At 40.5% G+C, this 72,089-nt stretch overlaps 1 protein-coding gene, 1 long non-coding RNA gene and 1 pseudogene across 5 annotated transcripts; all 3 read left to right on the top strand.

Moving 5' to 3' along the window:
• The first annotated feature begins 18,578 nt into the window (after nt 1-18,578).
• On the top strand, nt 18,579-37,185 carry LOC148641316 (uncharacterized). 3 transcript variants are annotated; one of them, XM_088618029.1, is made up of 19 exons: nt 18,579-18,771; nt 25,823-25,903; nt 27,459-27,535; nt 27,684-27,968; nt 28,067-28,189; nt 28,269-28,437; nt 28,557-28,858; nt 28,951-29,158; nt 29,820-29,951; nt 30,065-30,204; nt 30,298-30,504; nt 30,696-30,913; nt 31,009-31,654; nt 32,166-33,298; nt 34,065-34,123; nt 34,297-34,576; nt 36,089-36,205; nt 36,305-36,453; nt 37,042-37,185. In XM_088618029.1, the coding sequence occupies exons 3-13, from the start codon at nt 27,510-27,512 to the stop codon at nt 31,632-31,634; spliced, it is 2,436 nt and encodes an 811-aa protein (XP_088474155.1). In that variant the 5' UTR covers nt 18,579-18,771; nt 25,823-25,903; nt 27,459-27,509; the 3' UTR covers nt 31,635-31,654; nt 32,166-33,298; nt 34,065-34,123; nt 34,297-34,576; nt 36,089-36,205; nt 36,305-36,453; nt 37,042-37,185. The 3 variants fall into 3 exon arrangements, with proteins under 3 accessions (XP_088474155.1, XP_088474157.1, XP_088474156.1); XM_088618031.1 differs by having other exon boundaries at nt 28,287-28,437; XM_088618030.1 differs by having other exon boundaries at nt 18,581-18,658.
• Nucleotides 37,186-39,785: 2,600 nt separating this feature from the next.
• LOC148641317 (uncharacterized) lies at nt 39,786-41,585 on the top strand. Of its 2 annotated transcripts, none has more exons than XR_015929807.1 (2): nt 39,786-40,387; nt 40,910-41,585. It is a non-coding gene; the product is annotated as an uncharacterized LOC148641317 (long non-coding RNA). The 2 variants fall into 2 exon arrangements; XR_015929808.1 differs by having other exon boundaries at nt 39,786-40,108.
• A 28,475-nt stretch (nt 41,586-70,060) lies between these two features.
• The window catches only part of LOC148641318 (uncharacterized), a 2,906-nt pseudogene continuing 877 nt past the window's right edge, over nt 70,061-72,089 (top strand).

Genomic DNA, 72,089 nt, shown 5'->3' on the forward strand with positions numbered 1-72,089 from the left:
TGCTGAAATGGTAAAACAATGTAGGTAAGGGAAGTCGGAAAGTCAGATCCATAATTTGGGATAAAGATTGGCTGGTGCTGGGTCGGTGGGGCTGGGATGTGAAGTGGGGCTGGGCGCGAGTCTCGGTTGGACAAGGCACCGCGTGCTGGAAACCCTCTCACACGCACCAGTCAGACGCACCAAAGCGCCTTTATTTCTTGAGGTGCCTCAAGCGATCGGGGATGCCAATACATGTGTTGGTGAACTTCTACCGCTGCACCATCGAGAGCGTCCTCACCAACGGGATCACCGTGTGGTATGGCAACACCTCTTCGCGAGAAAGAAAGGCACTGCAGAGAATGGTCAATATGGCCCAGAAGATCATCAGCTGTGGTCTCACCAAGATTAAACAGCTCTATGAGGACCGCTGCCGTGGTAGAATTCTGGCCATCACAGAGGACAGTCACCACCCCGGGCATGACCTCTTCACCCCACTGCCCTCAGGCAAGAGATATAAGAGCATACGGACACTTACCACTAGATTCTTCAATTGCTTCTATCCACAAGCAGTGAGACTGGCGAACACATTTAGCCATCCCCCTCGGACCACACCTACACCATCACCATCTACCTCTTTATGATTTCTTATCTATTGCACATCTCCAGTCATTGTTTACACGTCTGTATTGTTTACATTCAAACTGTCTACATGTTTACTTGCACATTGTCTATTGTTTGTTTGTACATTGTCTTGATGCACTGTTTGCACTTGTCTTGTTTTTTACACTTGTTTTACAATCGAGTTTTACAATCGACTTTCTGTAAGTAAGAATTCCATTGTGCCAGTACCGGTTACATATGGCAATAAAGTTCAAGTTCAAGTTCAAGTTCAGATAGAGGGCTGCGGATCTGCACTCAGGCCAATGGGTCTTTTAAGAAATGATCTTGATCAATTCTTGATCATGTCAAATGAGTAGGAAAAGTGTATTTAGTGAAGTGTTTAGCAGTGATCCTGTGGCTCTGCCCTCAATACTATGTGATTGATATATTTATGTCATGTGTGGGTATTTGTCTCAGGTATTAATTACAGGCAATGTCAACAGAACAGAGTTCCACATTCCAGAGTGCTTCAGAGTTCCATACTGCCTAAACATATGCAGCTCTTGCATAGTAGATTATATCATAGCACAAAGGTAACAGCGAAACCGCACTACAGCATAACTGTTTCGCTTTTTCGTTTAGAATTTTTTTAAAACAATTTCTATAGATTTTTATTCCTTTGACCTTTTCTCAGTTTTGCCTTTCCTAACTTGTAAGGTCAATATCTCCACCTTGTGGTCATTGTTAGTAATGTCTTATTTTGAGGATTTTTTTTTTATTTCAGTTCTCTATTTGGTGATTTTATTTTTATTTGTTTGAATTGTGCATTCAGCAGTGCTACATTTTTTTAAAAACATTGAAGACTACTACTATACACAATGTGAGTTTATTTAAAAAAATACAATGAAAGGAATGCATTTTTATGAGGAAAACAATGTTGATATTCCCGTGATAATCTTCCTTAGATCATGTATTGCATCATTAGGACACTTTGTGGGCTTGAACTACAAAGATTTTCCTATTCTATGGTACAAGATAAATAAAAACAAAAGCAGCCCAGCTTCACACCCTAGCCCAACCAACCCAGCACTTAGAGCCAATCCTTATCCCAAATTATGGATCTGACTTCCCGACTTCCCTTACCTACATTGTTCTACCATGTAGATTTGTTTTTTAAAACACATAAAGTACCTAGTAATTTATTTAATTGACATAAGTGAAATCACTTTTAGTATATTTAGTCCCTAATGCACAATGCAATGATGATTTGTGCAACATGCACAGGTGTGTCTCAAAAGACATAGTGTTCCACACTCTAGAGTGCTTCAGACTTCCTACTGCCTAAATAAAGCAGCTCTTGTATAGTAGATTATATCATAGCACAAAGGTAACAGCGACACCACGCTACAGCATAACTGTTTTGCTTTTTAATTTAGAAATATTATTTTTTATTGTATTTTTTTCAAATTCAATACACTTGAATTACAGCCAGCAGCCATATCACCCTGCAACTCACAACCGGCAACCCACTGAAGCTAAGTGGGTGTGAGCCTGGTCAGTACCTGGATGGGAGACCTCCTGGGAAAAAATATGGTTGCTGCTGGAAGAGGTGTTAGTGAGGCCAGCAGGGGGTGCTCACCCTGCAGTCCATGTGGGTCCTAATGTCCCAGTATAGTGATGGGGACACTATACTGTAAACAGGCGCCGTCCTTTGGATGAGATGTAAAACCGAGGTCCTGACTCTCTGTGGTTATTAAAAATCCTAGGGTGTTTCTCAAAAAGAGTAGGGGTGTAACCCTGGTGTCCTGGCCAAATTTCCCATTGGCCTTTACCAATCATGGCTTCCTAATAATCCCCCTCTATGAATTGGCTTCATTATTCTCCTCTCCTCCCCTCTGATAGTTGATATGTGGTGAGCATTCTGGTGCACTATGGCTGCCGTCGCATCATGGATGCTGCACATTGATGGTGGTGGAGGGGAGTCCCCATTACCTGTAAAGCGCTTTGAGTGGAGTGTCCAGAAAAGCACTATACTGTATAAGTGTAAGCAATTATTATTTCTGTTCCTTTTACCTTAACACAGCTTTGCCATTCTTTACACGGGAGGACAAAATCCCCACCTTGTGGTCATTGTTGGTAATGTCTAACTTTGAGGGCAGATTTTTATTTCAATTCTCTAATAGGTGATTTTAATGTTATACATTTGATTTCTGCATTCAGCAGTTTAAGATTTTTTTTCCAAGTTCAATGGAACCATCATAGTAATGTAAGTTTCTTTAAAAAAATAAAATGAAATGAAAGGAATACATTTTTTTAGGAAACCAATACTGAGATTCCCATGATTATTTTCCTTTGTTCATGTATTGCATTAAAACACCTTGTGGGCTTGAGATACAATTATTTTTCTGTTCTATGATACAAGATAATAACAAAAGCATTTATTTTAATTAGTTTTGTTTTATAAACAACATTTAAGATCTGATATCAAATGTGAAAAAACACATCGCATAATGCAATGAACAAAGTATTGCTTACAGGCCTCTGAGACAGAGTGCTATGCTTTTTGACACATACCTGTGCTTGTTGCAAAAATTACCGTATTTTACTATAGCTTATATTTTGCCTGCAGTTCTGCAGTCAGGCCGACAGCTGTTTTAAGAAATGACAAATTCTGGATCATGTCAAAGGAGCAGGAAAAGTGTATTCAGTGAAGTGTTTGCAGTGATTCTGTATTGCCCAGGGCATTAATCAGGATCAGGATTTAGCTAGAGATGGGCCAGAGATAGTGTTGTGAAGTACAGCAACTCACAGGATCACAAGGGTCGACCACACTGCACTGTTTCTCATTAAAAAAAACAACATATACAGGTATGAAGCAAGCACATTGTAGCAGGAGTGACATTGATTAAGTGCTTGCATTACGGGGCTTCTGGAATCTACAGGGTATGATTTCCACTGAAGGCCTTCAGAGCCCAGTATATCAAACGCCTAGCTGTAAGCCTGGCATGTTGCACCACATAATCACTTTTAAACCTTACCTCTGGTATACTTAGTTCCTATTGCTCAATGCATGATGAAAGTATTGCTTACTGGTGTCTGACATAGAGCACTGTGACACCCTTTGAGAATCCCATGCATGTTTCATGAATTATCACATTTTACTATAGCTTACATTTTGGCTGCAGATCTGCAGTGTGGCTGACAGGTCTTTTAAGAAATTACAGATTCTGGATCATATCAAAGGCTAAAGGAGTGTAACATTTAGGATAGTTTGTGGATGCAGGTGGGTTCTGGTGAAGGAAGCGTGATAACAAGTGTTGGTGCAAAAGTGATTATTTTAAGGTGAATAAGTGACTGGTAAGTAATAGGACACAATAACACACAGGAAAGGGAACTAGAGTGGTGCCAAAGAAAAGAAAATAACAAACAAAACTGAGCTGGCAAGAAGGTAACGGAAAGCTTACCTAACTACAAAAGAAAACCCGAAACACTCAGTCTTCGGCATCTTCACTGACTACCCAAAACCATGCAAGACAAAAGGCATAACAGTTTTGCTTTTTCATTTAGAAAAAAAAACCAATATTTTGTCAAATTCAATACATTTCTATTCCTTTTACCTTATCACAGCTTTGCCATTCTTAACTTGTAAGGACAATATTTGTACCTTGTGGTCGTTGTTGGTAATGTCTTACTTTGAGGGCAGGTTTTTATTTCAATTCTCTATTATTTGATTTATAGCAGTGCTAGATTTTTTTCAAGTTCAATGGAATTATGATAGTAATGTAAGTTTCTTTAAAAAAATAAAATGAAATGAATGGAATACATTTTTATGAGGAAACCAATACTGACATTCCCATGATATTCTTCCTTAGTTCTTGTATTGCATTAGAACACATTGTGGTCTTGAACTACAAAAAATGTTCTGTTCTGTGATATAAGATAAAAACAAAAGCCTTTATTTTAATTAGTTTTGTTTTATAAACAACACTTAAGATTGGTTTACATTAACATATGTGAAAAGCATTGCAAAATGCAATGAACAAATATTGCTTACAGGCCTCTGAGACAGAGCACTATGCTTTTTGACACATACCTGTACTTACTGCAGAAATTACTGTATTTTACTAGAGATTACAATTTGGCTGCAGGAAAAGTGTATTCAGTGTTGGCAGTTGTCTTGTATCTCCAGCTTCAACACAGTGATTTTTATATATATGCCCCTGTGATTTATTGGTACTTGCCCAGGGCAATAATCAGGATCAGGATTTAGCTCCAGATGGGCCAGAGATAGTGTTGTGAAGTACAGCAACACACAAGATCACAAGGTTAGACCCACTGCCTGTTTCTCCTTCAAAAACCATGTACAGGTGTGTATACTGTACATATACAGGTGTGTAGCAGTAACATTGTAGCAGTTGTGACATTGATTTAGAACCTGCATTAATGGGATGTTGGTATGATGTGTACTGAAGGCCTTCAGAACTCAGCATATCTAAGACTGGGTTGTAAGTCAGGCATGTTGCACCAGAGAATCACTTTAAAACCTTACCTCCTCGATATTTAGTCCATGGTCCATGCAATGAGCATAGTACTGTTTACAGGTCTTGGAGACGGTGCGCTCTCCCCTTTGAGAGAAACCTGTGCTTGCTGCCCCAAATTATCATATTTTACTAGAGCTTACAATTTTGCTGTGGATCTACAGTCGGGCCGATAGGTCTTTTAAGAAATGTCAAATTCTGGATCATGTCAAATGAGCAGGAAAAGTGTGTTTAGTGAAGTATTTGCTGTGGCTCTGTCCTCAATACTATGTGATTGATATATTTTATGTAATGTGTGGGTATTTGTCCCAGGTTTTTTTTATGGAGAAGGACAAGCTTTGGAGCATCTTCTCAGTAAAATATGAGATTTATCAGAGAGAGTGAATTGCTTCTCTGTCCTCCAGTCTGAGAACACCAGAGGTCTTTCTCAGGACACACCCAGACCCTCACAGACATAGGAGAGGGAGGCTGTAACATCCTGACTCTGAATGTTTCTCTGTGGACTTGATTAACTGTCCACTTAGCATGAGAATCAGACCCATCAGTCTTTGCAGAAAGTGAAAGTCCTAAAACTAACCTCCAACATGATCTTAGATTCCATGAGACACCTTTATCTTCCTTAAGAACAAAAGAGAAACCAAACAAAAAAAAAAACAAATGCTGAAATTGAGAGGGAGTATTTTAATACCACAGATGGCACACACAGTCCAGATGATATACAGGATACCTGGAAAAACACATAAAATACATGGCAATTCTCAGTCATGGGTCATTGCTGATGAAACCTGGGCCTGTTCTCCAGCAAGATACATGAGAGATTCCTGGGGGATTTGAGCTTAATTGAAGGTAAAGGCCTTAAAGAGCCTTGTTGATAACAAATAAACATCAGCTGGCTTTATTCCTCAGTAAAGAAAATAGACTGAAACTGGCTTCTGTTTGAATATTTTCTCATGTAGGTTTATGCTAAGTGGTTGCTTAGCTACTAAGCTTGTTGCTTGTACTGTGTTGCTCGACAGTTTCTCAAGTTCAACACTTCTATTACCATAATAACCATTTGCATCGAGTCTGGTTTGGTCAGCTCATGCAAGCGAAAGACATCAGTACAATATACGACAGTACAAACATAAAACCAATAATAACATTCCCACATCACATACTATCCTTATATACTCCAGTAATAATGTCTTCCTTTAACCTACATTATATAACTGTGTTCACACATCTCACAGCCTCTGGGCAGGTGCTGATACAGAAGCTGTACTCCTTATTTTAACAGACCTAAGCACTACCAGAGAGGAGGAAGGTAAACAGAGGCTGGGCAGGGTGGAAGCAGCCGGCGAGCATCTTTAGAGCTTTGTGTTTCATTCTAGAGATGTAGAATGAATCCACAAAGGGAAGATGAGTTTTAGAGGTGATATACACTGCCCTCTCTAGCTATTCCATGTCCTGGGCAGAAGTGTTGCCATCGCACACAGTGATAGGAAACAGCACAACACTCTCAATGACAGATCCATAAGAGAGTGTCATTTCCTCCTGTGACACTCCAAACTTCTTCTGCTTCAGGGATAAATTGAAAATCTCTCTAAGATAGGAGCAAGCTGGCTGGCACAGGATTTCAGTGTAGAGGTTACAGAAAAGCCCAGATGCTTCCCTGCTTTTCTGTATGTAGAAAAACAATGAACCCAGCTGCCCCTGCTCTTTAAAGCTACACTATAAATATGGGTTACCTTTTATGCTACTGTGGTAGATAGTTGTTATAGAACTGTAGTAAGGTGTGTTCAAAGGTAACATTCTAAAAAGAGTCTTTTGTTTCCCTGAAAAATAGAAATGGCTGCCAGATAATCTGAAGTTCAGTAGTTTATAATTAAGATCTCTGATTGCGACAATCCTGGTTACTGGGACAGTACTAAGAAGTCTGACTTTAGATTTCAGATTGAAAAAACCCACGCAGAAAACCCAGCCGGGGCAATTTCCTAGTTTAAAAAGAAAGGGTCTCAGTCTTATCCAGTTTAGCTTTAAACTGCTCTAGATAAATTTGAATTCACACTGGCTGAGTTGTCAAAAGCTCAGAAACTGGAGGAATATAAAAAGAGCAATTCAAAATATTTGGCATAATCAGAAACTACTCAAAGAAGCGTTAGTGAAAATAGAAAATAGAAGACCCTCTGTCATGGAGGAGGCCAGAAAAGAGATACAGGTAAGCTTGTATGAACAGGAAATCAAACTGGAAAATTTGCAATATGCAACAAGACTAATGAATAACTGAGACACGCTAATTGAAGAACTAGACTCTGTCCTGCAAGAAATCAGAGATCTCAAGCAGGGCAAGCGTGTCTCAGGTATTGGCCAAGGGTACAAGGGCATTCAGGAAGCCTGGGCTAAGAGAATCTCTAGACTAGGATCTCCGAGTGGATCAGAAAGAGCCCTATAACGGACGCTTAGGTGTATCTGTCCTGTCCTTGATCCATTTTGTAGGTAAGACAGTGGATTTAACCTCCACTAATTTAGAGGGCTAGCAATAGACAAAGAAATGTTTGATCTGATAATGCCTGGTTGTAATGTCAAGACCTATATTGAGTGTCACGGAGAGTTTTTTCCGGGTCCTATGCAGAAAACATGATCCGGAATTGTGAAAAAACACTGGGGAAAAAGTCATGCAGGACAGGGTATAGAGACAGGGGGCGTCCAAGGGGTGCAGGTGTCCAGGGAGAGTGAATCCGGGGCGAACAATCCATGAGTAAATCCAAACGGGTCATCCAAGACAGAAGGTAGTGTCCAAAGCCAAGGGATCCATCCAGGAAATAAAACCATGAACCAGGTCGGAATCGGTGGGGCAGGGAATCAGGAACCGAAGCCAGGCGCAGCAGGGCCCCGGGCTCTCACGAAGCAGAACCCACTGAGGAACCAGGAGTGAAGTCTGCTTCTGGCTTTTAAGAGGGAACGGAAATAGGGAACAGATGCAGGTAATGGGAGAAAACAAGGAAGCGCTGGAGCACCCTTAAGAGGAGGGGATTGCGATCATGACATTGAGGAGCTGAAGGATATGCTCCAGTTCTTGCCTGAAGCTATGGAACCAAAGAAAGTTATTTTAGTGAGAAAAACTACCAGCAGGGCAGTACATGAGTAGATGGCAAGGCAGGGACCATAGATCTGTAACAGCTTTGATGTCAAGCTACGATATAGGGATATTCTATCCATATTGATCCAGTGGGTTAAGCAGGGACATCTGAGTCTCCTCGTGAGATTTGCTATAAGATCAGATACACTTATTTTGCTGGGCGGAATTGTGTCAGTGATGAGGAGAGAGCAGGCATATTGCGCCTACCCCAGCATACGATTGCAATCGTGCTGTCAAGGGATTCCTTAACCAGAAGGTGTAATGAGCGGCCTTGAGCGAATGATCATGCATACAAGTAGTGTCAGCGTGCACATTACTAAGAGGTAAGGACTCCTCTTTTATTTAAAAGTCCCGACTCTCTCAGACCAACTGGGAAATATCTGCTCCCTGCGAGAATAGCCCGAGATGACGGAGTAAACGTGAGTTCCTGGATGCCTCTGGCCCAGGGAAGACACCGGTGTATGTAATGGGTGGTTTGCTGTAAGCCCAGAAGTTGGTCTGGCAGGCGGTGATTCGCGGTATTGCGTACAGGCGTTCGAAACTGGTGTCGGTGTATGCCTCAATTGCACGTATGAAACTGGTGTCGGGTGTATGCCTTAATTGCACGGGATTTTTTAACGGGTTTGGACCTTTACCGTGAGGCTCAGGATCGGTGTGGGCCTTAATTGTGCCCGGGGTTCTGAAGCTGAGTGGTGCTTTGAATGCACGTATAATTCAGGATTGGGTCCTGAGAGTAGCTACACCTTGGTCGTGCACGGATAGGCGTGGCGTGGTTTTGTTTTATTTTGTTCTAAAAGGAACAGGAAAGACGTCGATGATACATGTATGTTTTTCGTGTTTTCCTCCCTTTAAAGGGAGCAGCAGAGACGCAGATATAGATGTATGATTCTGGTGTATTTCTTGTTTGTAAACATATACACACGCACGATACATAAACCATAAACACACCTCATAATAAAAGAGCAAAGCACTAAGTAGCAGGATTTAAAGGACGTTGAGACCCGGGAATCGCCCTGATTGAGCTCAGTGTGTACGTCCACCCCGGGGCAAAAGCAGCGATGCTGGCGTTCTGGGGATGGTGAATTACTGATCAAGGAAGGGGGTTTTCGAGGTCTCGTTCCTTGCCTGTGAACAATGCGGTGTAAGTCCTCTCTAAAGACCTAACGATTAGATCCTGTAAATCCCTTGTAGCCTCCCTAAATCCGTCCCAGTCCAGTGCATAAAAGGAGTTAAACCTAAAATGTACTGTTAATGGGGTGTTGGTTTCTCTGTTATGGGATACTGGAGCACTACTGTCATGCTTGTCTCACTTCACAGTGTGCTATAGAGTAATGTATATGGGGAGATAGCAGGAGGCCACAGGAGTATTGGGGCAGCAAGTTTTACTTGCTGAGTGCCAGATTTTAACATTCACGTGCACTTATCACGCGAATGTGGGTGGTTTTATCCCAGATCTATTGGGTTGGAATATTATGCATTACAAGGAATGACTATCCAGAACAGGGTATCACGTGGCTTCAGCTGACTGTGATCCCTCAGTATGTTGATGGTAGTCTGACGAGGAAACCCACAAGTCTTGAGTTGCTTCAGGTTTAGAGTGTCTTATATTAAGCAGTTATGATAAGGCCCTTTTGTGTCTTGCAGTGTGTTATTTTAACAGGGCCTGGGTGCAATGTTTTTACGGATGAGCACAACTTTTAACAGATCTGCTTAAGGGGGGAGTGCAGTCCAAGGCCAAGATTGCCTTGGTTCCAGCAGCAAAAGCCGCCTGTAATAATTTGAAATAAGCTCTCTTACAGGTGCTGAGACTGCACTTTAAACTAGTGAAATAAACTGTTCTTTCTGTTACAACACTGCTTTTACATGTGCCTGGTTTAAACCTATTAATATGTATAATTTCAGAGGTATTAATGAAAATATGCCATCCATTAATAATATTAAAAAATATTGGACACCCATTTTTATAGAGGCAGACATGATGCGAAGTTTAAAAGTGGTAATAATAGACATTAAATGAAAGCTCTGATTCTCTGCTTTCATGTGCATTGAGTTTTAAGCTTGTAGTATGCAGCAGGGTTCCATGCTGTTGGTAAGAAATGTTGGCAAGTCAGATCCGTAACTTCGGTTTAAGGATTGGCTCAAATGGCTGGGTCAGTCGGGTTGGGGTGTAAAGCAGGGCTGGGAGCGAGTCTTGGCTGGACGAGGCACCGTGTGCCATGCCCCCCTCCCTTCCTTGTGGGGGAAGGGTGGGGAGACGGCCAGGGTGCCGGGGTAGCAAGCCATCGGCCACGGTGGCGAATCTGGACAAATGCCAGGCCATTCCTGCGGATCACCCCAGCTGCGGCAATTGTCGGTCAACCTCCTCCCGTCCAGGAGTGTTTTTATCAGGTGTTTTTTTATCTTATTGTGTTTGAGGCTTGCTGTTTATGAAGCCTTCTGCCTTTGGCTCTACTTCATAGTATGTTTCCACCGATGGGGTCAAACAGTGATCCGCTTGGGGGAGGGGGAGTTCCCGTGTCCTGTGGGGGCCCCTCGGTGAATTGGCTCCCCCGCTCTGTCTATCTCTGCCAAGAATGAAGCTCCACCTTCCAGGTCAGTTTGTAAAGTCACTGTCTAGCAATAGGTCTTTATGAATCATATATATAATATAAGCAGAAATGCCATCTTCCAATCTATTCTTCTAGTCTGTCTTTTCTAGTTGTTCTTAAATCTGCTCTGTGAACCCCTTAGGGATGGTGCGGTAGTGGGACCTATTTGACCCCGCACAGAGGGGTCATCTGGAGCACATGGTAGGACTGTATGCATGACATTCGCTCTCATTGCTCAAGGCCGCTCATTACACCTTCTGGTTAAGGAATCCCTTGACAGCATGATTTCAATCGTATGCTGGGGTAGTCATAATATCCCTGATCTCTCTTCATCACTGACACAATTCTGCCCAGCAAAATAAGTGCATCTGATCCTGTTGGAAATCTCACGAGGAGACTCAGACATCCGTGCTTAACCCAGTGGAAAGCAGCAACAGCCAATACCTGATCAATATGGATAAAATATTCCTATATCATAGCTTGACATCAAAACTGTTACAGATCCATGGTTCCGGCCTTGCTTTCTACTCATGTACTGCCCTGCTGGTAGTTTTTCTGACTAAAATAACTTTCTTTGGTTCCATAGTGTCACGAATAGTTCTTTCCGGGCCCTATGCAGACGACATGATCCGGATTTGTGAGGAAACACTAGGGAAAAAGTCATGCAGGAGAGGGTATGGAGACAGGGGGAGTGTCCAAAGAGTGCAGGTGTCCAGGGGAAGTGAGTCCAGGGCGAACAATCCATATAGAAAATCCATAGAGGCAAAAGTCCATGGCCAGGCGACCCATCCGGGGGGATAAGGAACAGAAACGGGGTCGGATCCAAGGGGTGGAATCAGGAACAGAAAGTTAAAACCATAATGGAGCCAGACGCAGCAGGACCCCAGGCTCTCACGAAACGGGATTCAATGAGGAACCAGGAGTGAGGTCTGCGTCTGGCTTTTAAGGGGGAACAGAAATAGGGAACAGGTGCTGGTAATGGGAGAAAACAAGGAAGGGCTGGAGCGCCCTTAAGAGGAGAGGTCTGCAGTCATGACACATCGCTTCAGGCATGAACTGGAGCATATCCTCCAGCTCCTCAACATAGGTCTTGACATTACAACCAGGTATTGTCAGATCAAACATTTCTTTGTCTATTGCTAGCCGTCTAAATTACTGGAGGTTAAATCCACTGTCTTACCTACAAAATGGATCAAGAACAGGATGGATACACCTTAGCGTCATGTATAGGGCTTTTTCTGATCCACTCAGAGATCCTGTCCTAGAGAGTCTCTGAGCCCAGGCTTCCTGAATGCACTTGTACCCTTGGCCCCTACCTGAGACACGCATGCTCTGCTTGAGATCTCTGATTTCTTGCAGGGCAGGGTCTAGTTCCTCAATAAGATTGTCTCTTTGTTCAGTTATTCATTAGTCTTGTATAAACTTTCCAATTTGATTTCCTGTTCATACAAGCTTACCTCTATCTCTTTTCTGACCTCCTCCACGACAGAGGGTCTTCTATTTTCTATTTTCACTAACTCTTATTTGAGTAGTTTCTTTTTCTGTTCATTTTCCATTTTCTTTTCACTGATTATGCCCAATATTTAGAATTTCTCTTTTTTATATTCCTCCAGCTTACTCTTCTGAGATACTGAGCTTTTGACAACTCCGTCAGTGTCAATTCAAATTTAACTAGAGCAGTTTAAAGCTAAACTGGATAAGACTGGGACCCTTCCTTTTTAAACTAGGAAATTGCCCCGGCTGGGATTTCTGTGTGGGGTTTTTCAATCTGAAATCTAAAGTCAGACTTCTTAAGACTGTCCCAGCAACCAGGATTGTCGCAATCAGAGATCTAATTTTAAACCACTGAACTTCAGATTATCTGGCAGCCATTTCTATTTTTCAGGGAAACAAAAGACTCTTTTTAGAATTTTACCTTTGAACACACCTTACTACAGTTCTATGACAACTATCTACCACAGCAGCATGAAAGGGAACCCTTACTTACAGTGTAGCTTTAAAGAGTAGGTGCACCTGGGTTGATTTTTTTTCTACATGCAGAACAGCAGTGAAGCATCGGGGCTTTTCTGTAACCTCTACACTGAAATCCTGTGCCAACCAGCTTGCTACTGTCTTAGAGAGATTTTCAATTTATCCCTGAAGCACAAGAAGAAGTTTGAAGTGTCACAGGAAGCAATGGCCCTCTTTTACGGATCTGTCATTGAGAGTGTTGTGCTGTTTCCCATCACTGTGTGAGATGGCAACACTTCTGCCCAGGACACGGAACAGGTAGAGAGGGCAGTGTATATCGCCTCTAAAACTCCCCTTGCCTTTGTGAATTCATTCTCCATCTCTAGACTGACACACAAAGCTCTAAAGATGCTCACCTGCCCAGAGACTTTGAGATGTGTGAATACAGACTGGGCTGCAGAGAGGCAATTAACACTCTCTAACAAATCTCATGTTTTACAGAGAAGATAAAAACACTCATCCGCCTGCTCCAAAGCATGGTAAGCACACGCAAGCTCTCCCTTTACAGGATCGTTGCTGGTTAGAAGACATGTCTAGATTCAAAGTGTTTGATAAAACAAAACTTTTCTCCCCAACTTAACGTAAATGGTTTCTACAATAAAACCATTGATTGAACTGTCATGGAAATATAACTATCAAGGAAGCCACAAGAGAGAGTTCTCACCTGAGTAAGGTCTTTATTTCAATATTGCAATATTGGGAGCCCTGCTGCCACTTCGCAAAGTGCAACCAGAGACTCAATTTGTTACAAGCAGTACAGGGCTTTTATAAGACGTTGCGCTGTAAAAAAGCTCAGCGCTTTGCTCCTTCTAAAACTTCCCCTTTCCCTAAGACAAAACAGATTACATCATAGAGTGAGAGAAGAAGCACTAGACTTGTTATTCAAAGCTAATCAGTTACTTTCGGCTAATTCTAATGACCCAGACAGCATATATTGTTTTGGTACATTGTCTTCTAAAGTAACCTAAACAGTGTACTTTGTTGAAGCACTGTTTTCTAAAATTCTGCACGTACTGTAGCACAGCAATTACATCCTTGAAATATATTATCTAAAAGCACCAATATATTTTTTGCAAAGCTCTCTACATTTTAAGAATCAATTTACTTATTAGATTTCCACTTCAATTCCCTCCTTTTTATTCTTGAAAATGATTAAAAGTTAGATTCTTCATATGGACTCCCAGGAGGCTCCCATACTTCGGATTCTTGCATTCTTATCAGAACATACTGATGCGCAAACATATTCATTACCATTTTTCAAAGCAGTGGAATAATATATGTCGTACAGCAACACAAAAACAGGAAGACAAGTATCACAGCTACTATAATTGGTGTTAGTAACTTAAAGAAAAACATTCCCCCTGGCCCAAACAGTGATTCTAACCAGGAGAGAAATGGGTGAGGCTCTAGAATGAGGCATTAAAGCACATACATAACAAGATGCATTAAGTTCCTTTACTTTTACAGTATGATTTATAAGTTTATACCACAAATTACTCATATCCCCCTCATTATCAGTTTCATTCAGCCAGTTTGTATACAAAGAGGCTTCGCGTTTAGATTCTTCCTCTTTCTGGGTGGTGACAGGCTTCCACACAAAAAGGAAAAAAGCTGTGCACATCAGTCCCAAGAATGTGATCCCCATCTATCATGTGGAGACATCACTCCTGCACTTTGCTCAGTTCGTTTGTGACCTTTTTACAGTGGGAAGCATGAATCCAGGGCACCCTTTCCGTAACTTTCACAGCAGTTGCAGTGGTCAGCAGCCTTGGTACGGCCCCCTCCACCTGAGTGAACACCATTTCTTTTTCCTGAAGTCTTTCACCAGAATCCAGTCTCCTTATTCACTCATTAGTTCTTACAGCACAGGTAAATCCCTGCGGGCTGGAGCCCAGCATTTTTCTAAGGGTTTTTTTTTACAAGATTGGTCAACAGCTGGGTAATAACTCTTATGTTATTTTTGTGTTCCTAGCACAGACTGTAGCCATGCACCAATGCCCCAATCATCTGGATTATAATTATGATATATATTTTTCTTCATCATAGATGTGCTTTGCTAAGTCATTAATTAGCTTTTTCTCATTTTAGTTAACAATGACGAAATGCTAGCGAATAAAATCCACAGTGACCGTGATGAAGACTAAATTGCTTTGCATTTTTATTTGAGTGAATTAGGATGAGTCAAAATGACCTGTTTGACTAAACTCAAACGGAAATTATTTTCATCACATGAAGTTGGCCGTTTACGCATTTACTTTCTGTCTGGCCAGTAGCAAGCCGGCTGCGTTGGGAATAATCCCAGAGCTGTAAGATTCTCACACAGCAGTAGCCCTGAGGCACCCCTCAGGGCTACTGCTGTGTGAGAATCTCCAGTATCAGGGTATGCTGCTCTCTCTCCTCTTCTCCTTTGTTGAGCTGCAGTTCTTTCCATTCGGTCTTCCCCACACCCCCCGTCATGAATCCCCATTGTGTGTTTATTGATTGCTACGTAGATAGACAATGAGATGTATACACTGTGCTAATTAGATTAAAGATTCAAATCGGAGCACCTTGATTAGAAAAAAGAAAAGGCGAGGAGATGAAATAAATGTTTGTGGTTCTCCTTGCTTTCAGCTGGAAGAAAAAGATTTGGAGTCTGAGATACTTTATATACGATGAGCAAACCAAGAAAAACTCTTTTGTTATTTCAATATTACTGAAGATAAGGAAGCAGAATGTGGCTAACATTATAAATTGAAAAATGTCAACAAATCTGAAGCGGCATAAGAAGCGCAGAACCAGACACTTTCGCATCAAAAACATTTTACTCTGTAGCAAGGCAACAAATTAAACATTCAGAATTAAATGAAAATATTTTAGTTTGCATATCAGGAAAATAATCATTTAATGTCTGGGTTAGAGATTAACGTGTAAGATGTTAGTTGCTCATTTAAAATGTGAGTGCTAGTTGAACACACCATGAGTGCTGCATTTCAGCTTCATAGTGGCGCTCTGTCAGAAATGTGATTTTTCCACATGTTTTTCAAGCAGGATATTAACAGTATGATCATAATGAATAATACCAGACACACAAATATGTATTGAACCAGAGAACCTCTCCAGGTTCCTAGCACAGACTGTAGCCATGCACCAATGCCCCAATCATCTGGATTATAATTATGATATATATTTTTCTTCATCATAGATGTGCTTTGCTAAGTCATTAATTTGCTAATAATTGTCTAGAATACAAGTACTGTTTAGTCTTTGCTCACCTAAACAGCTGTCTATCACCCTAATAGAGAATGGCCTAAAACTGTGATTATAGCGAGGAGCATACAGTTATTTCCATTCTAATACATCTGAGTTACATTCAGACTAAAAGCAGGGCTATTTACCTATGCCAATAAACCTAAATAATCACCTCTATCAAAGGGGATTACTCCCAAGAGCATCTTTTATAGCAATACAATCCCAACATGAGCTCTGATTATTATTTGTGGCTGACTGATAAAGTATTGATTCCATATCCCCATTTATAAAAGTAAAACTCCTTACACTAAACAGGTACACTGTCGCCCCCACCTCAAGAAGCTCAACAAACACAGAAACAGTGACAATATAATAATTAATGTTCACTCAGTCTCTGGTGCAGTGGTTCGGTGTCGGCGCAATGCGTAGATCCAGCGATCTCATCCTGTCACTCAGATGGCAGAGTCGGTAGTCAGTTGCACTTGATATGGTCCTTCCCAGCAGGGTTGCAACATCTGGCAGGGTATATCTTCCTCACCCACACCCACTCGCCAGGTATCAGGTCGTGTCTTCCCTCTGCTGGAAGTCTCCAAGCGTCCAGCACCTGTTCAACAGCCCCGTGCACCACTTCAATTAACAACCTAAAATACTATAATAGAGAATTAGCAAATTCAACAATCCATTCGCCAAATTCATCCCTCCAGGAAGTTTCGTTGATTGGCCTGTGATGATATCAAACAGGCTCTATTACACAGTTCTGTTTGATCCAGCCCGCATCCCATGGCGTTCCTTCAGTCTGATGTCTAGTCGATCTTTTAGAGTTCTGTTCCTTCATTCCACTGTTCCAGCAGACTGAGGGTGATCTCAGTCCATCTCACCCCGATTAATGCAGCCACAGCCTGATCATAATACAAGCGGTAGGGCAGTGCCCACCGAGGGCTTATCTCCATCATCAAGTGTTTGGTAGACACAGAGGCAGTGACAGCAACCCACTGGGAAAACAGATTATAAGAGCCAAGGTTTCCCTTTACAATTGTAAATTGTAAACATTTGCTACTGCATGAAAGGTTTCTCAGGAGCAGGCCTTTTGAGCTGTAGCACCTGCACCTGAACTGTAGTTGAGTTCCTTTGATAAGGATCACATTGAGATACCACATAAGTGGCTACTGCTTCAAACACAGTCCCCACCCAGGTTTGGGTAACCGGCACACCATTTAACTCGCACACAGGTGTCCGACAGAGTGCATTTGTCGAGCTACAAAGGGCATTAGGCTGTGAGGGCATGCAGAGCGTCCAGTGTGCTGGCAGCACCACACTCTTTTCTAACCATGTCCTTTTCTCTGCTTTAGAGGCCTCAGCCTGAATATCCTGTAGCTGTCCCTTTTTCACCAACAGAGGTTTCACAGGGGTCTCAGACCCCTGTTCTACCAGGACTGCTCACCTGACCGCTACATCTGCAAAGTTGTTCCCCCGAGTTACTGGAAACATTTCTTTATTATGTGATTTACACTTTACCACAGCTACTTCAGTCAGCAGCTGCAAAGCTTCTAACAGTTCAGAGACAAACCCAGCATTCTTGACTGGAGTCCCTGACATGTTGGGGAAATCCCTATTCCTTCACTGCCATCCAAAATTGTGGCATACACCAAATGTATATATACAGTCTATATAAATTGCTACAATTTTCCATTTACCATATTTACAAGTTTCAATTAAATCTTTTCATTCGGTCTGCTAGTTCTACACCAGATTATTCACAGTTTATACAGCCAGGCAGGTAGCCTGCACAACACATAAACACGGCCCCTTGGCCACCGCATCAAGGGGTCCTGAATAATAATAACCCACCAGACGATGCCTATCTCCATGCTCCTGCACCAGCACAACGGCTCATAACCCATTTCTTTCACTTACATACAGATTACATACAGATGATCCGTCTTAGGGAATCCAGTCCAGGGCCAGTGTCTGCAAGAAAGCTTGTTTCAAAACATCAAAAACAGTTTCTGCTGCAGGGGTCAAGGCAATTTTGTCTTTATACTGCACTACCCCCCTTAAACCAATACGTCACTAGACAAGCTCGTTCTGAGAAGGCATTCACCCTGGCTTTATCATGTAGTTGGTTTTATACTCCTTTTTTTCCTCTCAAGATCCAATACTGTCACGACCACCAGCCAGCTGAGATCAACACGTAAGCGAGCCAATCAGCACCAGCAGGGGATTACTACTAACAAGCGCCGCCGCACGAGTTAACACACCTGCAATTGCTCTACCGTGTGGCACGCCGGGTTATTTATACCATTCGTACCTGATTCCCGTTGCTCGGTATTGAGTTCTCTACTTGTTGCTCAGCCTAGCGTTCTTACCCCTCTTTTGCCTTCCTGGAATTCTGCCTGCACCTTTTGCCTTCGAACTTCGGATCTCGTCTCGCCCCTTGGATTGTTTGCTATCATTGCCTGTTTTGGATTTGACCCTGTAGCTCTCTTTTCGACTACGATTCTGTCTCATGTTTTGGATTGTTCGCCACCAGTGCCTTTACCGGATCTCGACTTACCTTCGCCTTCGGACTACGACTCAGCTCCTGGATTTGCTCGGTACGTTTACTTACCTCCCTGCGACTCCTGCATCTGCATCGGATCCTTTTCACCTCTACAGAGCAGCGTTACAAATACTTGGAGTAGCCCGGCCTTATGGATTCCCTCATTAGGTAAAACAATCACAATATCACATAACTCTATTGAGTTAGTTTACATAAATGCTATTTCATGCAGTAATTCCTTATAAAAGGCTGCAGTCTGGGCCTAAAATAGGTCTGGGGTGTCCCCCACCCACATCAGTAGTTGAAACTGTACATCTTTTCCCAAGCAGACTGTGACAGCTTATATTTGCTTTAAACACAACCCTTGCACCCCTTCTCCTGTAGCCTCCTGTTACCCGTTAGAAAACGTTATATCACATCTTTATGCTGTTTTAGTCTAAAAACAGGACAGCTGTGCTCCTGTGTCCCCCAGTTACTGCACACTGTAAGATTATTTCACTTTTATTTAAATCCTGAGATAAATTTAGGAAGGCTACAGAGGGGTTTACTAGATTAAAACTGTTAGTTCACACACGGCTCTCGTTTCAGCTTCTGACGTGTTCTTTAATTGTGAAATCAAGCCTCTTTCTTACAATTTCTCCAAAAAACAGTAACTGCACACCAGCTTATTAGTAGTTTTGTCTTTGGGGTTTTATATCTCGGTATAACATTAAAGTCGCACAATAATTTCGACAAACTGGCGGCTCCCTTTTCTCCTCCTTGGGAGTCTTTTTACCTCTCATTTGCAGCGCTCGCACTTCTGCATGCATGCTTCGCGAGTTATTAAATCAAATCTGTCTCCGCTGTCCGTAATATCAGGAAAGCATAGTTGTACATTCTAGGCAACATCAGGTTTTAACACACTCAAGTAAATTTGTTTTATTACTGTGGAAGTATCTTCGTTCACTTCCTTTTCATCGGCTAACCCCGAGTATACTATCCATAAAGCTATAAACATTTCTGTAAAATCTGAAACATCCTCACTTCCTTCTGCTGACATGCTGTTACTTTTCTCTAATCAGTTTTCGGTGGGTAATGCTCTTTCAAAAATCTCCACACTAATCCCCACCCTTCTCCCAGATTCTCTCTTAAGGCGTGATTTCTTTTTTTGCTGTTTCTTTTTCTGCATATATAACTTCGTTTCGTTCAGCCATTGCTTTTAGCTCTTCCATCAGGGATTTTTGCATCTCATCTATGATATTCTGTTGAATTCTCAAATATTCCTCTAACTATTGTTTATTTTTATCCAAATGTTCATACACTTTTCTACATTCCTGTTCAGCCTAAATTCCGTCTGACAGTCAATATTTCTTTTAAGTTTCACTTTGGATTAATCAAACTTTTTTTTCTTCACACCAAACCATTTTCACGTCTCCCACGCGCCCCGCGGAATCCCCCAGTCGAGACAAACTGACGAACTATCACAATTCGGGAACATGGACCAGGTTCCAAATCCTGGCTTTAAACACACAGTTGAATCGAGTTACCACCCTCGGCTCTTCTGCGAGTATAGTTCTAGTTACTACCTTCAGCCGTACTGCAGTCGTGTACCAGGATGCAACACCTGGATTTTTTCGCACGGGCAGGGTGAGACGCTATTCCTTCAGCAATCCCTCTTTTTCTACCCCACCTTCACAAAACAGGCATCTAAAAACACATACACCATTAACTCATTTTTCTGCTGTACTCGCTTCAGCTTCAGGAAAACCCTGAACCCACCACAGCAACATGGAGAGGACAAGGGACTTTTTAGAAAAGTGGAGTCCTTACCTCTTTTTAGAAGTGGCTGCCTAACTTTTCCTCTCCATGTTCGTGTGGTTTAATTTAGATGGATACTTCGTCATCATTTGGGTCACATATCCGCCAATCTGCCTCCTCCTTTTTAGAGGACGTTGTAAACCTTTAGGAACAATATGATCTAGCAACAAGGTTATGTCACTGTAATTAGGCTTAAGACAATCAAGAACAAGGCTTTCCTTTCTTCTAAATTCTTTACGGTCATCAGGCAATTTAGGAAAAGACTTAACTAATGCAAATAATTCACTAGGAGACCAAAGTCAATGTACATATGCTGGAGTTCCTTCTGGACCTGGAAAAGTGCACATTGGCATTTCACGAACAAGTGAAAAGGCTTTGGCTCCGGACCGCTTTCTAATTTCGGTGGAGACTTTTTCTTTTTAAAAGGCATGGCCATGACTTTAGCTGCAGCTTGCTGTTCTTTAGTTTCAAGACTAGTCTTTTTTGAAGCTTCCCATTATTTCTGTGATTCCTCTTTCCATTACATAAGTTTTCCAATTCACTTTCTTTCCTTTCTTCTCCTTCTCTTCTAAGTTTCCCCTTCTTCAGGAAACTTCTTTTTCCTAATTCAACTTTCCTCTGTCCATTCTGATTCACTTACAAAGATCCTTCATAGTTATGGGCCCCTAATTATCATATATAAATTATGTGCAAGTTCCCTTACACCTATTACCCTAGCTTTACAGTTCATGAACATAAAACATTTTTTTTACTCTAACCCAGGCTATAATTGTTTCTCTGAATTTGTCGTACATGTACTTTTGCTGGACTGCTCGGTCCCATTTTCGTCTTTGAATTTTAATTTCCCATTTTTACCGATCGGTGCCTTACTTAGAACCTTATCACATTAACTACTCCGCAGAGCAAAAACCACAGGTCTGTGTTAAGATAAGTTCTTTATATGAGTCCCAGACCCGCGTGAGAACACCCCTGTGGCTCGCTTCTCAAGCTATTAATTTTTAAGGATAACTTACTGACGTCAGACAGCTGCCAATTCTCCAGATGCGTCTCTGGAAGGATAAACAATTTATCCTCCGAGGTTCGTCCAATTTTACTAAAATTATCCGTGTCCGGATGGAGTTTCAGCAGCCATTCGCGTTCAGGTTTGTGATCCCGGACGAGCCCCCAAATTGTCATGGAAATATAACTATCAAGGAAGCCACAAGAGAGAGTTCTCACCTGAGTAAGGTCTTTATTTCAATATTGCAATATTGGGAGCCCTGCTGCCACTTCGCAAAGTGCAACCAGAGACTCAATTTGTTACAAGCAGTACAGGGTTTTTATAAGACGTTGCGCTGTAAAAAAGCTCAGCGCTTTGCTCCTTCTAAAACTTCCCCTTTCCCTAAGACAAAACAGATTACATCATAGAGTGAGAGAAGAAGCACTAGACTTGTTATTCAAAGCTAATCAGTTACTTTTGGCTAATTCTAATGACCCAGACAGCATATATTGTTTTGGTACATTGTCTTCTAAAGTAACCTAAACAGTGTACTTTGTTGACGCACTGTTTTCTAAAATTCTGCACGTACTGTAGCACAGCAGTTACATCCTTGAAATATATTATCTAAAAGCACCAATATATTTTTTGCAAAGCTCTCTACATTTTAAGAATCAATTTACTTATTAGATTTCCACTTCAATTCCCTCCTTTTTATTCTTGAAAATGATTAAAAGTTAGATTCTTCATATGGACTCCCAGGAGGCTCCCATACTTCGGATTCTTGCATTCTTATCAGAACATACTGATACGCAAACATATTCATTACCATTTTTCAAAGCAGTGGAATAATATATGTCGTACAGCAACACAAAAACAGGAAGACAAGTATCACAGCTACTATAATTGGTGTTAGTAACTTAAAGAAAAACATTCCCCCTGGCCCAAACAGTGATTCTAACCAGGAGAGAAATGGGTGAGGCTCTAGAATGAGGCATTAAAGCACATACATAACAAGATGCATTAAGTTCCTTTAACTTTACAGTATGATTTATAAGTTTATACCACAAATTACTCATATCCCCCTCATTATCAGTTTCATTCAGCCAGTTTGTATACAAAGAGGCTTCGCGTTTAGATTCTTCCTCTTTCTGGGTGGTGACAGGCTTCCACATAAAAAGGAAAAAAGCTGTGCACATCAGTCCCAAGCATGTGATCCCCATCTATCATGTGGAGACATCACTCCTGCGCTTTGCTCAGTTCGTTTGTGACCTTTTTACAGTGGGAAGCATGAATCCAGGGCACCCTTTCCGTGACTTTCACAGCAGTTGCAGTGGTCAGCAGCCTTGGTACGGCCCCCTCCACCTGAGTGAACACCATTTCTTTTTCCTGAAGTCTTTCACCAGAATCCAGTCTCCTTATTCACTCATTAGTTCTTACAGCACAGGTAAATCCCTGCGGGCTGGAGCCCAGCATTTTTCTTAGGGTTTTTTTTTTACAAGATTGGTCAACAGCTGGGTAATAACTCTTAGAAAAATCTACACATTGTTCCACTGCCTCAGCTGTGTCGTTTTGCAGAACAATTCTAGCTGAAGTTGTAAAATTTGTCTTTGGTCCGTTCCTGCAAAACATCTTATTATGAACAAACAAACCATAATAATAATGTGCATCTATGGGAATCACTCCCAAGGGTAACCCCCCTTAAAACTATACTGTTCTACCCATCAGGTTCTGCCACTAGATAAGAGAACCTTTCCCATGAAATCATTTTTTGACCTTCATGATCCCTTCAGGGCGTACAATTAGCACAGAAGCAGCAGCTTTAGTCCACATGTTTTTCAAGCAGGATATTAACAGTATGATCATAACAAAAAATACCAGACACACAAATATGTATTGAACCAGAGACCGTCTCCAGGTTCCTAGCACAGACTGTAGCCATGCACCAATGCCCCAATCATCTGGATTATAATTATTATATATATTTTTCTTCATCATAGATGTGCTTTGCTAAGTCATTAATTAGCTTTTTCTTATTTTAGTTAACAATGACGAAATGCTAGCGAATAAAATCCACAGTGACCGTGATGAAGACTAAATTGCTTTGCATTTTTATTTGAGTGAATTAGGATGAGTCAAAATGACCTGTTTGACTAAACTCAAACGGAAATTATTTTCATCACATGAAGTTGGCCGTTTACGCATTTACTTTCTGTCTGGCCAGTAGCAAGCCGGCTGCGTTGGGAATAATCCCAGAGCTGTGAGATTCTCACACAGCAGTAGCCCTGAGGCACCCCTCAGGGCTACTGCTGTGTGAGAATCTCCAGTATCAGGGTATGCTGCTCTCTCTCCTCTTCTCCTTTGTTGAGCTGCAGTTCTTTCCATTCGGTCTTCCCCACACCCCCCGTCATGAATCCCCATTGTGTGTTAATTGATTGCTACGTAGACAGACAATGAGATGTATACACTGTGCTAATTAGATTAAAGATTCAAATCGGAGCACCTTGATTAGAAAAAAGAAAAGGCGAGGAGATGAAATAAATGTTTGTGGTTCTCCTTGCTTTCAGCTGGAAGAAAAAGATTTGGAGTCTGAGATACTTTATATACGACGAGCAAACCAAGAAAAACTCTTTTATTATTTCAATATTACTGAAGATAAGGAAGCAGAATGTGGCTAACATTATAAGTTGAAAAATGTCAACAAATCTGAAGCGGCATAAGAACCAGACACTTTCGCATCAAAAATATTTTACTCTGTAGCAAGGCAACAAATTAAACATTCAGAATTAAATGAAGATATTTTAGTTTGCATATCAGGAAAATAATCATTTAATGTCTGGGTTAGAGATTAATGTGTAAGATGTTAATTGCTCATTTAAAATGTGAGTGCTAGTTGAACACACCATGAGTGCTGCATTTCAGCTTCATAGTGGCGCTCTGTCAGAAATGTGATTTTTGTTCATGTTATTTATAAATTGTTGAAGTGAGTCTATGAAATTAATTTTGTGTACTGTACATTTCACATTATGTAATAGTGATCAGAAAAGACTTTTCTTTGTGTTTAGTCTATTTATATAGCTGGGTATTCAGCTAACCAAGAAAATATTATTGTGGCACCAACATCTTACCGCATGTTCCTCCATTCCGTCTAATTTCTTCAGAAGAGTGTAGGTGGAGTGAAAGCACTGAGGCACACTGAAGCAAGGTCTGTCACTGTTAGCATGATGTATTTAATATGATATTCTTATTTTTTCAGAAGAGTGTGTGTTAGCATGATGTATATAATGACTGAGATTCTCAATATATGTAATATGTCACTATGTACCTTCTTCCAAGTCTCATGTAGATCACAGATCTTGCTCACACAGGTTTATTAAAATATTCACCCCTGCTCACACCTGAAGAAGGCTTCACAGATGAATTTTTTCTTTCTCTTTTCAGCATGGATAAACCTATTACTTGTTCCTTTATTAACGTACTCTCATTATTGTTTTAGTTTTGTTTTCACCGTGGCGCTAAAGACAGATAATTGTGTCTCATGGAATCTAATTTCAGGTTGGAGGTTAGCTTCAGTAGTTTCCCTTCCTGCACAGACTGATGGGGCTGATTGACATGCTAAGTAGATAGTTAGAGACATTCAGACATTCAGAGAAGTCCACAGAGAGACATTCAGAGTCAGGATGTTATAGCCTCCATCTCCTGTGTCTGTGAGGGTCTGGGTGTAACCTGAGACAGACACCTGCTGTTCTCAGACTGGGGGACAGAGAGGCAGTTCATTCTCCAATTTAACTAGAGATCATTAAAATATTCCTTTGCACTCTTACTTCTTCCTGATTTTTTTAAAATCTCTTCTTCTCAAAAAGAAGTAGAACGAGGAATCATTACATTAATGGGTAATTGGACTGTTCCCAATGATGGGCTGGTTGGTAGTACAAATTACTACTGGAAAGAACACAATTTATTATGTCTTAACATTAAGATTGTTCTTTTCTTTCTTGTGGGATTAAGAATCGTTATGTTTTGTCCTTCAGAACGTCTCTGTACTGTAAGTTTTGAGTGTAGTGAGTAAAACTCCTCCCGCTGTATTTACTGTACAAACATATGGGAACCACACAATGAAGGGCAATGAAGGGACCACGCAATAACAACACTTGTAAATAAATTGTATGTAAGAGAAATATAGAAATATAATCCTTTTCTAGTGATGTGTGCTAATATGAAAGCCGTTATTTTCCGTGACATGATCTGGTTCGTTAGATTGAATAAAAGGCTGGGCTTGGAGGAGGGGAGGAGACTGCGGGGGTGGAGCAGCCGAACTGATTTCTTTTGATAAGCCACATCTCTCTACTCACTAGAGACACCAATTCCATCTGAGACACAACTCACTGGATGAGCTCTTCAGCATTTCTACTGTTGGATGCATTTTCAATTTCTCCTCTATTTAAGCGGTAGAAAAAACCTGAAGATCTGGATTTTCTATCATTAACATCTGAGTTCAGCTTCTGCAATCAATATTGCCGACAAAAGGTAAGAAATTGTATTTAAACATCATATATGCTTATACAGGCCAACAACACTACTACCAACTTAATAATTAGTTTATGTGGGTTAATGGTGATGAAGGCCAATCTAAAATCCAAACAAAGCAACGAGCAGAAATATGGTTCTTCCAAGTGCTGGAGTGTCAAGTGGAGAGCCAGGTTAACAGCATCCTCAGCAGACTTGATTGCCCGAGAGGCAGACTGTTAAGGATCCAACAGGGGAGATGGGCACAGCTGGAGGTGCTTAAGCGCCAGATGCTCAAAGCCATTCATAGCCTTCTAGCTCAGAGCAGTTGGTCTGGCTTGTAGCCATTAGGGCACGATTTTTTTGAAGATTCAGGACCAGGATTTAGAGTGGACACTCTGAAACTGTGAAGAAAAAGAAAAAAATGACCAATTATGAAACAAAAAATCTGGTCAAAGGCCCCAGCCTGCCAGGTAAACTTCAGTTTGATGTGCTCTTTGAGAATCTTGATTGAAGGGCTCTAGACAATATGTCACTGTGCAGACCACCTGGATCCTGTGTTCACCGGATTTGATTTGTCAGAGATATATTCAGTTCAGTCAACCATGATAAAAGACCTGTTCTCTTTATGGCACAGGTCTTGTAATTCTTTTGAGAACCATGGATTCTTATTGCCATATATCTTAACTGTTTTGTGGGTATGCATACATCTTCACAGAAGCTTATGGAAGATATAACAGTGTCAGAATATTGAATAAGGAAAGTGGAAGCAGAGCTTAATGTGCCCCAATGATCTTACTGATTTTTAGTTTTGACATGATATTTATTGCTTTTAAAGACTACGATTAAAACTTTAAGACTTCCTAACTCATCTCCCATTGTTTAGAGACTTTCAAACATTCTCTGTTTATTGGAATATGTAAAATAGCACTAAGATTTCATTTAAATATGAATATTATACAGTTATCTTTTAATGTGTTATTGTTCAGAACATCTCTGAAAAAGTACTTACAGAACAAATGTAAAACTCATTTCTTTCTGATGTGATGGCAGCCATCGTGTGCCAGAATACTTACCACACCAGCTCTCAGTGGGGAGAAGAACAGTGTGATAAAGCCAATTCATAAATAGGGATTATTATGAGGCCATGATTGGTAAAGGCCAATGGGAAATTTAGCCACGATGCTGGGGTAACACCACAGGGGGTCAGGACCCAACAGGTCAGTTTTACGACCCATCCGAAAGACGGCACCTTTCTACAGTACAGTTTCTCTGTCACTACTCTGGGGCATTAAGACCCACATAGACTGCAGGGTGAGCGTTCCCTGCTGGCACCACTAACACCTCTTCCAGCAGCCTTACTTTAATTACTTTCCTTTTTCTCAGGAGGTCTCCCATCCAGGTACTGACAAGGCTCACACCTGCTTAGCTTCAGTGGGTTGCCAGTTGTGAGTTGCAGGGTGGTATGGTTGCTGGCAATTAGATGGGAACCTAAGGGAATTGTTTTAGCTAATTCATTTTGACTTCCCCTGATATTAATAATGTAGACTTAATTCTTCATGTATCTTTTGAAAAGGAAAATTCCCTCAGTCTTTTACATCTGAAGACGTCTGGGGACAGATCTCACATGGCTTCAGTTGGAACATCCACCAAGTAAGAGTTCATTGTTGTTGTACAAAGTCATGTTTTATTTCAGAATCATGTACCTAGCTGATAAAATACAATTAGGGAGAAAGCTTAATTAGGAAAATGTAGGCTTTCTCTTGTTTCTATAGACAAACATTTTTCTATGTTGTCTTAGGAAACCCAACAGGATTCCCCTGGTATGCAAGATATGCCTGAGGACATTTGACCAGCTTCCTGCTCACTTGAAGAGGGTGTGTATGAAGCAAGCCACACCAGAGGAGATCAGGATGACCTCTCGCCAGGCCAGGAAGGATTTGATGAATCACCTGAGGAATGGGCATGTTGTGGATTACGAGAGCATAGAGCTATTGTTTGACAAGGCAAATAGGAACCTAGCTGTGAGACTGGTGGAGTCCATGGGCTGTTTTGTACGTGGGAAACCTGAAGACAAACCAGCAAGGTGAGAGATTCAATTTTGCCATTTCTTCATTGTATTTTCAAAGGCTTTTTTGAAACCGGTTATCTCGGTTAGTATTTTATGAAATGGTACTTTTACAGTTCCAGATGCCCTGAGGAAGCGCATGCAGTCCAGCAGAAAGAGCTGCCGCAGGCTCCTCCAGAGACTGAGGAGGACGAGGAAGATGAAGGGGAACATGGGAGGTCTGAAGAACTGGAGCAGCAGTAAGACTTTCCTCTCATGTTTCCATTTTGATTAATAATTCCACCGGCTCTCTTATGTATGAAATCATTCTGTGATTAGTGTCCTATATCCCTACAGGACCCCAGTAGTGAAGAGTTATCAGCAGGCTCTCCGGAAGAGAGTGGCCCGGGCTGGACTATACAGAAAACACAATCTGGATGTTCCTCTCCTGGCTGGGTTTAAACAGTACCTTATCCAGGACTTGGGTGTGGTAAACTGCTCTCAGGAGGTAGGTATTTAAAACTGGGCAGAGGCTCACAAAGTACATATTTTAAATCATTCGCACAGAATTTACCCATCTGAGATTGTGCCAGTCCTAAAAATAAACCCTAAAACCATTTTTTTTAGATACACAACGTTTCCAGATTTCTGTTTTTTATGGATCCGTCTAAAGCATCCTTGATGTTTGTGAAGGACATTCCCAAAACACGCAATTTTTTTTACCAACTGAGGATGACTGGACTGTCTCACCAAACCATTGCTAATTACATCAAAAATATCAACCGGTTCCTGTGCTACATCCTGAATGCCACCAACCTAAGACAGGAGGATCCCAGCCTGGCTAACATCATCATCATCTTCCAGAGCATCCTAAAGGACATTCAGCAGAAAAAAAGCAAGGATGTCTCAAAGGAAGTAATCAGAAAGAGGTATGTTCCATTTGGAACTCTGATTCCAGTTGGTTTCCAGTTCCAGTACATGATGGGAATTGACATTGATGGTACTACTCCTTTTGCCACAGATACAGACAGCTGCAGACTCCTGGGCCGAGCGCCAGTGACTGCTGGAAGGTGCTGAGGGCTGCAAAGAGAGATGTGGAGCGGATACTGAAGAAGACGCACACCTCTGAAGACATCACCATGCCTGAGCAGCTTCTTGTGCTGTATTACCTGCAGGCCATTCTCCAGCTGAAGCACCTACAGCACCCACGGGTGGTAAAGAATATGACAGTAAGCATGACAGTCATGCATATTTCAGTTGTTTGGCCAAATTCTAACAATGAAACAATGATCTGACATTCATAAAGAGACAGAATAACAGTGCTGGTCAGGGCTCATCGCTGTCATTTAGGTGGCGCTCCTGTAACTTAGGGCCTTTACAGGGAGACCTGCTGTGCCAGTGATCCTGGACTGGAGGGAAGGGTGGGGGAGAAGATGCTCTAAGCTCTGTGTTCAGTCAGAGAGATTGGACAGTGGAAGTATGAGAGTGGAATTTGATTTCCACCCCAGCTTCTCTTCAGTAACTTCATATGTAACAAGAGTTAGTGAATGGCAAACATCAAGTTCAAACAGCCTCAGCGGCACTAAATCATAATCATTCTTGATGACACCTCCTCATGTTATATGTAAGCCCCTTCTCTCTTTCACATTTATCTCGCTTCCACCTCTTGGCACCTCTCTTCCATACCATCCCCTACTTGTGAGTCCTCATTGGGATCCCAGCTGCCTCGTCCTACAGAAGCTTAGCACCCAGCCAAGTGGGTCAGACTGACTGATTGAAACACTCAACACTCTCCATACACTTCATTGCTGGGTGCTGCTGTTGATACTGTAAAATGATCATTGGCAGTTATGAATCAGTTATTATTTATTGAATTGCTTGTGATTTCAGGTCCAGGAATGGATGCAGAGAAAGAATTTTGTGTCACAAAGAGGGCAAAAACTGGTGATAATAGCAGTGAAAAAGCACACAACCTCCTCACAGCAGCTGACATGCTTTGCACTGAATGAAGAAGAGGAACATGTAAGTGTGAAAGTTACGTTGATATACTCTCTCCAGTTCATTGTCAACATCTGTCTTCGGCATTCAACAATACAATACAAAGTACAATAACTGCATTTTGTCTGTTATTTCAGATGTTTCACCTTTACTTCACTAAACTACGCTGTACTGCCACTGACAGCATCTGTGGAACAGAGACTGAACATTTTTTCATTTCTTCTGTGGGGGAGCCAATTTATAGTCCTTCCAATGACCTGCGAAGACTGCATGAGAAGTAAACCAAATCACAAAGTTGTTTTAATGTATTAATCAAACTGTCTGTGGCTTGGAAACAATCATACACTTTGTGTATGTGTTTATTTTGTAGATACCACCTCTCATTCATCACCAGCCAGGCTGCCAGGAGGGCATTTGAGACGGCCACAAAGAGGCTCACAGATGCACAGAACAGCATTGTGGCGGATTATCTGGCCCACTCAGATGGTACTGCAGAGAAACACTATAGGATACTGACACATGACAACATCTGCTCAGCCATTGAAGTCATTGAAGGTGTTGCAGAGGAGGGAGCTCAGTAAGTATCACCATGTTCTGAACAGATGACAAAATATTCTTGTGTCATAAACAGCAATTACTTAATGCTTTTGAAAGAGCAATCGCCACTCAGTGCTGCATATGCGCATCTGCTGTATAACACTGCTTTCAGTTCTTTTCAGCCAATGTGTTACAGAGATTATTGTGATCTAATATTCGTTTTTACATCAGATCAACACCAAAATGCACTGTGGCAGCTGCAGGATCTGGAAATCCAAAGATGGATGATGCAACAGCCTTCCAGGAGCTGACACGGGAGTTTCCAGTGTTGTTAGACGGGCAGCTTCCCAGAAAGAAAGAGCGCCTGAGACTGACTGGAAGTCATGACCGACACTGTTACGACAGGTGGAGATCAGATCAGAGGAAGATGAGACTGCAGAACATTATTGGTAAGTTTACATATCAATTATTTTCACAGAGAAACAGACAAAGAAAGTGAATTTGGAATCATTTCTGAGGGTTTCTGTTCTGGTTTTCATTCCAGACCATTACGCTTTCCGGTTACCAACGGAAGGCCAGGTGACTCGCTATTTTCAAAAGATGAGCTGGACTGCAAATACACCAAAAGCATCTGAAGTGCTTGAGAAGTGGAAGCCCAACACAGGTGCACAACCAAATGTAAGGCAAATTAAAAAGCTGGTAAAGCGTCAAACCTGGAGAGGCCTGACTATCACTGACGATCCAGTGAAGGGGAAGAAGGTTGTGACTTCCAGGCGTTTCCAGAAGGCAGAGGTGGTATGTGATTACCATGGCGAGGTCATCACAAAGACAACTGCAGAAGTCCTAATGGCACATATGGCAGAGGGAAAAATGAGACGTCTTTTCTTTTTTGACGGACCTGCACAAAAAATGTGCATTGATGCTTGTGAAGAACATTGCGCCTGCCACCCGGATAAGGAGACGATCGGAAGGTGGATAAATTCCTCTAAGAAAAAAGACAACATCAGGGCTGTCAGAGAGTCATTCATAATCAACGGACAGCCCGTCATGAGAATTCTGTTTATAGCGAAGAGGGACATTGCTGAGGGAGAGGAGCTCCTCTTTGATTACAGAGTTTCGAGGAAATCATTTCAGGGTGAAGTACAGGCTCTAGAGTGGTTGGATAACTAACCAGTTCCAGAAAATACTTTGTAAGTATGTTGAACATATTTTCTTTCAGCTATTAAAGATAGTGTCTTCTTGTGACTTGAAATCTATCTCAGTATTGTGTGTGTCATTGTTTTGAAGATGACATGTCTCATTCTCCAACAGCTAGGGCAACAGGAGGGGATAAGAGACAGTAAAAATTAGATAGATGAAGCTCAGAAGAGCATAGAGGCTGATTAGCCATCCCACACAAATATTCCCAAGACAAAACACTATGAGACATCTGCCCAGCTCTTGTTCTTATTGAAAGTTTTGGAATGAAGAGGTCTAATTGTCACCACTTTTGAAAAACTGTCAACTTTATCTGAATGTTTCAAAAGAGCGATCACTCCACTTAAAAGTTTTCCAATTAGTTCATGATCAGTGGAGCAATGCAAATAATCTTTTTCAGTGTAAGACATCTGCTTTTGGGTCAGTTGAAATTAAACAAACTCTCAAATCTTTTTGAGACGATGTGTTACACTAATTATTGATTTATGAATGTATTGTTCACAGACAAAGGAGATATGATTGTCAGAAGACGGGTGATGGCCCAGCATTCCCAGAACGGACACTGGAGTTTCCAGCAGCATTAGATGGGCAGCCGCTTGGGAAGAGACATCGGCTGAGACTCACTAAACTTCATGAATGACACCAAGAACAGAGCCTACAAGATGAGTCTAGATAACAATTCCTTAAACCTTTTAGTGAAGGTTTCTGAAAAGGCTAAGGACTACAGCAATTATTTTTGGACTACAGAGATATTTTAAAACCTCATTAAGAAGTTAGACATTTAATGAAAAGTGATTTATCTTTACAAGAATGTTTTAAAACTTTAATTGCAGTTCAATAGATGCCGTAGACCGAATCTACAATGACTGCATTTTATTTTCATTTTAGCCATAAACTGTTGTAATTATTTTAATTGAAAAAAAAAATTATTCAGAGCACCAAATCCAGTTGATTTTGGAATTGAGAGGCAATTATTAGCTATAGCGGTTTCAATTATTGTCGACTATCGGTCCTGGCCGGTTTCAATTATTAGCTATAGCGGTTCCTATCTATGACTGAGCTGTGATTTCTGTTTAATAGAGACCTGTCTCTTACACAAAGGAGATTTTTTACTCTAACAGGTGTCACTCCCCAGCAAAGTCTATCACATTCCATAATGATTTACTGCATTGGAGCAGATAAGCAGACTCAGTCCACTGCAGCTTTTAAAATATGACAGGTTTCTGAGAATTTCAAAGCAATAGAAAAGTGCAACAAATGGAGTTCTTGAAGTTGTTCTTTCATTGTGCCTTCAACAAAATCATATTAATGTGCTTCTGCTGTTTTGTAGAGTCCGCCTGCCACTCATCTCCTGGCATGTTGCCAGTAGGACACATGAGAAGCCACAAAGCAGCTGATTGAGGTCCAGGAGAACATGCAGACACAACAGAAGTGCATTGTAATGTTTCAGCAGCCTCTTGGGAAGAGATGGACTGAGACTGATTGTGCTTCATAAAAGACAGTTTGATTTCACCCAGAACAGAGCCCACAAGTTGATATGATATGATATGGGCTGGGAGATTAATGCTGCATCACTGCCATGGATCCAAGAGGGACATCGTGTATGTAGCTATCATTCAGGAGGATTCTGACAAGAGGTAAGACTTCTATTTTACATTTAAACCCATGTTTAGCTGTGTTTTTTAGATTCAACTGAACCAATTTCTGTGTGTGATAATGTCCTTGAATTCTGACAACATCACACTAAATTACATGATAGTATAAAACAGCTAATGTTTCTAGAGATAAAGTTTCTGGGATGCTTCTCATTACTTTGCATTACCAGGGACAGTTTAATTCACCTTGTACAGTATTGAAAGACCAAGATGCTGTTTATTTAACATTTTATAGAACTTTGTCTACTATGGCAACATGATGAGCTTGGTGAAACTTGGAAAAATACTGCTTTGCCACTTATCTTAAGATAAAGATAGCATAAAGGTTTATCTTTTGCACCTACCTGCCCCCCGGGGAAGGCCAATGCTTTCTAAGTTAATGTTTCCCTACAGTAGACTGTACCTTATCTTCTAAGGTAATGTATATTGACCCAAATCAGTTTTGGAATCCAATCTACTGACGAGATGGAGCACATCCTTTTTTGGATACAGATTCATTGCAATAATGTAACTGCAAATGAATATAGATGAGCATGTATGTTTGTTCATATACAGTGGCAGGAGCAGTTTCTCATTGCAGTGAATTTTCAGGGCCAATTTAATCTCTCCATCTTATACTGAATATGAAAGGTAGCATTGTCTATATGGACTCCTCACTAGTTGGAATTTGTATATATTCCAGTGTTCCCTCAGCCAGTCCTTCTGTTGTAATTCAATTTATCTTATAAAATTCCTTCCCCACTTCTAGGACCAGCAGTTTTTGAACTCCACAATGGCTCCTATTGGAAAGTTTGTGACTGAGACCAAGTAAGAGTTCACTTTTTTATATTAAGCCATTATTTCATTTGTAGCAATGAGCAATTCTGATATAAATACAATAAAATCATTATGCTCAAACTATGAGAGAGAAAATTAAGGATAATTTAAGAAATCAGTCTTAGCTTGTTTCTATACACAAATTATATTATTTATTTTCAAAGGAAACCCGCAAGGATTCCCCTGGTGTGTAAGATGTGCCTGAATACTTTTGATCAGCTTCCTGCTCACTTGAAGAGGGCGTGTACGAAGCACGCCACGGCAGAGGAGATCAGGATGGCCTCTCAACAGGCGAGGAAAGATAAATCACCTGAAGAACAGGGCCATCGTGGATTACAACAAAACAGAGATCGTGTCTGGTGAGGCAAACGGGACAGTGGTTGTAAGACTGCTGGAGTCCTTGGGCCTTTTTGTACGTGGGAAGCCTGAAGACACATTGGCACGGTGAGATATTTTTAATTTGTAAGGCTTCTGTAGTTTCTTTTTGAAATCATTGTTACAACATATTATGTTAAAGCATGTTGAAAAGAATCTTGCGATCTCCTAATAGCTTCTGATTCTGGTTCTCTTTCCATACTCATCCTTCTTGATCTCAGTGCTGCCTTTGACACTGTTGACCATAACATCTTGCTTTCTCGTCTCGAGACTGTGTTTGGAGTCTCTGACACTGCCCTCAAATGGTTTAAGTCTTACCTCACTGATCACTGTCACTTTGTCTCTCTCAATGGGTACAGGTCTGAAATTGGTCTTCTCAAGTCTGGTGTCCCTCAGGGCTCAATACTGGGCCCCTTGCTCTTCAGCATTTACATGTTCCCACTTGGTCAGCTTTTAAGATCACATGGCCTCAGCTTTCATTTTTACGCTGACGATACTCAAATATACATCCATACCAAACCCGACACTGATGTGGCTGTCTCTATTCTATCTAATTGCATCTCTGACATAAAAATTTGGATGACTCAAAACTTCCTTCATCTTAACTGTGACAAGACTGAAGTCATGCTTATTGGTACCCCCCATCAACTTCGTAAAGCCAGTCCTGTAACCCTGTCTGTAGATGGCTCTGTACTTGAGCTCCAATCAAAATTGAAAAACCTTGGGGTTATATTCGATTCTGGCTTAACATTCGACCCACATGTACAGCATACTGTCAAAACATCTTTTTTTCACCTTAGAAATATCGCAAGACTACGCCCTATGCTATCATTAACTGTGGCTGAAAAACTGATCAACATATTTGTATTCTCTCGAATTGACTACTGCAATGCTCTGCTCCCTGGGGTATCTAAATCTACTCTGAACAAGCTGCAGTATGTCCAAAATTCAGCAGCCAGAATCCTGACCAGATCTAGTGCAAGTGTTCACATTACTCCTATCCTGGAGTCCTTGCACTGGCTTCCGGTCAAATTCCGCGTAGACTTTAAAATCCTCATGCTCACCTACAAGGCTTTACATGGCTTGGCACCTCAATACCTGTCTGAACTTTTATCGCCCTACTCCCCACCTCGCAACCTCCGCTCTTCAAATTCTGCCCTCCTTACTGTCCCCCAAGCCCGTCTACATTGTATGGGTGACAGGGCCTTCTCCTGCTATGCCCCCAAGCTCTGGAACTCCTTGCCCAAGGATATTAGAGAGTCACCTTCTCTAAACTCCTTCAAATCCAGACTCAAAACCCTCCTTTTCAGAAAAGCCTTTACTTAACTGGTTCCATTCTTCACCCCTCTGCTCTTCTTAATACCATCTTCCACAGTCTCCTCTATTGTTATTGTTGTATTGTTGTAATTATAATTGTGTCCTGTCTTGTGAATTTTTCTTATTTATTGTTGTAGTCTTCTTATTTATTGTTATTGTCATCCTGTAAAGCGCTTTGAGAAGCCACCTTTAAAGGCGCTATATAAAATAAAGTTTATTATTATTATTATTATTATTATTATTATTAATCTACCTGTATTCCAGCGGCCCTGAGCAAGAGGCCACTGTCCAGGAGGAAGAGATGCCAGAGGCTGCTCCAGAAATTGAAGCAGAAGCAGATAAGGAAGGGGAAGATGTGAGCTCCAAAGAACTCTATCAGCAGTAAGACTTTTTATTTTTCCGATGTATCTATTTTTTACTAAAATTCTAATTTGTCTTATAGGTATTAAATGTTTAAACCGGTGTTTTATATTCTTACAGACCCCCAGTAGTTAAAAAGTATCAGCAGGCTCTCCTGAAGAGAGTGGCCCAAGCTGGACTCTATAGAAAGCACTCCCTGGATGCTCCTCCTGGCTGGATTCAAACAGTACCTTACCAAGGATTTGGGAGTGGCAAATTGTTCTCAGGAGGTATTTATTTTTTAAAGGCATTTAAAATTAAGCAGTGGTATCTCCATTGTACATGTTTTTATTCCTTAGCTTTCACCCATGTGAAATGATGTCAGCCATAAACATCATTGTGAGGAAACACTGGGGAAAAAGTCATGCAGGAAATGGGGGATGAAAACAGGGGGGCGTGTCCATGCAGTGCTGGTGATCCGGGGAAGTGTGGCCGAGGCAAACAATCCAAAGAATAAGTCCAAGGGAGAATCCAACAAAAAAAGCAAAGGTCCATGTCCATGTAATCTATCCAAAAACCAGGGATTAAAAACAGGTGCCGGGTCGGGACCGGCGGGGGGAACAGGAACAGGAGCAGGAAGCTAAAAACACAACAGAGCCAGGCACAACCAGGACCCGGGCTCGCACGATGCGGAGATCAGGTGCAGAGCCTCCAGTGAAGTGAGCGCCTGGCTTTTAGAGGTGAACTGAAACAGGGTAGGAACAAGGAACAGATGCGGTGAATGAGGCAAATGAGGAAGGGCTGGAGCGCCTTTAAGAGTAGGGGTTTGCGATCGTCTTACAGGTTGGCATATTTATTTTATTTTCTTGCTATTACAGGTTGAGGAATGGATGCAAAGAAAGACTGTTGTTTCACCAAGTGGACAAAAAATGGTCATAATTGGTGTGAAAGAGCACAAAACTGCATCACAGCAATTGGCGTCCTTTGCATTGAATGAAGAAGAGGAACATCTAAGTTGATGGCTACACTGAAATATCCCTTAAGGGTTGTGGTAGAACTGGAACCTTCCTGTCAAGCGGTGGGTGCAAAGCAGAGGAACACACATAATGTGACACCAGTCCATCACAAGACACACACACTTAAACCACAGGCAATTTTCATAGAAGCCAATTAAAATACATGTTAATATAGAAAAAAAGACCTCTCCCTGTATAGCTACCATCATTTGCAATATCTAAGAATATTTGGAATGTACCATAATTGCATTTTGTTTTCCATCAGATGTTTCATGTGTACTTCACACAACTGCACTCTACTGCCAAGGACAGCAGCTGTGGACAGGAGGAAGAGAAGTTTTTCATTTCATCTGCTGGAGATCCTATTTACAATCCTACCAACGACTTGAGAAGACTGTATAAGAAGTAAGCAGAATAATATTATTATAATATTATATATTATAATAATATTATATTATATATTAAATATATATAATTAATATAAACTGATGGAAAAATAAATGCAACACCTCCACACTCTGCCCCCAGCCTGCAGCATGCCAATGGCTCCCTTCCTTTTTTCTGGTGACATTCAAGGCATTATGGAATGCACAGACAACTGACTAGGTGTGGCCTTTTCCTTGCAGTGACCTAAGCTTTGAATTAAGTCTTTTTAAAAGGTGACCTGGTTCTGACAATGTTTCACCTGGACCTCATTGTAGTGCACCTAATGAGCTTTTGCATGATTGCCAAGTTGCAATGCCTCACTGTACTAGCTTTATTGCTGGTCAGACAAATTGACAACTTTTTGTGAAAGTACATAAGCTATAACTATAGCAACTAAGGTATAGTATTATTATTCCGGAAAATGTTGTATTTCTTTTGTCCATCAGCATCTTTTTTTTTTTTTTGGTGAGTTGGAAATGATCACATATGGTTGCTTGTTTATTTTGTAGGTACTGCTTGCCATTCATTACTAGCCAGGTTGCCAGGAGGGCATTTGAGACGGCCGCAATAAATGTAACAGATGCACAGAAGAGCATTGTTGCAGATAATTTAGCACATTCCAATTCTACGGCAGAGAAACCTTATAGAATGCTGACACATGCCAACATCTGCTCAGCAATCGAAGTGATTGAAGGCTTTGCAGAAGAAGGATCGCAGTAAGTGTCACTGTGATCTCAAAATGAGTAAACAAAATCAGTATCTCACAAAACTACAATTACACAATTACTTATTTTTTTAACTTCAGGTCAAGCTCACGGGAGAAAACATCAGACTCTGAACAACGCACACCACTTGTGGAGTAAGTTGGAATCTAATATTCCCTTTTCATTCATTTTTTACATTGTGTTACAAAGACCTGTGATATTTTATTTAAATACTTACAACAGATCAAGGTCAAGATCCACTATGGCAGCTGCAGGATTTACTTCTACGAAGTTGGATTATTCTACAGCCTTCCAACAACTGATACAGGTGTTTCCGGTGACATTAGATGGACAGCTTCCCAAAAAGAAGAAGCGTGTTAGCCTGACTGGAAGTCATGACCGTCACTGTTATGACAGGTGGAGAACAGAGCAGAGGAAGATGAGACAGCAGAATATTGCTGGTAAATGTACAAATCAATTATTTTCACCAACAAACACTTAATGTAAGTTTAGAATATATTCTGAGAATGTATATTGTCATTTTCTTTCCAGACCATTACGCTAGACAGTTACCAACAGAAAGACAGGTAACCTGTTATATTCAAAAGATGGGATGGTCAGCCAATGCATCAACAGCATCTGACGTTCTTGAGAAGTGGAAGACAAACTTGGAACTGCCACCAAATGATAATGAAATTAAAAAGTTGGTAAAGCGTCAAAGGTGGAAAGGCCTGCACATCGTTGTCGATCCTGTGAAAGGGAAGAAGGTCTTGACTTCCAGACGTTTCCAGAAGGGAGAGGTTGTGTGTGATTTTCATGGTGAGGTCATCACAAAGACAGCTGCAGAAGCCCTAATGGAACAGATGCCAGAAGGAGAAATGAAATATTTATCTTTTTTGATGGACCTGTACAAAAAATGTGCATTGACGCTTGTGGTGAACACTGCACCTGTCATCAAGATAAGGAGACGATCGGAATGCAGATACATTTCTCTAAGAAAAGGGACAACATCAGACCTGTATTAGAGACATTCATAATCAACGAACAGCCCATCCTGACAATTCTGTTTTTGGCAAATAGGGATATTGCTGAAAGAGAAGAGCTCCTCTTTGATTTCAGTGTTTCAAGGAAATCATTTCAAGGAGAAGAACAGGCTCTGGAGTTGTTGGATCACTAAGCATTTAAAACAATATTTAGTAGGTATATGAAAGCACAAGTTTTGCAGATATGTATTTTCTTGTAGCTTGAAATTATGGTTAGAATTCTGTTTATTTTATTATCTAGAATATGGCATTTCTCATTCTCATCAGCAAGTATAGCAAGTATATTGGGGGGGGGGGGGGGTATGAGATGCCCAACAAATGATTTTCAGAAGAGCATAGAGCCAAATTAAATACCCCACTCAATTGTTACTGCAAAAAAATGCCACATGCTGTAAACAAAACAAAAAGATTTAAAGATGTGAACTATTTTTGAAATTTGTTGACACTATCTGAACAGCACAGCATTCCCAGAATGGACAATGGAGTTTTCAGCAGCATTAGATGGGCAGCCTCTTGGGAAGAGAGATGGAATGAGACCGACTGGACTTCATTAATAACACCGTTCTTATTGAAAGAGAACAGAAAGATAAGTCTGGATAATAATTCTTACTCTGATTTTTTAGTTATTTTCTTTCATTATCTACAGAATAGATTTTTGATAATCATATCGATAAGCTTCTTTTGAAACTGCCCAACATTACCAAACAGAAGAATTTTTCATCAGGACACCATTTGTGCATCGAAAGCACTGGAGAGGTATATATGACAGATTATGTTCTGCCACTGAAATACTAATTGCTTCATTTCAGTTCATCCTTAGACAAGCAGAAGAAAAAGAAGTTTGATGGAATTAGATGGCATTCCTCTTGGGAAGAAAGATAACAGAGACTGACTGGACTTCAAGAACAGCACCTTTCTGATTCACAGCGAACAGAACACAAAAGATTAGTCTACGGAACAATTGCTTTATTTTCTTAATTAAAATTTCTGAAAAGTTTAAGGACAACAGCAATGAACATTGTTAATGAGTTAGAGGTTAGATAAACCTGTATTTCCAGTGGTTTGTCATTTCAACAATGTTTTAAAATTGAATTTCTATACAGTGGACACCCTTGACATAACACAAAATGAAACCATTTCATTTTCATTTTGGAGCTAAACTGCGGGGAACATTTTTTCAGTAAACTGTTAAAAGCATATTATGGTCTGAAAGCCAAGATATTATTTGTGACCACATTAATTAATTACTTTTTAAACTGTAAAGTAATAATCTGCTAACATGGCTAGTTTCTATCACTGAGCTGGGATTTCTATTTACGACAGAGATCAGTTTCTTAAACAAAATAAAATTGTCTCCATCCTGGAAAATCAGTCACGAATTTGAATAGGGCTTATGGCATTTGATCAGTTTCACAGCCTAATTCTACTGCATTTGTTTTTTAATGATTCACAATTGTGAATATTAGAAATGTTAATGCACAGAGTTGCTTAGGCTTTTATTTTTTAATTTTGTTTTCAACACAATCATAATGATTATGCATATGTTATTTTTTGTAGCTGTCACCTGCCATTCACTACCAGAAAAGATGCAAGGATGTACATGAAGAGGTGTGATGACCAGGATGACAGTGCTGCTCAGGACAAATCACAAATTTTCACCTGCCTAACACCTTTGAAGAAGAAATCAATAATGCAGAAAAACTGAAAATAGGACTGTGCGAGAGTTTTGTCTTTTGCCTCCAAACTATTTTTCTAATTGTATAATGTTAGCATACCCAGAGGGGTTGGGCAGTCAGTTGATCTTGGACCCCTAGAGGTTTTTTTTCTCTCCTTACTAAGGAGTTTTTGGTTCCTCTCCTCAGTTATCTTCTGGCTTTTACTCTTTCTATATTGTAACATCATGTATCATCACCCAGCTATGTTAAGTGTCTCAGGTCAACCTTGTTATGAAATATGTTATATAAAAATCAATTGAGTTTAACCATACTAGTTGTGAATGCTGTCATATTTTATTGCCATAATTTATAAAAAAATAATAAAAATTATTGCGCAATTAGCTTTTTCAAACTTTTAGATTTTCTATATAATTTCAATACAACTTCTAATTGTGACCATCATGAACAATGACTGCTTCTTGTTTTGGGATTAAAATATTTTTTTTATTTTTGATCTCATAACTAAAAAATGTATGAAACAAACTGTAAGATTGCAATGTATTAAAATTGGCCCCTCATTGTTCTGTGATTCTTACCGATTGTGCAGACCACAGCAGGTCAAAGGAATTCACAGATAACTCTACTCTGAGAATTTGGTAAGTTTAGTGAAGAGAAAAATCAGTTGTATCATTAATTTCTTAATGATTTCACAGCTGACTTTCAAAGTGAAAAGTATGTGAAATTCAACCGAGTATGGATAAGTGTTTTAGCTAGGAATAATGGAATAGGACTCCGGTTCTATTTTGTGGGTTTCCGGAACTGGTGCCACGATTAAGAGGGATGGCCGGGGGCATTCGTATTGCGCCGCTAGAGGTGAAATTCTTGGGCTGGCGCAAGACAGACGAAAGTGAAAGCATTTGCCAAGAATGTTTTCATTAATCAAGAACGAAAGTCGGAGGTTCGAAGACGATCAGATACCGTTGTAGTTCCGACCATAAACGATGCCGACTCGCGATCCGGCGGCGTTGTTCCCATGACCCGCTGGGCAGCATCCGGGAAACCAAAGTCTTTGGGTTCCGGGGGGAGTATGGTTGCAAAGCTGAAACTTAAAGGAATTGACGGAAGGGCACCACCAGGAGTGGAGCCTGCAGCTTAATTTGACTCAACACGGGAAACCTCACCCGGCCCGGACACGGAAAGGATTGACAGATTGATAGCTCTTTCTCGATTCTGTGGGTGGTGGTGCGTGGCCGTTCTTAGTTGGTGGAGCGAATTGTCTGGTTAATTCTGATAACGAACAAGACTCCGGCATGCTAACTAGTTACGCGGCCCTGTGCGGTTGGATTCCAACTTCTTGAATTAAGAATAAGTGGTTTTTAAACTTAGAATCCCAATCATAACTGATGCTGCGTTTAAAACCATTGTTAATGGACATTAAATGAAAGCTCTGGGTCTCTGCTTTCACATGCATTGTGTTTTAAGCTTGTAGTATGCACCGTTTCGGAGATATTAATGAAAATATGCCATCGGTTTGGTCAATATTCTAAAATATTGGACGTATATTCTTATGATGGCAGACATGATGCTGCGTTTAAAACCGGGGTTAATGGGTATTAAATGAGCTATGGGTCTCTGCTTTCACATGTATTGGATTTTGAGCTTGTAGTATGCATCGTTTCGGAGAACTTAATGAAAATATCCCATCTGTTTGGCCATTATTCCTCAATATTAAACACACTTTCATTTGATGGCAGACATGATGCTGCGTTTAAAGCTGGGGTTAATGGACATTAAATGAAAACTCTGGGTCTCTGCTTTCACTTGCATTGGGTTTTAAGCTATATAGTTTGCACTGTTTCGGAGATATTAATGAAAATATGCCATCCGTTTGGTCAATATTCTAACATATTGGTCAGAACGTTTCGGCTGTGGAGCCTTCTTCAATTTATTTTCTGTTTTAAATGATTACTAGTGTGGCGTAATATATTGGTGACCATGTGACGAAGACTGTGCAGCATTATTGGGTTGCACGTAATGTTTATTTGATTAATTAGAAAGTTAGGATGTCTGATCTGGAGGGCCTGTTGCGATATGCTAACGTACCGTAATGGAGTGTAGTGTGGTGCTAGCGACACGTGGTCATGCAAGTTAGCATGCAAGCGTTATTTTTTTAATTTCTTTTTATTACATATCATGTGGTGATATTATATATCTTATTTCTGTGAATATTACAGTTGTGTGCCCAATTAATCACGGTAGTTCATAAAGGTAATGTTTAATGCATTATATGGTGTTTAACCCCATGTTATATTTTGCTAAGCAGGAGAGAGAGACATTTAGCATGTGTAACGCCCATGTGTTTTATGTTCTATAAGGTATGTCGTCCATTTTGTTATAATTTTTTTCTTTCTTATTTAATATGTTAGGTGTGTCTTATATCATGGAGAGTACATATAATGTGATGATAGATAAAACATGGGAAAAGAAAGGGGCTAATTATGGGTGTATAACAATCATTGTAATTGATTTGATATTGATATGATATATGTGTAGTCATCTGAATGTACATAGATGGTGGGTATTGTGTTAATTATATATTATATTATATAATTACATTTATATATGTAATCTATTATTTTTATATATCATTCTTTATATTGTTAGATCTTATATATCATTCTAGATATTATTATTATTCTGTTATTTTATATAATATGATATAATAAGGAGAGTCTCAGATGCATTGTGGATGCCAATCGGGAGAGAGAGAGACATTTAGCGTAACACCCACGTTTTATGTTCTATCAGGAAATAAAATCGCAGACCTCTACCTGGTGTCCCTGGGTGTTCATTTGACACAATGCAGAGGAAGCCGTCCGCTACAAAGGCTCAACTCAAATTCTACCTGGCGTGCCTGGGCTTTTTCCTGCGCCTCTATTTGCAAGCAGGCCAGATGAACTTTCAGGCGAATCTCATTTTTTGACCCAGTGGAGACCGGAGAGAACGGTTCAAAGGGAGGTAATGTGGCCTTGACGTCTGCCTCCGTTAAGTCTTTAGCCACCACCTGCACCTCAATGTGTTCTTCGCTAGCCATAGCAGATTTAGCACCAGCCCGAGGAGGACTGGCGTCGTTGCTCGCTAGTGCAAAGACTTCTAATTCCACCAATTTATCAATCACAGCTCTCTTGATGTTCCTTTTAAGAGCTTGCGTCGATACCTGAATCTGGAAGTGATCAGCAATTTGGAGCAATTCGTCCTTCCTACACCTCTCCAGCTTCTCAAAGGAAGGCTCCTCCACAAACGTTTGCAAATCAAAAGTGGCCATAACTACCTTGCCAAAAACACAATCCACAAATCAGAATCCTATAGCAGTCCTTATTCCTAAACAAATACCCGATAACGCTAACCAGTCCCAAAATGCACAAAAGTACAAACACCAAAATTCTGCAACCAAAAAAGAAATCCTTAACACTGGGATTTGATCTCCCGGATGAGCCCCGAAAAATGTTATGACCCCAAGTATCTAGGGGTAAAGGGGTGTAACATTTAGGATAATTTTTGGATACAGGTGGGTTCTGGTGAGGGACTTAGGAAGCGTGACAACAAGGGTTGGTGCAAAAAGTGATTATTTTAAGTGAATAAGTTACTGGTATGTGATAAGACACAATAACACACAGGGTAAGGGAACTATAGTAGTGCCAAAGAAAAGAAAACAACAAATAAAATGGAACTGGCTAAGAAGGTTTGGGAAAGCTAACCTTACTACAAAAGAAAACCAAAAACACACGGTCTTCGGCATCTTCAAACAGCCTAGCTAACCTTCACTGACCTCCCAAAACCATACAAGAAAACGGCATTCACCCGTCCTAAACTAGTGTTACTATTACAAAAATCAACTATGTGTGCAGAATGTACCTGACAACGTAAACTAACTCTATACACAAAGTACAAATAAGGGAAAATGAGAGTAGACAACAGGAACAGGGTACAAAAGAACATAGAGGTTGATGGCAAGGAAATAATAATAATAATAATAATAATAATAATAATATAATAATAATAATAAACTTTATTTTATATAGCGGCTTTAAAGGTGGCTTCTCAAAGCACTTTACAGGATGACAACAACAATAAATAAAAAGAATACACAATATAAAACACAATTACAATATACAGAGTAAAGGCTTTTCTGAAGAAGAGGGATTTGAAGGAGTTTAGAGAAGGTGACTCTCTGATATCCTTGGGGAGAGAGTTCCAGAGCTTGGGGCATGGCAGGAAAAGGCCATGTCACCCACACAGTGTAGACGGGCTTGGGGGACAGTAAGGAGAGCAGACTTAAAAGAGTGAAGGTTGCGAGGTGGGGAGTAGGGTGATAATAGTTCAGACAGGTACTGAGGTGCCAAGCCATGCAGAGCCTTATAGATGAGCATGAGGATTTTAAAGTCTAAACGGAATTTGACCGGAAGCCAGTGCAAGTACTCCAGGATAGGAGTAATGTGAACACTTGCACTAGTCCTGGTCAGGATTCTGGCTGCTGAATTTTGGACATACTGCAGTTTGTTCAGAGTCTATTTAGATACCCCAGCAAGTAGAGCATTACAGTAGTCAATTCGAGAGAATACATATGTGTTGATCAGCTTTTCAGCCACAGTTAATGAGAGCATAGGGTGTAGTCTAGCGATATTTTGTTTGTTAGCGATGTTTTGACAGTATGCTGCACATGTGGGTCGAGTGTTAAGCCAGAATCGAATATAACCCCAAGGTTTTTTAACTTTGATTGAAGCTACAGAGTACAGAGCCATCTACAGATAGGGTTACAGGACTGGCTTTACGAAGTTGATGGGGAGTGCCAATAAGCATGACTTCAGTCTTGTCACAGTTAAGATGAAGGAAGTTTTGAGTCATCCAAATTTTTATGTCAGAGATGCAATTAGATAGGATAGAGACAGCCACATCAGTGTCAGGTTTGGTATGTGATCTTAAAAGCTGACCAAGTGGGAACATGTAAATGCTGAAGAGCAAGGGGCCCAGTATTGAGCCCTGAGGAACACCAGACTTAACAAGACCAATTTCGACCTGTACTCATTAAGAGAGACAAAGTGACAGCGATCAGTGGGGCAAGGTTTGAACCATTTGAGAGCAATGTCAGAATCTCCAAACACAGTCTCAAGACGAGAAAGTAAGATGTTATGGTCAACCGTGTCAAAAGCAGCACTGAGATCAAGAAGGATGAGTATAGAAAGAGAACCAGAATAAGAAGCTATTAGAAGATCGTTGGTGACTTTGACCAGGGCAGTTTCTGGGCTGTGAAGTTGATGGAAGCCAGATTGGAGGGATTCGAAAAGGTTGTTTGTCATCAGGTGGTTATGTAACTAAAGTGTGACAGCACGTTCTAGAATTTTAGCAAGAAAGGGTAAGTTGGAGATGGGGTTAAAATTGTTAAGATTGTCAAGAGCCATGTTAGGCTTTTTTGGCACGGGCGTAATGGCAGCAGTTTTGAGGACCGTTGGTACAATGCCAGTGCTCATGGATTCATGTATAATATTGAGGACAATGGGACAGGATAAGAGAAACAGGACTGAAATAAAGTGGTGGGAATGGGATCTAAAATAGATGTGGTGGGTTTCATGCATGTAACTAGTTTATTGAGGGATGCTGAGTCAAGAAGAGAGAATCTGGAGAGAAGGGAACCAGAGAAGTTGGATGAGGAGGGAGGAGGTATGGAAATGATATGCGTAGTGGATGATGTCGATCTTAGAACTAAAGAAATCTAAGAATGTGTTGCAAAGTTGTGATGAGGCAGGTAATGTGGTGGGGCAGTTTGGCTTGAGCAGTCTGTTGATGGTGGAGAAAAGAAGTCTGGGGTTGTTTTGGTGATTTACAATGATGTGAGAAAAGTAGGTGGATCTAGCAGGCTCTATAGTAACCTTATATTCAGATATGTAATCTCTCCAAGCCTGATAATGTACTTTTAGCCCAGAAAGACGCCACCTACGCTCAAGTTTGCGAGAGGCTGCCTTCATGGATCGCAGCTGGTCATTGTACCGGGGGCAGGGGGAGAGAAGGAGATGGAGTTTTTAAAGAAGCAAATGGAATGGATCAGCGTGTGTCTACCCTTCGCCGACAGGGGCGGGTAACCCGCTGAACCCCATGCGTGATGGGGATCGGGGATTGCAATTATTTCCCATGAACGAGGAATTCCCAGTAAGCGCGGGTCATAAGCTCGCGTTGATTAAGTCCCTGCCCTTTGTACACACTGCCCGTCGCTACTACCGATTGGATGGTTTAGTGAGGTCCTTGGATCGGCCCCGGCCCTGGTGGAGCACTGAGAAGACGATCAAACTTGACTATCTAGAGGAAGTAAAAGTCGTGGGTGTCGAGGGTAGATAAAAGAGCACTGTCAAGTAACTGTATTTTGTCCTCTAGAGGGTCAGAGGAAGAGAAACAAGATAAGGAGGACAGAACAGAATTTACAAACCTTGAGTGATCAATTGATCGCCAGCCGGGGAAGTTTACAGTAATGGCAAAATAAACGATAAACACAAACAAACAAAAGTATAAGGAAAACACAAATAAAAGGCCGAAGCTATACCAAAGATAAGTCAAGCGGGACCGAAGTCAAACAAAAGGCCCCTTCGTTCTGAAAACCTAATATACTGAATTATCTGTGTTCTGATTGGCTGAGAGTTAATTGAAGATGATGTCAGACTGAAACAATGATGTAATGATGGACCAATGGGGGAGGAAGAACAATCAAGGTCAGGAAGTGTGGAAGATAGCAACAAAACACACATAAACCACACACTGGGACGTAACAGCAGTTGTCCTGTGTCTCCAGCTTCAACGCAGTGATATATATATATGCTCCTATGATTTATTGGTACATGCCCTGGGCAATAATCAGGATCAGGATTTAGCTCCAGACAGGCCAGAGATAGTGTTGTGAAGTACAGCAACCCACAGGATCACAAAGGTAGAGCCACTACACTGCATCTCCTTCAAAAAACAACATATACTGTACAGTTATGTAGCAGCATAGTACTGCTTACAGGTCTCAGAGACGGTGCGCTGTCCCCGTTGACAGAAACCTGTGCTTGCTGCCAAAATTATCATATTTTACTAGAGCTTACATTTTGGATCTAGATCTGCAAGTCTGGCCGACAGGTCTTTTAAGTAATGACAATTTCTGGATCATGTCAAATGAGCAGGAAAAGTGTATTCAGTGATGTGTTTGCAGTGATCCTGTGGCTCTGCCCTCAATACCATGTGATTGATATATTTATGTCATGTGTGGGTATTTGTCCCAGGTATTAATCACAGGCAATGTCAACAGAACAGAGTTCCACACTCCAGAGTGCTTCAGAGTTGAACTTGAACTTGAACTTTATTGCCATATGTAACCGGTACTGGCACAATGGAATTCTTACTTACAGAAAGTCGATTGTAAAACTCGATTGTAAAACAAGTGTAAAAAACAAGACAAAGTGCAAACAGTGCATCAAGACAATGTACAAACAAACAATACACAATGTGCAAGTAAACATGCAGACAGTTTGAATGTAAACAATACAGACGTGTAAACAATGACTGGAGACGTACAATAAATAAATTACAATGAGGTAGATGGTGATGGTGTAGGTGTGGTCCGAGGGGGATGGCTAAATGTTTTCGCCAGTCACTCTGCTTGTGGATAGAAGCTATTGAAGAATCTAGTGGTAAGTGTCCGTATGCTCTTATATCTCTTGCCTGAGGGCAGTGGGGTGAAGAGCTCATGCCCGGGGTGGTGACTGTCCTCTGTGATGGCCAGAATTCTACCACGGCAGCGGTCCTCATAGAGCTGTTTAATCTCGGTGAGACCGCAGCCGATGATCTTCTGGGCCATATTGACCATTCTCTGCAGTACCTTTTTTTCTCGCGAAGAGGTGTTGCCATACCACACGGTGATCCCGTTGGTGAGGACGCTCTCGATAGTGCAGCGGTAGAAGTTCACCAACACATGTATTGGCATCCCCCATCGCTTGAGGCACCTCAAGAAATAAAGGCGCTGCTGAGCCTTCTTCATGATAGAGTCAGTGTTCACAGTCCAGGTTAGATCTTTAGAGATGTGAATTCCCAAAAACCTAAAGCTGGTGACTGTTTCCACTTCCGTTCCATCAATACTGAGTGGGCTGTGAGTGTGTGGCCTGTGTCTCCGAAAGTCCACTATTAGCTCTTTCGTTTTCTTTATGTTCAAGTCCAGGTTATTGCTATGACACCACCTATGCAGCTGTACAACTTCATCCCTGTAAGTGGACTCGTCATCATCACTGATCAGTCCTATTATAGTGGTGTCATCGGCAAACTTAATGATGCGGTTGTTGCTGTGTCTTGCTGTGCAGTCGTGAGTAAATAGGGAGTACAACCTTGGACTCAGACAGCAGCCTTGTGGGGTTCCAGTGCTCAGGGTGAGTGGTGTTGATGTTTTATTGCCTATCCGCACCACCTGTGGTCTCTCGATAAGAAAGTCCAGCAGCCAGTTGCAGACAGAGTTGCACAGACCTAATCCCCTGAGCTTTGTCACCAGTTGACTGGGTATGATGGAATTGAATGCTGAAATGTAGTCCACAAACAGCATTCTCACATACGAGTTCTTAGTTTTGGGAATCCCCTTTGACTTCCGTTTATGTACTCCCTGGTGGGGTATAAATTGGTCGGTAGCTGTAGGGCTGCAATAAAATGTCTTTCTCTAAAGCCTTTATGGTGTGTAAGCCAGGAATTGCTGGTCTCCCATCCCTCTGGTAGCAGTATTTCTTCTGTTGGGATTGTTAGGACTGTTAAGGTTGTTGGGTTGGCTAGCTGTGGGATTTTGCTTTCATCACCTCCAGCCTGGATCCAGAGTTTATGGAATTTTTCTTGCGCTTCGTTTGATTGCATTAGAGTGCTGATGATTGAGTCTGTAGACATTGCCATGCACTGTAGCCTTCAGATTTGGATTGATGGTATCAGGCTGGATAGGTTGATTATGACCAATCCCCCATTTCTATTGCTGGAGTAGATTAGTCCATTGCATGTAGACTCAGGGAGATGTAACCAATTTTTGATCGCTTTCTGTAAGAGTTGGTCAAGACTTTTTAGTGTTACTTGATTAGTGTAGGAATGATCCATTTGGTAAAACAGTCTGGGGATTGTGTAGACATTTAGGATTATTACCTTCTGTAAGGTTTTAGCGGGGCTTTGTCGATTTTAAGGATCCGTGTTTGTAGCAGATTTGTAGCTTCTGGTTGCTTAGTTGTCATCCATGGGTTTATTTTAAGACCCAGGTATTTTTCAGATTCACTTTGGGTTATCATATGGAGTTTGTTGTTGTTTATGGACCTTTAATCACAGTTGTTGATGACATACGAGTCCTTGGTAGGTGAAATTAGGAAATTAGGCATTTTTTGGCTTGGACCATCAGTCCTGTTTGTGCGCAGAATTCTTCGGGGATGCAGATCTTTTTTTCCATTCCTTCCCAGCTGTCGCTCAGCAGAACCAGGTCATCTGCAAATGCCAATGTTGAGATGTTTCCAGCCTCTGTATTGAGGCTGCAACCGTGTTCTTCCAAGGCATTGATCAAGGGATCCTGGGCTATGTTGAATAGTATGGGTGACATGGGATCACCTTGTTTAACTCCAACTTTAATGGAGAATTCTTGTGAGGACTGGCTTTCTTCTTTGATCATGGTAGTGCAGTCATGGTAAGAGTTTTGATTAGATCAATTATGTGGTTTTCCAGTTCTCTTTGTTGCAGGACTTGAAATATTTGGTCATGGGCCACAGTGTCAAATGCCTTGGCGATGCCAATGAACACCACTGCAATTTGTTTATGGGTCTTTTTGGCATTTTTCAGGATGTATTGTAATGCTGTCAGATTTTCTGAACTGTGCCAAGTTCTTGGACAATTATCTGATTGATGTTTTTTGCCCCTTTATATTTAATTTCCAGTGTTTTCAGTTTTGTTAGTTCTTCATCTGTCCATATCTTGCTGGAGTCTTTGTTTGTATTCAATTCTTGGATTCTTTCTTTGTTCCTGATGTCTGGATGGGCATGTCGTTTGTGTTGCGATAATCCGGATTTTGATTGAAAGTACATGTTACAGATGTTATACTTCCATTCACCTTTTTCTTCAATCATGTCAGTTCTCCCTTTGCATTTGCGGAGATGGCACTGGATGGAGTGGAGATTATTGCTTGTGTTGTTGCATTTGGTACATAGAAACATATTTCATTGTGTTTGAGGTTATAGTGTTGCAGTGCCATCCTCGGCCTTCCAATCTTTTCTTTGCATATAAGACAGGTTTGATCATCATTTGGCAGTTGCATGGTTATGGTCTGGCCACTTAGTCCTCTTAGAAAGGCTGGCTCATTGAGTGACTCATTCACTTCTGGACTATGGTCCTCTTCCTCTTGCAGAGGTGGTGTTAGGCTCTCGTCATTATACTCAGGTGTGTCATTTTAAAATTCCTCCAAAATGTTCATCAGGGACGGATTGCATTCTTGTATGAGGCTTTCAATGGAATCGTCAAGCCTCTTTATGGTCTTATACTGGGATCCGTAGATCACAAATGTGTGGTTTATTTTGATCAAAGATGTTTCGGTCGAACGGATGAGTAGACTAACATCGGGCATGACCTTGGCCAAGTCGTCATATGTTGTCTGTGTACTCACAGAGATGAGTCTTAACTCTCCTTCTTTGATTCTTGACAGGGGATTTGTTCTAAGGGAACAGGACCCAACCCCACGTCCTTCCAGGGCACCTTATTTACCTGGGTGACATGCCATTCATTATGGTTCATCATTAACATTACTCTCCATTTTGAGATTTTGCCAGTGGGTACTACCCAGTGGGTTGGAGGGCCAACAGGAGGAGTGAAATAATTTAGACCTCATTTGACCTCCACATACTCAAGAAGAGCAGTGGAGTTACCAGCGGGACCACGTGGAGGTAGAGGTCACTAAGTCTCCACTCCTTACCCAAGGGAGTTAAGAGAGTCAAATTTACTCCTGCCGTTTAGCCACGCTTCATTGAAATTCTTCACTTTGACATGTAAAGCACTGGGCAGAAATCACATCGCGTCAACACCCACTGTTGGTCTTCGCGATGCTTTGTTTTAATTAAACAGTCTAATTCCCCTGGTCCACACAAGTTCAAACTCAGCTACTAGACACTAGCCGAAGCTGCCCATTGCCTGCTGACCATCCCACCCCTGCCGCTGCAGATGATGGATTTAACCCCTCCGGCACCCTGTCCTTCACTCCTGCCTTCCCCCACGAGAAGGGGAGGGGGAGCTCCGATGTGGGTGTGCGAGAAGGGCTGCTGAAATGGTAAAACAATGTAGGTAAGGGAAGTCGGAAAGTCAGATCCATAATTTGGGGTAAAGATTGGCTGGTGCTGGGTCGGTGGGGCTGGGATGTGAAGTGGGGCTGGGCGCGAGTCTCGGTTGGACAAGGCACCGCGTGCTGCAAACCCTCTCACACGCACCAGTCAGACGCACCAAAGCGCCTTTATTTCTTGAGGTGCCTCAAGCGATCGAGGATGCCAATACATGTGTTGGTGAACTTCTACCGCTGCACCATCGAGAGCGTCCTCACCAATGGGATCACCATGTGGTATGGCAACACCTCTTTGCGAGAAAGAAAGGCACTGCAGAGAATGGTCAATATGGCCCAGAAGATCATCAGCTGCGGTCTCACCAAGATTTAACAGCTCTATGAGGACCGCTGCCGTGGTAGAATTCTGGCCATCACAGAGGACAGTCACCACCCCGGGCATGAGCTCTTCACCCCACTGCCCTCAGGCAAGAGATATAAGAGCATACGGACACTTACCACTAGATTCTTCAATTGCTTCTATCCACAAGCAGTGAGACTGGCGAACACATTTAGCCATCCCCCTCGGACCACACCTACACCATCACCATCTACCTCTTTATGATTTCTTATCTATTGCACATCTCCAGTCATTGTTTACACGTCTGTATTGTTTACATTCAAACTGTCTACATGTTTACTTGCACATTGTCTATTGTTTGTTTGTACATTGTCTTGATGCACAGTTTGCACTTTGTCTTGTTTTTTACACTTGTTTTACAATCGAGAGACTTTCTGTAAGTAAGAATTCCATTGTGCCAGTACCGGTTACATATGGCAATAAAGTTCAAGTTCAAGTTCAAGTTCAGATAGAGGGCTGCAGATCTGCACTCAGGCCAATGGGTCTTTTAAGAAATGATCTTGATCAATTCTTGATCATGTCAAATGAGTAGGAAAAGTGTATTTAGTGAAGTGTTTAGCAGTGATCCTGTGGCTCTGCCCTCAATACTATGTGATTGATATATTTATGTCATGTGTGGGTATTTGTCTCAGGTATTAATTACAGGCAATGTCAACAGAACAGAGTTCCACATTCCAGAGTGCTTCAGAGTTCCATACTGCCTAAACATATGCAGCTCTTGCATAGTAGATTATATCATAGCACAAAGGTAACAGCGAAACCGCACTACAGCATAACTGTTTCGCTTTTTCGTTTAGAATTTTTTTAAAACAATTTCTATAGATTTTTATTCCTTTGACCTTTTCTCAGTTTTGCCTTTCCTAACTTGTAAGGTCAATATCTCCACCTTGTGGTCATTGTTAGTAATGTCTTATTTTGAGGATTTTTTTTTTATTTCAGTTCTCTATTTGGTGATTTTATTTTTATTTGTTTGAATTGTGCATTCAGCAGTGCTACATTTTTTTTTTAAATTGAAGACTACTACTATACATAATGTGAGTTTATTTAAAAAAATACAATGAAAGGAATGCATTTTTATGAGGAAAACAATGTTGATATTCCCGTGATAATCTTCCTTAGATCATGTATTGCATCATTAGGACACTTTGTGGGCTTGAACTACAAAGATTTTCCTATTCTATGGTACAAGATAAATAAAAACAAAAGCAGCCCAGCTTCACACCCTAGCCCAACCAACCCAGCACTTAGAGCCAATCCTTATCCCAAATTATGGATCTGACTTCCCGACTTCCCTTACCTACATTGTTCTACCATGTAGATTTGTTTTTTAAAACACATGAAGTACCTAGTAATTTATTTAATTGACATAAGTGAAATCACTTTTAGTATATTTAGTCCCTAATGCACAATGCAATGATAATTTGTGCAACACGCACAGGTGTGTCTCAAAGGACATAGTGTTCCACACTCTAGAGTGCTTCAGACTTCCTACTGCCTAAATAAAGCAGCTCTTGTATAGTAGATTATATCATAGCACAAAGGTAACAGCGACACCACGCTACAGCATAACTGTTTTGCTTTTAAATTTAGAAATATTATTTTTTATTGTATTTTTTTCAAATTCAATACACTTGAATTACAGCCAGCAGCCATATCACCCTGCAACTCACAACTGGCAACCCACTGAAGCTAAGTGGGTGTGAGCCTGGTCAGTACCTGGATGGGAGACCTCCTGGGAAAAAATATGGTTGCTGCTGGAAGAGGTGTTAGTGAGGCCAGCAGGGGGTGCTCACCCTGCAGTCCATGTGGGTCCTAATGTCCCAGTATAGTGATGGGGACACTATACTGTAAACAGGCGCCGTCCTTTGGATGAGATTTAAAACTGAGGTCCTGACTCTCTGTGGTTATTAAAAATCCCAGGGTGTTTCTCAAAAAGAGTAGGGGTGTAACCCTGGTGTCCTGGCCAAATTTCCCATTGGCCTTTACCAATCATGGCTTCCTAATAATCCCCCTCTATGAATTGGCTTCATTATTCTCCTCTCCTCCCCTCTGATAGTTGATATGTGGTGAGCATTCTGGTGCACTATGGCTGCCGTCGCATCATGGATGTTGCACATTGGTGGTGGTGGAGGGGAGTCCCCATTACCTGTAAAGCGCTTTGAGTGGAGTGTCCAGAAAAGCGCTATATAAGTGTAAGCAATTATTATTTCTGTTCCTTTTACCTTAACACAGCTTTGCCATTCTTTACACGGGAGGACAAAATCCCCACCTTGTGGTCATTGTTGGTAATGTCTAACTTTGAGGGCAGATTTTTATTTCAATTCTCTAATAGGTGATTTTAATGTTATACATTTGATTTCTGCATTCAGCAGTTTAAGATTTTTTTCCAAGTTCAATGGAACCATCATAGTAATGTAAGTTTCTTTAAAAAAATAAAATGAAATGAAAGGAATACATTTTTTGAGGAAACCAATACTGAGATTCCCATGATTATTTTCCTTTGTTCATGTATTGCATTAAAACACCTTGTGGGCTTGAGATACAATTATTTTTCTGTTCTATGATACAAGATAATAACAAAAGCATTTATTTTAATTAGTTTTGTTTTATAAACAACATTTAAGATCTGATATCAAATGTGAAAAAACACATCGCATAATGCAATGAACAAAGTATTGCTTACAGGCCTCTGAGACAGAGTGCTATGCTTTTTGACACATACCTGTGCTTGTTGCAAAAATTACCGTATTTTACTATAGCTTATATTTTGCCTGCAGTTCTGCAGTCAGGCCGACAGCTGTTTTAAGAAATGACAAATTCTGGATCATGTCAAAGGAGCAGGAAAAGTGTATTCAGTGAAGTGTTTGCAGTGATTCTGTATTGCCCAGGGCATTAATCAGGATCAGGATTTAGCTCCAGATGGGCCAGAGACAGTGTTGTGAAGTACAGCAACTCACAGGATCACAAGGGTCGACCACACTGCACTGTTTCTCATTAAAAAAAACAACATATACAGGTATGAAGCAAGCACATTGTAGCAGGAGTGACATTGATTAAGTGCTTGCATTACGGGGCTTGTGAAATCTAAAGGTATGATTTCCACTGAAGGCCTTCAGAGCCCAGTATATCAAACACCTTGCTGTAAGCCTGGCATGTTGCACCACAGAATCACTTTTAAACCTTACCTCTGGTATACTTAGTTCCTATTGCTCAATGCATGATGAAAGTATTGCTTACTGGTGTCTGACATAGAGCACTGTGACACCCTTTGAGAATCCCATGCATGTTTCACGAATTATCACATTTTACTATAGCTTACATTTTGGCTGCAGATCTGCAGTGTGGCTGACAGGTCTTTTAAGAAATTACAGATTCTGGATCATATCAAAGGCTAAAGGAGTGTAACATTTAGGATAGTTTGTGGATGCAGGTGGGTTCTGGTGAAGGAAGCGTGATAACAAGTGTTGGTGCAAAAGTGATTATTTTAAGGTGAATAAGTGACTGGTAAGTAATAGGACACAATAACACACAGGAAAGGGAACTAGAGTGGTGCCAAAGAAAAGAAAATAACAAACAAAACTGAGCTGGCAAGAAGGTAAGGGAAAGCTTACCTAACTACAAAAGAAAACCCGAAACACTCAGTCTTCGGCATCATCACTGACTACCCAAAACCATGCAAGACAAAAGGCATAACAGTTTTGCTTTTTCATTTAGAAAAAAAACCCAATATTTTGTCAAATTCAATACATTTCTATTCCTTTTACCTTATCACAGCTTTGCCATTCTTAACTTGTAAGAACAATATTTGTACCTTGTGGTCGTTGTTGGTAATGTCTTACTTTGAGGGCAGGTTTTTATTTCAATTCTCTATTATTTGATTTATAGCAGTGCTAGATTTTTTTCAAGTTCAATGGAATTATGATAGTAATGTAAGTTTCTTTAAAAAAATAAAATGAAATGAATGGAATACATTTTTATGAGGAAACCAATACTGACATTCCCATGATATTCTTCCTTAGTTCTTGTATTGCATTAGAACACATTGTGGGCTTGAACTACAAAAAATGTTCTGTTCTGTGATATAAGATAAAAACAAAAGCCTTTATTTTAATTAGTTTTGTTTTATAAACAACACTTAAGATTGGTTTACATTAACATATGTGAAAAGCATTGCAAAATGCAATGAACAAATATTGCTTACAGGCCTCTGAGACAGAGCACTATGCTTTTTGACACATACCTGTACTTACTGCAGAAATTACTGTATTTTACTAGAGATTACAATTTGGCTGCAGGAAAAGTGTATTCAGTGTTGGCAGTTGTCTTGTATCTCCAGCTTCAACACAGTGATTTTTATATATATGCCCCTGTGATTTATTGGTACTTGCCCAGGGCAATAATCAGGATCAGGATTTAGCTCCAGATGGGCCAGAGATAGTGTTGTGAAGTACAGCAACACACAAGATCACAAGGTTAGACCCACTGCCTGTTTCTCCTTCAAAAACCATGTACAGGTGTGTATACTGTACATATACAGGTGTGTAGCAGTAACATTGTAGCAGTTGTGACATTGATTTAGAGCCTGCATTAATGGGATGTTGGTATGATGTGTACTGAAGGCCTTCAGAACTCAGCATATCTAAGACTGGGTTGTAAGTCAGGCATGTTGCACCAGAGAATCACTTTAAAACCTTACCTCCTCGATATTTAGTCCATGGTCCATGCAATGAGCATAGTACTGTTTACAAGTCTTGGAGACGGTGCGCTCTCCCCTTTGAGAGAAACCTGTGCTTGCTGCCCCAAATTATCATATTTTACTAGAGCTTACAATTTTGCTGTGGATCTACAGTAGGGCCGATAGGTCTTTTAAGAAATGTCAAATTCTGGATCATGTCAAATGAGCAGGAAAAGTGTGTTTAGTGAAGTATTTGCTGTGGCTCTGTCCTCAATACTATGTGATTGATATATTTTATGTAATGTGTGGGTATTTGTCCCAGGTTTTTTTTATGGAGAAGGACAAGCTTTGGAGCATCTTCTCAGTAAAATATTAGATTTATCAGAGAGAGTGAATTGCTTCTCTGTCCTCCAGTCTGAGAACAGCAGAGGTCTTTCTCAGGACACACCCAGACCCTCACAGACATAGGAGAGGGAGGCTGTAACATCCTGACTCTGAATGTTTCTCTGTGGACTTGATTAACTGTCCACTTAGCATGAGAATCAGACCCATCAGTCTTTGCAGAAAGTGAAAGTCCTAAAACTAACCTCCAACCTGATCTTAGATTCCATGAGACACCTTTATCTTCCTTAAGAACAAAAGAGAAACCAAACAAAAAAAAAAACAAATGCTGAAATTGAGAGGGAGTATTTTAATACCACAGATGGCACACACAGTCCAGATGATATACAGGATACCTGGAAAAACACATAAAATACATGGCAATTCTCAGTCATGGGTCATTGCTGATGAAACCTGGGCCTGTTCTCCAGCAAGATACATGAGAGATTCCTGGGGGATTTGAGCTTAATTGAAGGTAAAGGCCTTAAAGAGCCTTGTTGATAACAAATAAACATCAGCTGGCTTTATTCCTCAGTAAAGAAAATAGACTGAAACTGGCTTCTGTTTGAATATTTTCTCATGTAGGTTTATGCTAAGTGGTTGCTTAGCTACTAAGCTTGTTGCTTGTACTGTGTTGCTCGACAGTTTCTCAAGTTCAACACTTCTATTACCATAATAACCATTTGCATCGAGTCTGGTTTGGTCAGCTCATGCAAGCGAAAGACATCAGTACAATATACGACAGTACAAACATAAAACCAATAATAACATTCCCACATCACATACTATCCTTATATACTCCAGTAATAATGTCTTCCTTTAACCTACATTATATAACTGTGTTCACACATCTCACAGCCTCTGGGCAGGTGCTGATACAGAAGCTGTACTCCTTATTTTAACAGACCTAAGCACTACCAGAGAGGAAGAAGGTAAACAGAGGCTGGGCAGGGTGGAAGCAGCCGGCGAGCATCTTTAGAGCTTTGTGTTTCATTCTAGAGATGTAGAATGAATCCACAAAGGGAAGATGAGTTTTAGAGGTGATATACACTGCCCTCTCTAGCTATTCCATGTCCTGGGCAGAAGTGTTATACTGTAAAAGTAAAGGAACTTAATGCATCTTGTTATGTATGTGCTTTAATGCCTCATTCTAGAGCCTCACCCATTTCTCTCCTGGTTAGAATCACTGTTTGGGCCAGGGGGAATGTTTTTCTTTAAGTTACTAACACCAATTATAGTAGCTGTGATACTTGTCTTCCTGTTTTTGTGTTGCTGTACGACATATATTATTCCACTGCTTTGAAAAATGGTAATGAATATGTTTGCGCATCAGTATGTTCTGATAAGAATGCAAGAATCCGAAGTATGGGAGCCTCCTGGGAGTCCATATGAAGAATCTAACTTTTAATCATTTTCAAGAATAAAAAGGAGGGAATTGAAGTGGAAATCTAATAAGTAAATTGATTCTTAAAATGTAGAGAGCTTTGCAAAAAATATATTGGTGCTTTTAGATAATATATTTCAAGGATGTAATTGCTGTGCTACAGTACGTGCAGAATTTTAGAAAACAGTGCTTCAACAAAGTACACTGTTTAGGTTACTTTAGAAGACAATGTACCAAAACAATATATGCTGTCTGGGTCATTAGAATTAGCCGAAAGTAACTGATTAGCTTTGAATAACAAGTCTAGTGCTTCTTCTCTCACTCTATGATGTAATCTGTTTTGTCTTAGGGAAAGGGGAAGTTTTAGAAGGAGCAAAGCGCTGAGCTTTTTTACAGCGCAACGTCTTATAAAAACCCTGTACTGCTTGTAACAAATTGAGTCTCTGGTTGCACTTTGCGAAGTGGCAGCAGGGCTCCCAATATTGCAATATTGAAATAAAGACCTTACTCAGGTGAGAACTCTCTCTTGTGGCTTCCTTGATAGTTATATTTCCATGACAGTTCAATCAATGGTTTTATTGTAGAAACCATTTACGTTAAGTTGGGGAGAAAAGTTTTGTTTTATCAAACACTTTGAATCTAGACATGTCTTCTAACCAGCAACGATCCTGTAAAGGGAGAGCTTGCGTGTGCTTACCATGCTTTGGAGCAGGCGGATGAGTGTTTTTATCTTCTCTGTAAAATATGAGATTTGTTAGAGAGTGTTAATTGCCTCTCTGCAGCCCAGTCTGTATTCACACATCTCAAAGCCTCTGGGCAGGTGGGCATCTTTAGAGTTTTGTGTGTCAGTCTAGAGATGGAGAATGAATTCACAAAGGCAAGGGGAGTTTTAGAGGCGATATACACTGCCCTCTCTACCTGTTCCGTGTCCTGGGCAGAAGTGTTGCCATCTCACACAGTGATGGGAAACAGCACAACACTCTCAATGACAGATCCGTAAAAGAGGGCCATTGCTTCCTGTGACACTTCAAACTTCTTCTTGTGCTTCAGGGATAAATTGAAAATCTCTCTAAGACAGTAGCAAGCTGGTTGGCACAGGATTTCAGTGTAGAGGTTACAGAAAAGCCCCGATGCTTCCCTGCTGTTCTGTATGTAGAAAAACAATCAACCCAGGTGCACCTACTCTTTAAAGCTACACTGTAAGTAAGGGTTCCCTTTCATGCTGCTGTGGTAGATAGTTGTCATAGAACTGTAGTAAGGTGTGTTCAAAGGTAAAATTCTAAAAAGAGTCTTTTGTTTCCCTGAAAAATAGAAATGGCTGCCAGATGATCTGAAGTTCAGTGGTTTAAAATTAAGATCTCTGATTGCGACAATCCTGGTTGCTGGGACAGTCCTAAGAAGTCTGACTTTAGATTTCAGATTGAAAAACCCCACACAGAAATCCCAGCCGGGGCAATTTCCTAGTTTAAAAAGGAAGGGTCCCAGTCTTATCCAGTTTAGCTTTAAACTGCTCTAGTTAAATTTTAATTGACACTGACAGAGTTGTCAAAAGCTCAGTATCTCAGAAGAAGAGTAAGCTGGAGGAATATAAAAAAGAGAAATTCTAAATATTGGGCATAATCAGTGAAAAGAAAATGGAAAATGAACAGAAAAAGAAACTACTCATATAAGAGTTAGTGAAAATAAAAAATAGAAGACCCTCTGTCGTGGAGGAGGTCAGAAAAGAGATAGAGGTAAGCTTGTATGAACAGAAAATCAAATTGGAAAGTTTATACAACAAGACTAATGAATAAATGAACAAAGCGACAATCTTATTGAGGAACTAGACTCTGCCCTGCAAGAAATCAGAGATCTCAAGCAGAGCATGCATGTCTCAGGTAGGGGCCAAGGGTACAAGTGCATTCAGGAAGCCTGGGCTCAGAGACTCTCTAGGACAGGATCTCTGAGTGGATCAGAAAGAGCCCTATACATGACGCTCAGGTGTATCCATCCTGTCCTTGATCCATTTTGTAGGTAAGCCAGTGGATTTAACCTCTAGTAATTTAGACGGCTAGCAATAGACAAAGAAATGTTTGATCTGACAATACCTGGTTGTAATGTCAAGACCTATGTTGAGGAGCTGGAGGATATGCTCCAGTTCATGCCTGAAGCTATGTGTCACGATTGCAAACCTCTCCTCTTAAGGGCGCTCCAGCCCTTCCTTGTTTTCTCCCATTACCAGCACCTGTTCCCTATTTCTGTTCCCCCTTAAAAGCCAGACGAAGACCTCACTCCTGATTCCTCATTGAATCCCGTTTAGTGAGAGCCCGGGGTCCTGCTGCGTCTGGCTCCGTTATGGTTTTAACTTTCTGTTCCTGATTCCACCCCTTGGATCCGACACCTGCACTCTTTGGACACCCCCTGTCCCCATACCCTCTCCTGCATGACTTTTTCCCCAGTGTTTCCTCACAAATCCGTATCATGTCGTCTGCATAGGGCCCGGAAAGAACTATTCGTGACACTATGGAACCAAAGAAAGTTATTTTAGTCAGTAACTACCAGCAGGGCAGTACATGAGTAGAAAGCAAGGCCGGAACCATGGATCTGTAACAGTTTTGATGTCAAGCTATGATATAGGAATATTTTATCCATATTGATCAGGTATTGGCTGTTGCTGCTTTCCACTGGGTTAAGCACGGATGTCTGAGTCTCCTCGTGAGATTTCCAACAGGATCAGATGCACTTATTTTGCTGGGCAGAATTGTGTCAGTGATGAAGAGAGAGCAGGCATATTATGCCTACCCCAGCATACGATTGAAATCATGCTGTCAAGGGATTCCTTAACCAGAAGGTGTAATGAGCGGCCTTGAGCAATGAGAGCGAATGTCATGCATACAGTCCTACCATGTGCTCCAGATGACCCCTCTGTGCGGGGTCAAATAGGCCCCACTACCACACCATCCCTAAGGGGTTCACAGAGCAGATTTAAGAACAACTAGAAAAGACAGACACACTGGAAACAGAAGAGCACACTTTCAGACACCCTTTCTGGCCAAGATGCGAATCTAGTGGGAGACAGGAACACTGCTTTACAATAATGCTGAGGAGATGGCAGAGGACCTGGAGAAAGATGCAGTAACATCGATGCAGTTCGGAGGGGATGCGGGCAGTGCTCCAAAAATTTCACCCACAGCAGATATAAACCAATAAACACTATAAAATCACTGGATAATTTCTGTTGCATATCAGTCATATTTGGGAACTATAATACATAAGAATAGATTGGAAGATGGCATTTCTGCTTATATTATATATATGATTCATAAAGACCTATTGCTAGACAGTGACTTTACAAACTGACCTGGAAGGTGGAGCTTCATTTTTGGCAGAGATAGACAGAGCGGGGGAGCCAATTCACCTGCTCGTGTCAGCGAGGGGCCCCCACAGGACACGGGAACTCCCCCTCCCCCAAGCGGATCACCGTTTGACCCCATCGGTGGAAACATCCTATGAAGTAGAGCCAAAGGCAGAAGGCTTCATAAACAGCAAGCCTCAAACACAATAAGATAAAAAAAACACCTGATAAAAACACTCTTAGGCGGGAGGAGGTTGACCGACAATTGCCGCAGCTGGGGTGATCCGCAGGAATGGCCTGGCATTTGTCCCTAGCCCTAGCCATCCCCCCACCCTTCCCCCGCAAGGAAGGCAGGGGGGCCATGGCACACGATGCCTCGTCCAGCCAAGACTCGCTCCCAGCCCTGCTTTGCACCCCAACCCGACTGACCCAGCCATTTGAGCCAATCCTTATGCCGAAGTTACGGATCTGACTTGCCAACATTTCTTACCAACAGCATGGAACCCTGCTGCATACTACAAGCTTAAAACTCAATGCACATAAAAAACAGAGATTCAGAGCTTTCATTTAATGTCTATTATCCCCACTTTTAAACTTCGCATCATGTCTGCCTCTATAAAAATGTGTGTCCAATATTTTTTAATATTATTAATGGATGGCATATTTTCATTAATACCTCTGAAATTATACATATTAATAGGTTTAAACCAAGCACATGTAAAAGCAGTGTTGTAACAGAAAGAAGAGTTTATTGCATGCAAGTGTAGCAGCAATGCTTGTTAATAAGACAGAATTAAGTGTTGTCGTGCTTTCCCAAATGAGGCCCCATCTCTCTCTTCATCTCTGTGGTGCAGCCACAGAGAAACTATTCATGCAGGCTGATTTAAAGATGTTTTATTTTGATGAGGGACAGCTTCCAGATGGGGATGCAGTTAGCTAAGCCTGGCTATCATGATCAATGGTCATCCATTGGCGCCTATCTGTTTAGGGAGTGTCAGATGGACATCTGGACTGCATTACTAAGTGTCAGGAGTAAGTGACTCATATCTCACCTTGATCAACCAATCAGGGACTGGTAGGGCCGAGTAACCCACATGGAATTCTGATGCCCATGAAACTTTCAGCCAATGAACGAGCTGAAGTTCCTCCAGGTAAAAACAGGCAACACAGAGAGCCTGTAGTGGACTATTCCAGTAGGAGAATTCTAAGGAGAATTCCAGGGCAGGACGGCCCAGGAGCAGAAGGCTCCCAAGGGCAGGACATTCTCGCAGCGAGCCTCCTGACCATCCTGAGACTCAGCCCGGACAACCACGGAACGGCCAGTGTGTCCGAGTGCCAGAACTTTTCTCTGTTCTAAGAGTCTAGAGTGGAGGTTGCCAGAGAGTAACCAGAGGATCCACCCGAGGTTAGCACCAGCAGCAAGCCTCGTGAACAGGTCAGAACTGTGGACAGCTGAATCAGTATTCAGAACTAGCGCTTCATCAGGAACGAACCGGTCCTCTTCCTGACCTGCTGGGACCCACAGTCATCTTTTCTCCTGTGCACAACTTTGCTAGTTAAAGCCAACACTAACTAGCCGGTCTTCAGAAAGCATCAGCAGCGCACCGTCGCAAGCCGCACAGCACAGCCTGGCACGGAGCCAGGAAGCACAGATTGGACAGCAACAAGCCTGCAACTGTTTCTTTGTCCTCACAGGAGATCTGAATCCCCAGAGACTGGATGAGTATTCAACTTCACTGCATTACTGCTCGAGAATTCAATTGTTATCCTAACCAGTTGATATCAATTTAATTCCTAAGAGTTATGTACTTGTTTTGAGTATCTAATGTAGAAGTTGTAACCAAGTTCAATTACGAAACGGTCTAAATGAATGATATACCGAACGTTTGTCCTCTTGATATGTGTAACTCTTCGTAACTGAATGAATATATATCTTTTGTATTCTGATAACCCTCACGATAAGATCTATTAGGTTTACATGCATATTCTCTGTATTAATAAATGTATCCTCGTGTATTAGTACCTGTGTGTGCGTTGTTTGAGTTATACCGCAAGGATAGATTCTAAAGCCATTAAAAGAATCATTTTGTGATTGACTGTTAATGAATAATTGTCCCAGTAAATGCCAAACCCTACAGAACTGGTGCCTTGTGAGAGCACACTACACAAGGAACAATGGAATCGAAGTCTTGTTCAAAGTGCCGGTACAAACTTTCAGTTTCAATATTTTTTTTGTTTTTATTTTTCTTATACAAATAGAACAGTGTCCTAATGATAAAATACATTATCTAAGGAAGATTATCACTGGAATATCAACATTGTTTTCCTCATAAAAATGCATTCCTTTCATTTTGTTTTATTTTTTAAATGAACTCACATTATGTAAAGTAGTGGCCTTCAATTGAAAAAATATACTGTTTGTTTTCTAAATGAAAAAGCAAAACATTTATGCTGTAGTGCGGTTTATAAGTTACCTTTTTGCTATGAATCTACTAAGCAAGAGCTGCTTATGTTTAGGCAGTATGGAACTCTGAAGAACACTGGAGTATGGAACTCTGTTCTGTTGACATTGCCTGTGATTAATACCTGGGACACATACCCACACATGGCATAAAATATATCAATCGCATAGTATTGAGGACAGATGGAGCCTGCTAACAGCTTTTACATGCTGAACTGTGACCATTATGCTTGCTTGAGCACAGATGCTTCCCCCACTGTACTTACCCCTAAATGGTGAATGTTTATCCATTTGGATAAGCTCAAAGCTGAAATAAACTAATAAAATTTGGCTTGCATCATATCAGTTGAGCAATAAAGTCTGTCCAAATTAAAGAGTACCCAAAGTTTGAAAGTACAACATAGAATAAGAATAATTAGAGAAACGGCAAAACGATTTTGTGTCATCTTCCCCTTCACACTATTTTTATGTGCCATTTTTTGCTTATTAACGTACTATTTTAATCAAAATAATATTAAGTAAGATCTGTACGTATTCAGTATTATTATTATTATTATTATTATTATTATTATTATTATTTATACTCAGTCGTCAAAAGAGGATTGCTGAGATATCTGCGGATTTCTTCTACGATTGAAAAACGTGGCCAAAATGGTGACCAACGAATACTAGCAATGCATTGTGGTATATAACCGGAAAATATGCTGGGTTAGATATTTTCTCAACGTATGCGTTTATTAATGTTGTCGATATTATGGTTGAAATTTAACATTGATAATACATCGCGGCTATATGCCCCCTGCTATGTGCTGATGTGCAATTTTAACACATGCAGTTAGTAAGGATCGGTCACTGTTTTATGGTATTATATATAATGACATTATGGAATAGGATGGGGACAGGCCTGGCGTCACGGGGGGAGAGAGGAGTGTTGCCCCTTCAGTTTTGGGCAAAAGGATTTACTTAACTTAACTTGCGCCCTAAAGAATAGTTGTACTTTGTCAATGGTCAGTCAACACTAATTGACACTAATAGTCACTCGGACTGTTTGATGTGCAGGAGGGCTATCCGTCCAGGAATGGCACATATCAGTGTCATTATTGAGTGTCAACATTATGATCCTGTTTGCTCAGGTGGACCGATTCCTTGCAGTAGTTTATCCTTATACTTCAAATCGTTATATAAGTAGGACTAGTTATAGTAGTCTGTGCTTTCTGTTGGTTTTACAACTATTTTTTCTTAACAACTCAGAACCTGTATAATAAATATAATAAATATTGTAATAAATATAGTAAATAAATGAATTATTGCAAAAATAATTTACTTCGTACACTATGCAGATTGCCATATACTCCTAATTACAATATATACAGTAAAAAGCCCAGGCACTGTGTTAAATGTGTTTTTTCGACGTTATATATGTGTTTATTCATGTCGTTGATTTTACGGTTGCAATTCAAAGTTGATTATACGTCGCAGCGACGTATATATACGTATAGCCGTATTTTCGCCGTGATATATACGTATATTGCACTACATGATCTTAGGAGGATAATCACAGGAATATCAACATTGTTTTACTTATAAAAATGCATTCCTTTCATTTTGTTTTATTTTTAAAATAAACTCACATTATGTATTGTAGTGGCCTCAATTAAAAAAAACTCTAGCACCGCGGAATGCACAATTCAAATCTATAAAAATAAAATCACCAAATAGAGAACTGAAATATAGAGAAAAATAGAGAAGAGAAAACAGTTTTCCTCAATATAACACATTACTAACAATGACCACAAGGTGGAGATATTGTCCTTACAAGTTAGGAAAGGCAAAAATGAGAAAAGGTGAGAAATGAGAAAATGTTTTTTTTTCCTATCTTTGTAGTTCAAGCCCACAAAGTGTTCTTATGATGCAATACATGATCTATGGAAGATTATCAAGGGAATATCAACATTGTTTTCCTAATTAAAATGCATTCCTTTTATTTCATTTCAACTTTAAAATAAACTCAGATTAAGTATAGTAGTGGCCTTTTAAAAATCTAGCACTGCTGAATAAACAATTCAAATCAATAAAAATAAAATCACCAGAGAAATGAAAAAAAAATCCCTCAAAATAAGACATTACTAACAATGACCACTAGGTGGAGATATTGTCCTTACATGTTCGGAAAGGCAAAATCGAGAAAAGGTCAAACGAATAGAAATGCATTAAATTTTTAAAATACTGTTTTTTTTTCTAACTGAAAAATCGAAACACTTATGTTTTAGTGCGGTTTCGCTCTTACCTTTGTGGTATGATAAGCAGCAAGAGCTGCTTATGTTTAGGCAGTATGGAACTCTGAAGCACTCTGGAGTATGGAACTCTATTCTGTTGACATTGTCTGTGATTAATACCTGGGTCAAATACCCACACTTGATATGAAATAGATATGGTGCTATACACCTGTATATGTTGGGTTTTGAAGGAGATGCAGTGCTGTAGGGGTAGGCTTGTGAACCTGTGGGTTTTGTACTTCACAACACAATTTCTGGCTCATCTGGAGCTAATTCCTGATCCTGATAATTGCCCAGGGTATGTACCAATAAATCAAAGGAGCATATATATATATATCACTTTGTTGAAGCTGGAGATACAGGACAACTGCCAACACTTCACTGATTACACTATTCCTGCTCCTTTGACATGATCCAGAATTTGTCAAAGGGAACGTACGCTCTAGTAAAATTCTGTAATTTTTGTAGCAAGCATAGGTATGTGTCAAAAAGCATAGTGCTCCCTTTCAGAGGCATGTAAGCAATACGTTGTTCATTGCATTTGCAATTTTTTTCACTTATGTTAATGAAATCAGATCTTAAGTTTTGTTTATAAAACAAAACTAATTAAAATAAATGCTTTTGTTTTTATTTTTCTTGTATCACAGAACAGATTTTTTTTTTGTAGTTCAAGCTCAAAATGTGTTCTAATGCAATACATGAACTAAGGAAGAATATCATGGGAATGTCAGTATTGGTTTCCTCATAAATATGTATTCCTTTCATTTCATTTTATTTTTTTAAAGAAACTTACATTACTTTGACAGTTCCATTGAACCCGAAAAAACCGTGCACTGCTGAATGCAGAATTCAAATCTATAACATTAAAATCACCTAATAGAGAATTGAAGTCAAAACCTGCCCTCAAAGTAAGACATTACCAACAATGACCACAAGGTGGAGATATTGACCTCCCATGTTAAGAATGGCAAAGCTGCGATAAGGTAAAAGGAATAGAAATGCATTGAATTTTATTTCTAAAGGAAAAGCCAAAACGGTTATGCTGTAATGCGGTTTCGCTGATACCTTTGTACTATTATGTACTCTATTATAACTCTAAAGCACTCTGGAGTATGGAGCACTGTGCCCATTGAGTCACACCTCTGCATGTTGCGCACATTATCATTGCATTGTGCATAAATGACTAAATATACTAAAAGTATGATTTTAAAATGTTTTTATTTCACTTATGTTTATTAAATAAATTATTGCACCATAGAACATAAAAGTCTTTGTAGTTCAAGCCCACAAAGTATCCTTATGATACTAATAAAAAAGATTATCACGGTAATATCAACATTGTTTTCCTCATAAAAATGCATTCCTTTCATTTCGTTTAATTTTTAAAATAAACTCACGTTATGTATAGTAGTGGCCTTCAATTTAAAAACAATCTAGCACTGCTGAATGAACAATTCAAATCTATAAAAATAAAATCACAAAATTGAGAATTGTATGGAAGCCCGTTTCCGCCAGGGAGTAAAAAAAATGCGCTATGGTATCTCAGAATTGCGACTTAGTAACTCAGAATTCCGATTTAGTAACTCAGAATTCCAACTTAATATCTCACAGTTTTGACTTCACTTCTGGCGCCAGAACATAGCTAGCTTTGGACCATATGAGGATGGTGCTATGAGCTTCTACGCGAGCCATTCTGGGGTTGCCTATTCACGATCAAAACATAAATTTGCTATATACAATTAATGAACCCGTAACAATACAGACATACATTAAAGGGAACGTCTTTTATTATTTTTGTTTACTCTCCCCCTTTGTACGTTAAGAGATTTGATATGCTTATTTATTTTCAATATCCTTCCGATAATGTACTTGGCCAAACCCCAGTATCTCTCCATCTAATTGCTCAGATACAATTCTGTGATTGCGAATCTCTCAGAAACATACCAGGATCACAAGCATGTTTATGTTTACTAAACATGATCAGGCTACATTAAACTGTCGCAAACTTCTTGCCATGGGAGCTTGGGACTTTGATAGGCACAACGGTCTAATTTTTACAAACCCTCCATCCGGTCTTTTCGGCTTCCTAAGGCTGTAAATTACCAAGTGACATGCACAAAACAACCGTTATCATAATGAAGACATTATAGTGTGGTTAGTAACAATTCCAAAACTTATTTATATAGGTCATTGACAGTGACCCGCTTCTGGACTGAACAGTATTTTCCTGTTTACAACCGTTTTTGTGCAATATATGCCAGGGACCTGTGCAATACATTTATATTTATAGTCATATTGTGCAATACGACTTTTTTGTGTACTGTTCTGTTCTGGTTTGTTCTTTGTGTGTTCTGGACTGTGAGTAACTCGTCTTAGTGCACTTCTCACTGTACTGATTGTATTGTATTGTATGTATTGTATTTTTATTATTGTGTCTTTCATTACACTGTGGCTGTGTTGTCTGTGTTAAGCTGCTGTTGCACTGCAATTTCCCTCACGGGATCAATAAAGTATCTGTCTATCAATTTTAGGTGTACAGAACATGTTTTTACAGCTGTGGTTTGATTCAGCTTTCTGTAACTTTTTGATAAGTTAGCTGCTCTTAAGATGATTACAAGGTAGAGTAAGTTAAAACTAGTCAATAGGTTAGTATTGACCAACCCTCTTTCAGGAGATATAACTTTCTGCAGAGTTCAGACTGTTTCAAATCTGTATCTTTGAGTTCAGGCTATCTGGGTGTTCTATAGACGGTGATTAGTTGAGTGAGGTGCTGCCTGTGTATGCATACTATATGTGACAAGTCTGATTAAATTGAAAAGCCTACTCTACATTTGTCATTCACATACCCTTGGGGTGTGACCTACTGTATGTGCACCCTGTGAATGCCAGTTTGCGGCAAGTGTCGGTCATCATTGCCTATCCTGGACTACTTCTAAATGTACTATTATGCATGTCGTTGGAGTCAGGGCAAACAGTAGGCTGCACCACTGTCCCATGTGTGCTTCCTAGGCCACAATTGCAGGATGGAGGATCTTATCGATTTCCTCAAGGAGATTGACATTCCAGAGTCCACTATCGAAAAAATAAAGAAAGAAAAGGTAGTTAACAGAATGAATGTGTTAATGTCTATTATAACTTACTCCCACTGACCTACTGTAGATATTAACAGCACTACCCTTTCGTTTACTTAATTTCCAGTCAAAAGGGCCATTAAGTGCAATTAATTTATTTTTCAATGTCAGAAATTATTCCAGGAAACATATATTTAACACAAAATTACACAAAAGCATCCACAACTAAATATAATGTCAAATCTTTCATTGTTTAGTGTGTCCACCCTTTGCCTTTATTACAGCTTACATTATTTACAGGAGACTTTCTTTGAGTTTTTCAAATAAATCCACTGGGATATTTTTTCATGCTTCTTGTAAACACCTCCAAAGTTTAGTCTTAGAAGTTGATTGTATTTTCTGCTTCTGCCGATCCAAATCCAAATCCACTCAATGACTCATCGTCCAGAAAACCTCACTTATCTCAAGTGTCCAGTTTTGGTGTTCTAGGGCAAATTTTCTTCTTATTTGTCTATTTCCTTTTCAAATAGTGACTTTTTGACAGCTACACATCCCTTCAGACCCATAGCTTTGTGTTGTCTTCTTACAATGGAAATATTAACAAAAACACTTGTGGATTTTTTTCAGATCTGATGCGAGAGTGATAAAAACGTTAACTTCTATGGTGATGTCTACCAGGCCTTGCACGATTGTTAGGAGTCCCATTTTCTCTATATATTGTAGTAATTTTTGACTCCAGTTTTGGAAACTCTTGTTTTTCACCTATTTTCCTTTGACTTATATATTCCTAATGAAAGCAAATTCTCTTTATAGCTAATCTTATCAGAAATATCGCCTCTAGCCATTTCAGATGCACATGACAAAGACATGTGCAAGGCAGCTATGGTGTGTTTGGGTAGTTGTTTGAATGTTAGTGTCACTTTTAATAGAAAGTGTTCTAATATAATGTCAGTGACAGTTTTAGGATCAACTTGTGTTGGGAGGACACAGCTGTAACTTGTTTGATTGGAAGGATGGAAGACTTGGAGTGCCTGAAGGTTGCACAAAAGTAAAGAGTGGACAAATTAAATACTGATAGATTTGATATTATATTTAGTGTACTTTTCTGTCAAATATATGTTTCTTGCATTGTTTTCTGAAACCAAAAACTAAATAATTTGAACTGAATGGCTGTGTTAACTGGAAATTAAATAAATGAAAGGGTGGTCTCTGACTTCTGCACAGTACTGTACAGTATATTGATATTTTCATGTATAGTAGATATGTTCACTTCATACCTCAACAATCCCGAATTGCCTTTTTCCTTAAACCAGTATCAGCATATTGATCCACATAAAATGATGCTTTAAGTATGGTATTTTGAAACTGAAAGTTGATAATACACTATTCATTTTTAGATTGATGCCAGTGTCCTGATGTTAATGACAGATGAACAGACGAGGAATTATTTGCCGTCTAATGGAGACAGATTGGCAGTGATGGGATATTGTAGGAGACATGAAAAGAGCCCAACAGTAGGAAATCAAAGCTTTTTGATAGACTGAAGTCAAAACTGAATAAAAGAAAAAAGTGTAAGCATCCAGAAAACATCACTCATCATCAAGAGGTGAACACACAGAGTTGGGCTGGATGCTGTATGATGAAGGAAAAGGAGGCTTTATTCAGGTGAGAACCAAAAAGGGTGGTGGAACACGAAAGTTAAGTGTTTCAAAGGACTGGAAAAAAAAAGACCTCATAGCGGAGGCAATATGTT

Source organism: Lepisosteus platostomus, chromosome 24 (assembly GCF_059453375.1).
Source record: "Lepisosteus platostomus isolate fLepPlt1 chromosome 24, fLepPlt1.hap1, whole genome shotgun sequence".
Taxonomy (NCBI): Eukaryota; Metazoa; Chordata; class Actinopteri; order Semionotiformes; family Lepisosteidae; genus Lepisosteus; species Lepisosteus platostomus.

Bases quoted from the DNA above. Each gene is read 5' to 3' on its own strand.
- LOC148641316 (XM_088618029.1), top strand. From the start codon at position 27,510: ATGGCTTCAGTTGGAACATCCACCAA. The intron at 28,859-28,950 runs GTATGTTCCATT...CTTTTGCCACAG, and splicing joins AAGGAAGTAATCAGAAAGAG to ATACAGACAGCTGCAGACTC. The intron at 30,914-31,008 runs GTAAGTTTACAT...TTTTCATTCCAG, and splicing joins GAGACTGCAGAACATTATTG to ACCATTACGCTTTCCGGTTA.